The 71,446-nt window shown below is 47.3% G+C and overlaps 4 protein-coding genes and 1 pseudogene across 5 annotated transcripts in view; 3 read left to right on the forward strand and 2 right to left on the reverse strand.

The window, feature by feature from the left end:
• Positions 1–26,580: 26,580 nt before the first annotated feature.
• Positions 26,581–32,472, forward strand: LOC125506794 (casein kinase 1-like protein HD16). Its single transcript, XM_048671503.2, has 16 exons — positions 26,581–27,042; positions 27,400–27,522; positions 27,610–27,683; positions 27,779–27,848; positions 27,940–27,995; positions 28,473–28,544; positions 28,630–28,724; positions 28,938–29,004; positions 29,085–29,214; positions 29,325–29,543; positions 29,633–29,760; positions 30,601–30,775; positions 30,856–30,946; positions 31,399–31,556; positions 31,775–31,963; positions 32,066–32,472. The coding sequence occupies exons 1-16, from the start codon at positions 26,956–26,958 to the stop codon at positions 32,123–32,125; spliced, it is 1,794 nt and encodes a 597-aa protein (XP_048527460.1). The 5' UTR covers positions 26,581–26,955; the 3' UTR covers positions 32,126–32,472.
• Positions 32,473–32,800: 328 nt separating this feature from the next.
• On the forward strand, positions 32,801–34,227 carry LOC125506796 (uncharacterized). The gene has a single exon (XM_048671505.2). It carries the CDS (start codon positions 32,949–32,951, stop codon positions 33,990–33,992), a length of 1,044 nt encoding a protein of 347 aa, XP_048527462.2. The 5' UTR covers positions 32,801–32,948; the 3' UTR covers positions 33,993–34,227.
• Positions 34,112–36,489, reverse strand: LOC125506795 (F-box/kelch-repeat protein At1g57790). The gene is made up of 2 exons (XM_048671504.2): positions 35,604–36,489; positions 34,112–35,525 (listed from the first exon to the last, which is right to left on the reverse strand). The coding sequence occupies exons 1-2, from the start codon at positions 35,875–35,877 to the stop codon at positions 34,261–34,263; spliced, it is 1,539 nt and encodes a 512-aa protein (XP_048527461.2). The 5' UTR covers positions 35,878–36,489; the 3' UTR covers positions 34,112–34,260.
• A 6,089-nt stretch (positions 36,490–42,578) lies between these two features.
• LOC125555619 (uncharacterized) lies at positions 42,579–43,826 on the forward strand (annotated as a pseudogene). The gene is made up of 3 exons (XR_015603147.1): positions 42,579–43,002; positions 43,162–43,338; positions 43,457–43,826. The product of XR_015603147.1 is annotated as an uncharacterized LOC125555619 (transcript).
• A 26,966-nt stretch (positions 43,827–70,792) lies between these two features.
• LOC147967319 (uncharacterized) overlaps positions 70,793–71,446 on the reverse strand; it is a 758-nt gene continuing 104 nt past the window's right edge. The window contains exon 2 of the mRNA XM_087522435.1: positions 70,793–71,283. Within this exon, the coding sequence (XP_087378561.1) occupies positions 70,793–71,283 (491 nt within the window). The remainder of the gene's footprint in view (positions 71,284–71,446) is intronic.

The following is a 71,446-nucleotide window of genomic DNA, read 5'->3' on the forward strand; positions in this document are numbered from 1 at the left end:
GGAATCTGGCCCAGTAATGATGTACTTTTTCCTCGGGCTTTTGCCTGATTTGGGAAAGATCGCTTATGTTTGGTCGGGCGGGTGGCGTTGAATCTGAAACCTCACCCAATCTAAGATTCAGAGGCCGAAGAGCTTCCCAACTCTGAGGTTCGGATTCTTGGATGTTGTCCAATGAGTCTAGCCCATTGCCTGATTCTAAGCTCAGGTCTTGAGTTACATCCTCCCCTCCGCGGGTATCCAGCTTGGAGGGGTCGGGAATTCAGACGTAGCTAGTCCTTAAAATAGATGAAGGGTCGCCACACAGCGCCTCTACCACGGCGACGTGGTGGGTGACCTGGGGAGAGTTAATTGCTCTTGGATCGGGTTTAATCCCAACCTGGTCGTAATCCGTGGTGACCCCCAGGGCGGCGATGCGATCCAAGAGCTCGTTTACGGAAGAGAGCTCCATTGGATCTAGCTGCTCAACAAGTTCCGAGCTGACATGAAGGTTGCTTTTGATGACCCGAGATGTCACCGTCGGCGCAACGGCCGAACAGGCGGTCATGAGGAAACCACCTAGCCGGAGAGTTTGGCCGACAGCCAAGGCTCCCTTAGCGACGGCGCCGTCTTTAAAGACGGGAGGAGGCATCCTTCCTGATTGCGACAGCACAGTGGAACTCTCAATGAAAGCACCAATGTCGGTGTCAAAACTGGCGGATCTCGGGTAGGGGGTCCCGAACTGTGCGTCTAGGCTGGATGGTAACAAGAGACAAGGGACACGATGTTTTTACCCAGGTTCGGGCCCTCTCGATGGAGGTAAAACCCTACTCCTTCTTGATTAATATTGATGATATGGGTAGTACAAGAGTAGATCTACCACGAGATCAAAGAGGCTAAACCCTAGAAGCTAGCCTATGGTATGATTGTTGTATGATGAAGTTGTCCTACGGACTAAAACCCTCCGGTTTATATAGACACCAGATAGGGTTAGGGTTACACAAAGTCGGTTACAATGGTAGGAGATCTTGAATATCCGCATCGCCAAGCTTGCCTTCCACGCCAAGGAAAGTCCCATCCGGACACGGGACGAAGTCTTCAATCTTGTATCTTCATAGTCCTGGAGTCCGGCTGAAGGTATAGTCCGGCTACCCGGACACCCCCTAATCCAGGACTCCCTCAATATGTTTCTCGTTTATGGAGGTGACAAAGAGCTCGTCGTAAATGGTTACGTTGATGCAAGCTTTGACACGGATCCGGATGACTCTAAGTCACAAACCGGATACGTATTTATACTGAATGGTGGAGCTGTCAGTTGGTGCAGTTGCAAGCAAAGCATCATGGCGAGATCTACGTGTGAAGCGGAGTACATAGCTACTTCGGAAGCAACAAATGAAGGAGTCTGGATGAAGGAGTTCATATCCGATCTAGGTGTAATACCTAGTGCATCGGGTCCAATGAAAATCTTTTGTAACAATACTGGAGCAATAGCCTTGGCGAAGGAATCCAGATTTCACAAGAGAACCAAACATATCAAGAGACGCTTCAATTCCATCCGCGATCAAGTCAAGGAGGAAGACATAGAGATTTGCAAAATACATACGGATCTGAATGTTGCAGACCCGTTGACTAAGCCTCTTCCACGAGCAAAACATGATCAGCACCAAGACTCCATGGGTGCTAGAATCATTATTATGTAATCTAGATTATTGACTCTAGTGCAAGTGGGAGACTAAAGAAAATATGCCCTGGAGGCAATAATAAATTTGTTAATTATATTTCCTTATATCATGATAAATGTTTATTATTCATGCTAGAATTGTATTAACCGAAACTTAGTACATGTGTGAATACATAGACAAAACAGATTGTCCGTAGTATGTCACTACTTGACTAGCTCGTTAATCAAAGATGGTTAAGTTTCCTGACCATAGACATGTGTTGTCATTTGATGAACGGGATCACATCATTAGAGAATGATGTGATGGACAAGACCCATCCATTAGCTTAGCATTATGATCATTTAGTTTTATTGCTATTGCTTTCTTCATGACTTATAGATGTTCCTCTGACTATGAGATTATGCAACTCCCGAATACCGGAGGAACACCTTGTGTGCTATTGCTACCTCTTGAGCTTGCGTTGGTTTTCCCCGAAGAGGAGAGGATGATGCAGCAAAGTAGCGTAAGTATTTCCCTCAGTTTTTGAGAACCAATGTATCAATCCAGTAGGAGGCCACGCTCAAGTCCCTCGTACCTGCACAAAACGATAGCTACTCGCAACCAACGCGATTAGGGGTTGTTAATCCCTTCACGATCACTTACGAGAGTGAGATCTGATAGATAGTATTTTTGGTATTTCTGATATAGAGATGCAAAGTGAAAAGTAAAAGGCAAAGTAAAAAAGCAAAGAAAAAGTAAAGTAATGGAGATTGATATGATGAGAATAGACCCGGGGGCCATAGGTTTCACTAGTGGCTTCTCTCAAGAGCATAAGTATTCTACGGTGGGTGAACAAATTACTGTTGAGCAATTGACAGAATTGAGCATAGTTATGAGAATATCTAGGCATGATCATGTATATAGGCATCACGTCCGTGACAAGTAGACCGAAACGATTCTGCATCTACTACTATTACTCCACTCATCGACCGCTATATAGCATGCATCTAGAGTATTAAATTAAGAACAGAGTAACGCTTTAAGCAAGACGACATGATGTAGAGAGATAAATTCATGCAATATGAAATAAACCCCATCTTGTTATCCTTGATGGCAACGATATAATACATGCCTTGCTGCCCCTTCTGTCACTGGGAAAGGACACCGCAAGATCGAACCCAAAGCTAAGCACTTCTCCCATGGCAAGAACTACCAATCTAGTTGGCCAAACCAAACGGATAATTCAAAGAGACTTGCAAAGATAACCAATCATACATAAAAGAATTCAGAGAAGATTCAAATATTATTCATAGATAGACTTGATCATAAACCCACAATTCATCGGTCTCAACAAACACACCGCAAAAAGAAGATTACATCGAATAGATCTCCACGAGAGAGGGGGAGAACATTGTATTGAGATCCAAAAAGAGAGAAGAAGACATCTAGCTAATAACTATGGACCCGAAGGTCTGAGGTAAACTACTCACACTTCATCGGAGAGGCTATGATGATGTAGAAGCCCTCCGTGATGACGGCCCTCTCCGGCGGAGCTCCGGAACAGGCCCCAAGATGGGATCTCGTGGATATAGAAAGTTGCGGTGGTGGAATTAGGTTTTTGGCTCCGTATCTGTTCGTTTGGGGGTATGTAGGTATATATAGGAGGAAGAAGTACGCCGGTGGAGCTTCGGTGGGCCCACGGGGGTGGGGGCGCGCCTGGGGGGGTAGGGCGCGCCCCCCTACCTCGTGCCCACCTCGAAGCTTCCTTGGCGTAGGGTCCAAGTCTCCTGGGTCATATTCGGGAAGAAAATCACGTTCCAGAAAGGTTTATTCCGTTTGGACTCCGTTTGATATTCCGTTTCTTCGAAACACTGAAATAGGCAAAAAAACAGCAATTCTGGGCTGGGCCTCCGGTTAATAGGTTAGTCCCAGAAATAATATAAAAGTGGAAAATAAAGCCCAATATAGTCCAAAACAGTAGATAATATAGCATGGAGCAATCAAAAATTATAGATACGTTGGAGACGTATAAGCTATCAAACGTCAGAACGTAACTGGGTGATTATAAATATGCTCTACAGGTGTCTCCGAAGGTGTTTGTTGGGTTGGCATAGATCAAGATTAGGATTTGTCACTCCGTGTATCGGAGAGGTATCTCTGGGCCCTCTCGGTAATGCACATCACTATATGCCTTGCAAGCAATGTGACTAATGAGTTAGTTGCGGGATGATGCATTACGGAACGAGTAAAGAGACTTGCTGATAACGAGATTGAACTAGATATGATGATACCGACGATCGAATCTCGGGCAAGTAAGACACCGATGACAAAGGGAATAACGTATCTTGTTATGCGGGTTGACCAATAAAGATCTTCGTAGAATATGTAGGAGCCAATATGAGCATCCAGGTTCCCCTATTGGTTATTGACCGGAGATGTGTCTCGGTCATGTCTACATAGTTCTTGAACCCGTAGGGTCTGCATGCTTAACGTTCGATGACGATTTGTATTATGAGTTTTGCGATTTGATGACCGAAGTTTGTTCGGAGTCCCGGATGAGATCACAGACATGGCGAGGAGTCTCGAAATGGTCGAGAGGTAAAGATTCATATATTGGAAGGTTATATTCGGACATCGGAATTGTTCCGAGTGATCCGAGTATTTTTCCGGAGTACCGAGGGGTTACCGGAACCCCCAGGGAAGTTAATGGGCCTTAGTGGCTTTAGTGGAGAGAGGGAAGAAGGGCCACGAGGTGGCGTGTGCCCTCCCTCTGCCCAAACCGAATTGGACAAGGGGTGGGGGCGTGATAACCCACAAGTATAGGGGATCGCAACAGTTTTCGAGGGTAGAGTATTCAACCCAAATTTATTGATTCGACACAAGGGGAGCCAAAGAATATTCTCAAGTATTAGCAGCTGAGTTGTTAATTCAACCACACCTGGAAACTTAGTATCTGCAGCAAAGTGTTTACTAGCACAGTAATATGATAGTGGTGGTAACGGTAACAAAAGAGTAATGCAAGCAATAGTAAATATTTTTGGTATTTTGTAGTGATTGTAACAGTAGCAGCGGGAAAGTAAATAAGCGAGAACCAGTATATGGAAAACTCTTAGACACCAGATCAGTGATGGATAATTATGCCGGATGCGGCTCATCATGTAACAGTCATAACCTAGGGTGACACAGAACTAGCTCCAATTCATCAATGTAATGTAGGCATGTATTCCGTATATAGTCATACGTGCTTATGGAAAAGAACTTGCATGACATCTTTTGTCCTACCCTCCCATGGCAGCGAGGTCCTAATGGAAACTAAGGGATATTAAGGCCTCCTTTTAATAGAGAACCGGAACAAAGCATTAACACATAGTGAATACATGAACTCCTCAAACTATGGTCATCACCGGGAGTGGTCCCGATTATTGTCACTTCGGGGTTGCCGGATCATAACACATAGTAGGTGACTATAGACTTGCAAGATAGGATCAAGAACTCACATATATTCATGAAAACATAATAGGTTCAGATCTGAAATCATGGCACTCGGGCCCTAGTGACAAGCATTAAGCATAGCAAAGTCATAGCAACATCAATCTCAGAACATAGTGGATACTAGGTATCAAACCCTAACAAAACTAACTCGATTACATGATAAATCTCATCCAACCCATCACCGTCCAGCAAGCCTACGATGGAATTACTCACACACGGCGGTGAGCATCATGAAATTGGTGATGGAGGATGGTTGATGATGACGACGGCGACTAATCCCCCTCTCCGGAGCCCCGAACAGACTCCAGATCAGCCCTCCCGAGAGGTTTTAGGGCTTGGCGGCGGCTCCGTATCGTAAAACGCGATGATTTCTTCTCCTCGATTTTTTTCTCTCCGAAAGCAAATATATAGAGTTGGAGTTGGAGTTGGCGTCGGAGGAGGTCCAGGGAGCCCACGAGGTAGGGGGCGCGCCCTAGGGGGGCGCCCCCCACCCTCGTGGACAGGGTGTGGGCCCCCTGGTCTTCATCTTTGGCGAGGATTTTTTATTATTTTTTATAAGACATCCCGTGGAGTTTCAGGTCATTCCGAGAACTTTTGTTTTCTGCACATAAAACAACATCATGGCAATTCTGCTGAAAACAGCGTCAGTCCGGGTTAGTCCATTCAAATCATACAAGTTAGAGTCCAAAACAAGGGCAAAAGTGTTTGGAAAAGTAGATACGACGGAGACGTATCAACTCCCCCAAGCTTAAACCCTTGCTTGTCCTCAAGCAATTTAGTTGACAAACTGAAAGAAAGAAAAACTTTTACAAACTCTGTTTGCTCTTGTTGTTGTAAATATGTCAAGCCAGCATTCAAGTTTTCAGCAAAGATCATAACTAACCACATTTGCAATAATTCCCAGGTCTCATAATTACTCATATCAATAGCATAATCAACTAGCAAGCCATAATAATAAATCTCGGATGACAACACTTTCTCAAAACAATCATAATATGATATAACAAGATGGTATCTCGCTAGCCCTTTCTTAGATCGCAAAACATAAATGCAGAGCACCTTTAAAGATCAAGGACTGACTAGACATTGTAATTCATGATAAAAGAGATCCATTCATAGTCATACCCAATATAAATTAATAGTGATGAATGCAAATGACGGATGTGCTCTCCAGCTAGTGCTTTTAATAAGAGGGTGATGACTCAACATAAAAGTAAATAGATAGGCCCGTTGCAGAGGGAAGTAGGGATTTGTAGAGGTGCCAGAGCTCGGTTTTGAAATAGAGATAAATTGTATTTTGAGTGGTATACTTTCATTGTCAACGTAGCAACTAAGAGATGGCGATATCTTCCATGTCACACACATTATAGGCGGTTCCCAAACAGAATGGTAAAGTTTATACTCCCCCTCCACCAACAAGCATCAATCCATGACTTGCTCGAAACAACGAGTGTCTCCAACATACATCAGGTCCTAGGGGGAGTTTTGTTTGCAATTAATTTTGATTTAGTTTGCATAAAGCATGGGACTGGGCATCCCGGTGACCAGTCATTTTCTCGTGAGTGAGGAGCGGAGTCCACTCCTCTTGAGAATAACCCGCCTAACATGGAACATAAGGGCAGCCTTGGTTGATACATGAGCTAATCGAGCATACAAAATAAAATGCTTATTTGAAGGTTTAGAGTTTGGCACATACAAATTTACTTGGAACGGCAGGTAGATACCGCATATAAGAAGGTATAGTGGACTCATCTGGAATAACTTTGGGGTTTAAGGGATTGTATGCACAAGCAGTATTCCCGCTTAGTACAAGTGAAGGCTAGCAAAAGACTGGGAAGCGACCAACTAGAGAGCGACAACAGCCATGTACATGCATTAAAATTAATAAACATTGGATGCAAGCATGAGTAGGATATAATCCACCATGAACATAAATATCGTGAAGGCTATGTTGATTTGTTTCAACTACATGCGTGAACATGTGCCAAGTCAAGTCACTTAAATCATTCAAAGGAGGATACCACCCCATCATACCACATCATAATCATCTCAATAGCATGTTGGCATGCAAGGTAAACCATTATAACTCATAGCTAATCAAGCATGGCACAAGCAACTATGATCTCTAATTGTCATTGCAAACATGTTTACTCATAATAAGTTGAATCAAGAACGATGAACTCATCATATTTACAAAAACAAAAGAGGTCGAGTTCATACCAGCTTTTCCCATCTCAGTTAGTCCATCATATATCATCATAATTTCCTTTCACTTGCACGACCGAACGGTGTGAATAATAATAACAGTGCACGTGCATTGGACTAAGCTGGAATCTGCGAGCATTCAATAGACAGGAGAAGACAAGGCAATATGGGCTCTTGGTTAAATCAACAATAATGCATATAGGAGCCACTTCAACAAATAAATCATGGTCTTCTCCTATCGACCCCCAAAGAAAAGAAAAGAAATAAAACTATTTACGCGGGAAAGCTCCCAAAAAGCAAAAGAAGAACGGGAAATATTTTTGAGTTTTCTTTTTAATTACTACTACTACAGCAGAAAGTAAACTACTACTATTTTTTTTGTTTTTCTTAAGGTTTATCAAACACACAAGAAGAAAGCAGGAAAAAGAAAATAAACTAGCATGGATATTACAGTGAAAGAGTATGAGCACCGACATCTAGCAATGAGTGTGTGTGAACATAAACGTAATGTCGGTGAGAAATGCATACTCCCCCAAGCTTAGGCTTTTGGCCTAAGTTGGTCTATTGCCAGGGATAACCTGGCGAATATCCGTAGGTGTAGCTGGGGTCGTACTGCGACGAAGAATAACTGGGATCATACTGTGATGAAGAAGAGGACTCTGACTGCCACTGGCTGACAGTCATCTCTGGATCCCAAGAATAAACAGATTGTCGTGGAGGCTCATCTTGTGGTTCCGGTTCCGGGGCTGGTGCAGGATTCCGGTAAGCTTGAACGGCAGCCCACGTAACGAGATAGGGTCCTACAAACTTAAACAAAGAAGGAGCAGGCAACGTAATAGTTTCAGGATGATGTTTATCAAAGAATAATTTACACTTGAGCTCTCCGTCCCTGCCCTTAACAAGAAAATCATGTGCTATCATACTCTTATAATCTAGATAAGCACTAGGCAGCAATTTTTCTTCTTTCTCATAATGCCTAATAGCTATGTTAAAATGTGCAGCGAGGCGTGAAGCATAAATGCCTCCAAAGATGGGGCCCTTAGTACAGTTCAGACTCAACCGTCTAGCAACAATTCCGCCCATACTGACAGTGTTGTCGCGGTATAAACCATGGAACAGAATAATAATATCAGGAACACTAAGGTTCCCACAGTTCCCGCGACCAATCAAGCATCGACTAGCAAATAAGGCAAAATAGCGTAATACAGGAAAATGTATGCTAGTGATTCTTGCATCAGAAACCTTCCTGGTTTCTCCCACAGAAATAGTTTTAATGAACGCCTCCACCTCATGACGGTGGGGTTCATCTAAGGTACCCTCATGGGGTATGTTGCAGATTGCGCAAAATTCAGACAATGGCATTTTCTTCACAACGTCATATAAGTGAAACTCTACTGAAGGAGGTGATTCCTTAGGGAAAAAGTAGAAGTTTTGCACAAAAGTATTTGTGAGTAAGAGATACTGTGGATGTTGGTCGCGGACGAAGTCGATGAGTCCAGCATTCTCAATCAAGGAATAGAAATCTTCATAAATCCCGGCCTGTGTCAAGAAATTATCAGAAGGCCATTCACACGGCCGTATCTCCGCGGTACGAGGCAAATTATATTTGGGCCACTGTGCTTCTTCATTTTGTTTCTCCTTTGAGCTTCGGCTCGATGAGCCCCTCAAAAGTCTCTTCATTATTTTCTGAAATAATCTGAAATTTTTAGTAACTTCAAACAAAAGTGAACCAACTTCAATAAAACTGATAGCAACTACTCCTACAAGTGCCTAGAGCCTATATCAAGCATTAGAACTACTTGGAACCATATAAATTTGACATGCAAGCTCAAGAACATGGTCACCTATGCAGCACAAATTTGCAATGAATAAAGCACTAGAACAAAAACTAATTGGACCAATGGAGGAGTCACATACCAAGGAACAATCTCCCCAAGCAGTTTTGCGAGAGGTGCTTTGAGCAAGGAGATCGAAAATCACGGCAAAAGTGGCTGGAACTCGTGCTTGAGTTGGTTTTTCGGGTTTGTGGGAGGAAGAGGAAGAAGATGGGTGCAGGAATAAGTGGAGGAGGGCCACCATGGGCCCACGAGGCAGGGGGCGCGCCCAGGGGGTAGGGCGCGCCCTCCACCCTCGTGGCCAGGTGGCAGCTCCCCCCGCGGTAATTTTTGCACAGTAAATCCTCAAATATTCCCGAAAAAATATTAAATTGGCATGGCATTCTGAGGACTTTTATTTTCGGGATATTTTTATATTGCACGGATAAGTCAGGAAACAGATAGAAAAATACTATTTTACTTTATTTCTACTAAATAAAAGAAAGTATAAAGAGGGTACAGAAGTTTGTGCTTCTAGTTTCATCCGTCTCATGCTCATCAAAAGGAATCCACTAACAAGGTTGATCAAGTCTTGTTAACAAACTCATTCCGATAATCATGGAACCGGAGAAATTTCGAATAACACTAAGTTACCTCAACGGGGATATGCACATCCCCAATAATAAGTATATCATATTTCTTCTTGACAGTAGGAAGAGGAAATTCAAAACCTCCAAATATAATCGATGGAATTTTTCCAATGGAATTGATACTATGAACTTGAGGTTGTTTCCTCGGAAAGTGTACCGTATTCTCATTACCATTAACATGAAAAGTAACATTGCCTTTGTTGCAATCAATAACAGCCCCTGCAGTATTAAGAAAAGGTCTTCCAAGAATAATAGACATACTATCATCCTCGGGAATATCAAGAATAACAAAGTCCGTTAAAATGGTAACGTTTGCCACCACAACAGGCACATCCTCACAAATACCGACATGTATAGCAGTTGATTTATCAACCATTTGCAAAGATATTTCAGTAGGTGTCAACTTATTCAAGTCAAGTCTACGATATAAAGAGAGAGGCATAACACTAACACCGGCTCCAAGATCACATAAAGCAGTTTTAATATAATTTCTTTTAACGGAGCATGGTATAGTAGGTACTCCTGGATCTCCAAGTTTCTTTGGTATTCCACCCTTAAAAGTATAATTAGCAAGCATGGTGGAAATTTCAGCTTCCGGTATCTTTCTTTTATTAGTAATGATATCTTTCATATATTTAGCATAAGGATTAGTTTTGAGCACATCAGTCAATCGCATACGCAAAAAGATAGGTCTAATCATTTCAGCAAAGCGCTCAAAATCCTCATCATCCTTTTTCTTGGATGGTTTGGGAGGAAAAGGCATGGGTTTCTGAACCCAAGGTTCTCTTTCTTTACCATGTTTCCTAGCAACAAAGTCCCTCTTATCATAACGTTGATTCTTTGATTGTGGGTTATCAAGATCAACAGCAGGTTCAACTTCTACATCATTATTATTACTAGGTTGAGCATCATCATGAACATCATCATTAACATTTTCACTAGGTTCATGTTCATTACCAGATTGTGTTTCAGCATCAGACATAGATATATCATTTGGATTATCAGGTGGTTCAGCAATAGGTTCACTAGAAGTTTGCACAGTTCTATCATTTTTCTTTTTCTTCTTCTTAGAAGAACTAGGTACATCAATATTATTTCTCTGAGAATCTTGCTCGATTCTCTTAGGGTGGCCTTCAGGATACAAAGGTTCCTGAGTCATTTTACCAGTTCTAGTAGCCACTCTAACAGCATAATCATTTTCTTACTATTCATTTCATCAAGCACTTCTTTTTGAGCTTTAAGTACTTGTTCTACTTAGTGGTAACCATAGAAACATGTTTGCTAACAAGTTTAAGTTCACCTTTAATATTAGCCATATAATCACCCAAGAGTCTAATCATATAAGCATTTTGTTTTAATTGTCTACCAAAATAAGCATTGAAGTCGTCTTGCTTAATCATAAAATTATCGAACTCATCCAAGCACTGACTAGCAATTTTAGTAGGAGGGACTTCAGCCTTATCAAATCTATAGAGAAAATTTACCTTTACTACCTGTGTCGGAATATCGGGATCAGGAGGTTCTTCCATAAATAAAGGATTAAGATCATATGTTTCTTCAACAGGCGGTAAATTAAGACCATGTATTTCTTCAATAGGAGGTAAATTCTTAACATCTTCAGCTTTAATACCTTTTTCTTTGATAGATTTCTTTGCCTCTTGCATATCTTCGGGACTGAGAAATAGAACACCTCTCTTGTTCGGAGTTGGTTTAGGAATAGGTTCAGTAATCGGAGCAGGAGCTGGCTCAGGAGCTGGCTCAGGGGGTGCCCAATTATTTTCATTTGTCAACATATTGTTCAATAGAATTTCAGCTTCATCCGGTGTTCTTTCCCTAAAAAGAGAACCAGCACAACTATCCAGGTAATCTCTGGAAGCATCGGTTAGTCCATTATAAAAAATATCAAGTATTTCAGGTTTCTTAAGAGGATGATCAGGCAAAGCATTAAGTAACTTGAGAAGCCTCCCCCAATCTTGTGGGAGACTCTCTTCTTTAATTTGCACGAAGTTGTATATTTCCTTTAAAGCAGCTTGTTTCTTATGAGCAGGGAAATATTTAGCAGAGAAGTAATAAATCATATCCTGGGGACTACGCACATAACCAGGATCAAGAGAATTAAACCATATCTTAGCATCACCCTTTAATGAGAACGGAAATATTTTCAGTATATAAAAGTAGCGAGATCTATCATCATTAGTGAACAGGGTGGCTATATCATTTAACTTAGTAAGATGTGCCACAACAGTTTCAGATTCATAGCCATGGAAAGGATTAGATTCAACCAAAGTAATTATATCAGGATCAACAGAGAATTCATAATCCTTATCAGGAACACAGATAGGTGAAGTAGCAAAAGCAGGGTCAGGTTTCATTTTATCTCTAAGTGATTCTTGTTGGAAATATGCCCTAGAGGCAATAATAAAAGGATTATTATTATATTTCCTTGTTCATGATAATTGTCTTTTATTCATGCTATAATTGTGTTATCCGGAAATCGTAATACATGTGTGAATACATAGACACCAACATGTCCCTAGTAAGCCTCTAGTTGACTAGCTCGTTGATCAACAGATAGTCATGGTTTCCTGACTATGGACATTGGATGTCATTAATAACGAGATCACATCATTAGGAGAATGATGTGATGGACAAGACCCAATCCTAAACATAGCACAAGATCGTATAGTTCGTTTGCTAGAGTTTTCCAATGTCAAGTATCTTTTCCTTAGACCATGAGATCGTGTAACTCCCGGATACCGTAGGAGTGCTTTGGGTGTACCAAACGTCACAACGTAACTGGGTGACTATAAAGGTATACTACGGGTATCTCCGAAAGTGTCTGTTGGGTTGACACGGATCAAGACTGGGATTTGTCACTCCGTATGACGGAGAGGTATCTCTGGGTCCACTCGGTAATGCATCATCACAATGAGCTCAAAGTGACCAAGTGTCTGGTCACGGGATCATGCATTACGGTACGAGTAAAGTGACTTGCCGGTAACGAGATTGAACGAGGTATTGGGATACCGACGATCAAATCTCGGGCAAGTAACGTACTGATTGACAAAGGGAATTGAATACGGGGTTTCTTGAATCCTCGACATCGTGGTTCATCCGATGAGATCATCGAGGAGCATGTGGGAGCCAACATGGGTATCCAGATCCCGATGTTGGTTATTGACCGGAGAGCCTTCTCGGTCATGTCTACATGTCTCCCGAACCCGTAGGGTCTACACACTTAAGGTTCGGCTAGGGTTGTTAAGAAGACTTGTATGTGATTACCTAATGTTGTTAGGAGTCCCGGATGAGATCCCGGACGTCACGAGGAGTTCCAGAATGGTCCGGAGGTAAAGAATTATATATAGGAAGTGCTATTTCGGCCATCGGGACAAGTTTCGGGGTCACTGGTATTGTACCGGGACCACCGGAAGGGTCCCGGGGGTCCACCGGGTGGGGCCACCTATCCCGGAGGGCCCCATGGGCTGAAGAGGGGAAGGGATCCAGCCCAAAGTGGGCTGGGGCGCCACTTCCCCTAGGGCCCATGCGCCTAGGGTGGGGGAAACCCTAAAGGGGGCGCCCCCCTTGCTTGGGGGGCAAGCCCCCCACCCCTTGGCCGCCGCCCCCCCCCTAGGAGATTGCATCTCCTAGGGCCGGCGCCCCCCCTAGGCCCCCTATATATAGTGGGGGGAGGAAGGGCCTCACACCCCACGCCTTTGGTGCCTCCCTCTCCCTCTCCAACACCTCCTCCTCCTCCATAGAGCTTGGCGAAGCCCTGCCGGAGTGCTGCAGCTCCACCACCACCACGCCGTCGTGCTGCTGCTGGAGCCATCTTCCTCAACCTCTCCTTCCCCCTTGCTGGATCAAGAAGGAGGAGACGTTACGCTGACCGTACGTGTGTTGAACGCGGAGGTGCCGTCCGTTCGGCGCTAGGATCTCCGGTGATTTGGATCACGTCGAGTACGCCTTCCTCATCCCCGTTCTTTGAACGCTTCCGCGCGTGATCTACAAAGGTATGTAGATGTAATCCGATCACTCGTTGCTAGATGAACTCCTAGATGGATCTTGGTGAAACCGTAGGAAAATTTTTGTTTTCTGCAACGTTCCCCAACAGTGGCATCATGAGCTAGGTCTATGCGTAGTTCTTCTTGCACGAGTAGAACACAACGTTGTGGGCGTAGATGTTGTCAACTTTCTTGCCGCTACTAGTCTTATTTTGCTTCAACGGTATTGTGGGATGAAGCGGCCCGGACCAACCTTACACGTACGCTTACGTGAGACCGGTTCCACTGACTAACATGCACTAGTTGCATAAGGTGGCTGGCGGGTGTCTGTCTCTCCCACTTTAGTTGGAGCGGATTCGATAAAAAGGGTCCTTATGAAGGGTAAATAGAAGTTGACAAATCACGTTGTGGCTTCCACGTAGGTAAGAAAACGTTCTTGCTAGAACCCTATTGCAGCCACGTAAAACTTGCAACAACAATTAGAGGACGTCTAACTTGTTTTTGCAGCAAGTGTTTTGTGATGTGATATGGCCAAAGTTGTGATGAATGATAAATGACATATATGTGATGTATGAGATGTTCATGCTATTGTAATAGGAATCACGACTTGCATGTCTATGAGTATGACAACCGGCAGGAGCCATAGGAGTTGTCTTTATTTTTTGTATGACCTGCGTGTCATTGAGAAACACCATGTAAATTACTTTACTTTATTGCTAAACGTGTTAGCCGTAGTAGTAGAAGTAATAGTTGGCGAGCAACTTCATGGAGACCCGATGATGGAGATCATGATGATGGAGATCATGGTGTCAAGCCGGTGACAAGATGATCATGGAGCCCCAAGATGGAGATCAAAGGAGCTATGTGATATTGGCCATATCATGTCACTATTATTTGATTGCATGTGATGTTTATCATGTTTTTGCATCTTGTTTACTTAGAACGACGGTAGTAAATAAGATGATCCCTCATAATAATTTCAAGAAAGTGTTCCCCCTAACTGTGCACCGTTGCGACAGTTCGTTGTTTCGAAGCACCACGTGATGATCGGGTGTTAGATTCCAACGTTCACATACAACGGGTGTAAGACAGATTTACACATGCAAACACTTAGGTTGACTTGACGAGCCTAGCATGTACAGACATGGCCTCAGAACACAGAAGACCGAAAGGTCGAGCATGAGTCGTATAGAAGATACGATCAACATGAAGATGTTCACCGTTGTTGACTAGTCCGTCTCACGTGATGATCGAACACGGCCTAGTTAACTCGGATCATGTTATACTTAGATGACTGGAGGGATGTCTATCTAAGTGGGAGTTCATTGAATAATATGATTTAGATGAACTTAATTATCATGAACTTAGTCTAAAATCTTTACAACATGTCTTGTAGATCAAATGGCCAACGTTGTCCTCAACTTCAACGCGTTCCTAGAGAAAACCAAGCTGAAAGACGATGGCAGCAACTATACGGACTGGGTCCGGAACCTGAGGATCATCCTCATAGCTGCCAAGAAAGATTATGTCCTACAAGCACCGCTAGGTGACGCACCTGTTCTCCCTGTAGAACAAGACGTTATGAACGCTTGGCAGGCACGTACCGATGACTACTCCCTCGTTCAGTGCGGCATGCTTTACAGCTTAGAGCCGGGGCTCCAAAAGCGTTTTGAGAGACACAGAGCATATGAAATGTTCGAAGAGCTGAAAATGGTTTTCCAAGCTCATGCCCGGGTCGAGAGATATCAAGTCTCCGACAAATTCTTCAGCTATAAGATGGAGGAAAATAGTTCTGCCAGTGAGCACATACTCACTATGTGTGGGTTACATAACCGCTTGACTCAGCTGGGAGTTAATCTCCCGGATGACGCGGTCATTGACAGAATCCTCCAGTCGCTTCCACCGAGCTACAAGAGCTTTGTGATGAACTTCAATATGCAGGGGATGGAAAAGACCATTCCTGAAGTATTTGCAATGCTGAAATCAGCAGAGGTAGAAGTCAAAAAGGAACATCAAGTGTTGATGGTGAATAAAACCACTAAGTTCAAGAAGGGCAAGGGTAAGAAAGCCTTCAAGAAGGACGGCAAGGGAGTTGCCGTGCCCGGCAAGCAAGCTGCCGGGAAGAAGCCAAAGAATGGACCCAAGCCCGAGACTGAGTGCTTTTATTGCAAGGGAAGTGGTCACTGGAAGCGGAACTGCCCCAAATACTTAGCGGACAAGAAGGCCAGCATCACGAAAGGTATATGTGATATACATGTAATTGATGTGTACCTTACCAGTACTCATAGTAGCTCCTGGGTATTTGATACCGGTGCGGTTGCTCACATTTGTAACTCAAAACAGGAGCTGCGGAATAAGCGGAGACTGGCGAAGGACGAGGTGACGATGCGCGTCGGGAATGGTTCCAAGGTCAATGTGATCGCCGTCGGCACGCTACCTCTACATTTACCTTCGAGATTAGTTTTAAACCTTAATAATTGTTATTTAGTGCCAGCTTTGAGCATGAACATTGTATCAGGATCTCGTTTAATTTGAGATGGCTACTCATTTAAATCCGAGAATAATGGTTGTTCTATTTATATGAGAGATATGTTTTATGGTCATGCTCCGATGGTGAATGGTTTATTCTTAATGAATCTCGAGCGTAATGCTACACATATTCATAGTGTGAGTACCAAAAGATGTAAGGTTGATAATGATAGTCCCACATACTTGTGGCACTGCCGCCTTGGTCACATAGGTGTCAAACGCATGAAGAAGCTCCATGCAGATGGACTTTTAGAGTCTCTTGATTACGAATCATTTGACACATGCGAACCATGCCTCATGGGTAAAATGACCAAGACTCCGTTCTCAGGAACAATGGAGCGAGCAACCAACTTATTGGAAATCATACATACTGATGTGTGCGGTCCAATGAGTGTTGAGGCTCGCGGTGGCTATCGTTATGTTCTCACCCTCACTGATGACTTGAGTAGATATGGGTATGTCTACTTAATGAAACACAAGTCTGAGACCTTTGAAAAGTTCAAGGAATTTCAGAGTGAGGTTGAGAATCAACGTGACAGGAAAATCAAGTTCCTGCGATCAGATCGTGGAGGAGAATACTTGAGTCACGAGTTTGGCACACACTTAAGAAAATGTGGAATAGTTTCACAACTAACGCCGCCTGGAACACCTCAACGTAATGGTGTGTCCGAACGTCGTAATCGCACTCTATTAGATATGGTGCGATCTATGATGTCTCTTACCGATTTACCGCTATCTTTTTGGGGCTATGCTTTAGAGACTGCCGCATTCACTTTAAATAGGGCTTCGTCGAAATCCGTTGAGACGACACCGTATGAATTATGGTTTGGGAAGAAACCTAAGCTGTCGTTTCTAAAAGTTTGGGGATGCGATGCTTATGTCAAGAAACTTCAACCTGAAAAGCTCGAACCCAAGTCAGAAAAATGCGTCTTCATAGGATACCCTAAAGAAACTATTGGGTATACCTTCTACCTCAGATCCGAAGGCAAGATCTTTGTTGCCAAGAATGGATCCTTTCTAGAGAAGGAGTTTCTCTCGAAAGAAGTAAGTGGGAGGAAAGTAGAACTTGATGAAGTATTACCTCTTGAACCGGAAAATGGCGCAACTCAAGAAAATGTTCCTGAGGTGCCTGCACCGACTAGAGAGGAAGTTAATGATGATGGTCATGAAACTTCAGATCAAGTTGTTACTAAAATTTGAAGGTCCACAAGGACACGTTCCGCACCAGAATGGTACGGCAACCCTGTCTTGGAAATCATGTTGTTAGACAACGGTGAACCTTCGAACTATGAAGAAGTGATGGCGGGCCCGGATTCCGACAAATGGCTGGAAGCCATGAAATCCGAGATAGGATCCATGTATGAAAACAAAGTATGGACTTTGACTGACTTGCCCGTAGAGCGGCGAGCCATAGAAAATAAATGGATCTTTAAGAAGAAGACAGACGCGGATGGAAATGTGACCATCTATAAAGCTCGGCTTGTCGCTAAGGGTTATCGACAAGTTCAAGGGGTTGACTACGATGAGACTTTCTCATCGGTAGCGAAGCTGAAGTCCATCCGAATCATGTTAGCAATTGCTGCATTCTATGATTATGAAATATGGCAAATGGATGTCAAAACGGCATTCCTTAATGGCTTCCTTAAGGAAGAATTGTATATGATGCAGCCGAAGGTTTTGTCGATCCTAAGAATGCTGACAAGGTGTGCAAGCTCCAACGCTCGATTTATGGGCTGGTGCAAGCATCTTGGAGTTGGAACATTCGCTTTGATGAGATGATCAAAGCGTTTGGGTTTATGCAGACTTATGGAGAAGCCTGCGTTTACAAGAAAGTGAGTGGGAGCTCTGTAGCATTTCTCATATTATATGTAGATGACATACTTTTGATGGGAAATGATATAGAGCTTTTGGACAGCATTAAGGCCTACTTGAATAAGAGTTTTTCAATGAAGGACCTTGGAGAAGCTGCTTATATATTAGGCATCAAGATCTATAGAGATAGATCAAGACGCCTCATAGGTCTTTCACAAAGCACATACCTTGATAAGATATTGAAGAAGTTCAATATGGATCAGTCTAAGAAGGGGTTCTTGCCTGTGTTGCAAGGTGTGAAATTGAGCTCAGCTCAATGTCCGACCACGGCAGAAGATATAGAAGAGATGAGTGTCATCCCCTATGCCTCAGCCATAGGTTCTATTATGTATGCCATGCTGTGTACCAGACCTGATGTAAACCTTGCCGTAAGTTTGGTAGGAAGGTACCAAAGTAATCCCGGCAAGGAACACTGGACAGCGGTCAAGAATATCCTGAAGTACCTGAAAAGGACTAAGGAAATGTTTCTCGTTTATGGAGGTGACGAAGAGCTCGTCGTAAAAGGTTACGTCGACGCTAGCTTCGACACAGATCTGGATGACTCTAAGTCACAAACCGGATATGTGTATATTTTGAATGGTGGGGCAGTAAGCTGGTGCAGTTGCAAGTAGAGCGTCGTGGCGGGATCTACATGTGAAGCGGAGTACATGGCAGCCTCGGAGGTAGCGCATGAAGCAATTTGGGTGAAGGAGTTCATCACCGACCTAGGAGTCATACCCAATGCGTCGGGGCCGATCAAACTCTTCAGTGACAACACTGGAGCTATTGCACTTGCCAAGGAGCCCAGGTTTCACAAGAAGACTAGGCACATCAAGCGTCGCTTCAACTCCATCCGTGAAAATGTTCAAGATGGAGACATAGAAATTTGTAAAGTACATACAGATCTGAATGTCGTAGATCCGTTGACTAAACCTCTCCCTAGAGCAAAACATGATCAACACCAGAATTCCATGGGTGTTCGATTCATCACAATGTAACTAGATTATTGACTCTAGTGCAAGTGGGAGACTGTTGGAAATATGCCCTAGAGGCAATAATAAAAGGATTATTATTATATTTCCTTGTTCATGATAATTGTCTTTTACTCATGCTATAATTGTGTTATCCGGAAATCATAATACATGTGTGAATACATAGACACCAACATGTCCCTAGTAAGCCTCTAGTTGACTAGCTCGTTGATCAACAGATAGTCATGGTTTCCTGACTATGGACATTGGATGTCATCGATAACGAGATCACATCATTAGGAGAATGATGTGATGGACAAGACCCAATCCTAAACATAGCACAAGATCGTATAGTTCGTTTGCTAGAGTTTTCCAATGTCAAGTATCTTTTCCTTAGACCATGAGATCGTGTAACTCCCAGATACCGTAGGAGTGCTTTGGGTGTACCAAACGTCACAACGTAACTGGGTGACTATAAAGGTATACTACGGGTATCTCCGAAAGTGTCTGTTGGGTTGACACGGATCAAGACTGGGATTTGTCACTCCGTATGACGGAGAGGTATCTCTGGGCCCACTCGGTAATGCATCATCACAATGAGCTCAAAGTGACCAAGTGTCTGGTCACGGGATCATGCATTACGGTACGAGTAAAGTGACTTGCCGGTAACGAGATTGAACGAGGTATTGGGATACCGACGATCGAATCTCGGGCAAGTAACGTACCGATTGACAAAGGGAATTGAATACGGGGTTTCTTGAATCCTCGACATCGTGGTTCATCCGATGAGATCATCAAGGAGCATGTGGGAGCCAACATGGGTATCCAGATCCCGCTGTTGGTTATTGACCGGAGAGCCTTCTCGGTCATGTCTACATGTCTCCCGAACCCGTAGGGTCTACACACTTAAGGTTCGGTGACGCTAGGGTTGTTAAGAAGACTTGTATGTGATTACCGAATGTTGTTCGGAGTCCCGGATGAGATCCCGGACGTCACGAGGAGTTCCGGAATGGTCCGGAGGCAAAGAATTATATATAGGAAGTGCTATTTCGGCCATCGGGACAAGTTTCGGGGTCATTGTTATTGTATCGGGACCACCGGAAGGGTCCCGGGGGTCCACCGGGTGGGGCCACCTATCCCGGAGGGCCCCATGGGCTGAAGAGGGGAAGGGATCCAGCCCAAAGTGGGCTGGGGCGCCACTTCCCCTAGGGCCCATGCGCCTAGGGTGGGGGAAACCCTAAAGGGGGCGCCCCCCTTGCTTGGGGGGCAAGCCCCCCACCCCTTGGCCGCCGCCCCCCCTAGGAGATTGCATCTCCTAGGGCCGCCGCCCCCCTAGGCCCCCTATATATAGTGGGGGGAGGAAGGGCCTCACACCCCACGCCTTTGGTGCCTCCCTCTCCCTCTCCAACACCTCCTCCTCCTCCATAGAGCTTGGCGAAGCCCTGGCGGAGTACTGCAGCTCCACCACCACGCCGTCGTGCTGCTGCTGGAGCCATCTTCCTCAACCTCTCCTCCCCCCTTGCTGGATCAAGAAGGAGGAGACGTTACGCTGACCGTACGTGTGTTGAACGCGGAGGTGCCGTCCGTTCGGCGCTAGGATCTCCGGTGATTTGGATCACGTCGAGTACGCCTTCCTCATCCCCGTTCTTTGAACGCTTCCGCGTGTGATCTACAAAGGTATGTAGATGCAATGCGATCACTCGTTGCTAGATGAACTCCTAGATGGATCTTGGTGAAACCGTAGGAAAATTTTTGTTTTCTGCAACGTTCCCCAACAATTCTTTGTTCCATTTAGCTAATAACCTCTTAAGCTCATATCTATCTTTGCAAGCTAGAATAGCGGCAGAAGATTCCATATCAAAAACATAACCCTCAGGAATAACAGGCATATCTTCATCATCACTCTCATCATTATATTCAGATTCAATAATTTCTTTCTCTCTAGCCCTAGCAATTTGTTCATCAAGAAATTCACTAAGGGGCACAGTAGTATCAGGCATAGAAGTAGTTTCATCATAAGTATCATGCATAGCAGAAGTGGCATCATCAATAACATGCGACATATCACAATGAATAGCAGAAGCAGGTTTAGGTGTCGCAAGCTTACTCATAACAGAAGGTGAATCAAGTGCAGAGCTAGATGGCAGTTCCTTACCTCCCCTCGTAGTTGAGGGATAAATTGTTCTCTTAGCGTCTTTCAAGTTCTTCATAGTGTCCAGCAGATATAAATCCCAAGTGACTCAAAGAATAGAGCTATGCTCCCCGGAAACGGCGCTAGAAAAAGGTCTTGATAACCCACAAGTATAGGGGATCGCAACAGTTTTCGAGGGTAGAGTATTCAACCCAAATTTATTGATTCGATCACAAGGGGAGCCAAAGAATATTCTCAAGTATTAGCAGCTGAGTTGTCAATTCAACCACATCTGGAAACTTAGTATCTGCAGCAAAGTGTTTAGTAGCACAATAATATGATAGTGGTGGTAACGGTAACAAAAGAGTAATGCAAGCAATAGTAAATATTTTTGGTATTTTGTAGTGATTGTAACAGTAGCAGCGGGAAAGTAAATAAGAGAGAACCAGTATATGGAACACTCGTAGACACCAGATCACTGATGGATAATTATGCCGGATGCGGTTCATCATGTAACAGTCATAACCTAGGGTGACACAGAACTAGCTCCAATTCATCAATGTAATGTAGGCATGTATTCCGTATATAGTAATACGTGCTTAGGGAAAAGAACTTGCATGACATCTTTTGTCCTACCCTCCCATGGTAGCGGGGTCCTAATGGAAACTAAGGGATATTAAGGCCTCCTTTTAATAGAGAACCGGAACAAAGCATTAACACATAGTGAATACATGAACTCCTCAAACTATGGTCATCACCGGGAGTGGTCCCGATTATTGTCACTTCGGGGTTGCCGGGTCATAACACATAGTAGGTGACTATAGACTTGCAAGATAGGATCAAGAACTCACATATATTCATGAAAACATAATAGGTTCAAATCTGAAATCATGGCACTCGGGCCCTAGTGACAAGCATTAAGCATAGCAAAGTCATAGCAACATCAATCTCAGAACATAGTGGATACTAGGGATCAAACCCTAACAAAACTAACTCGATTACATGATAAATCTCATCCAACCCATCACCGTCCAGCAAGCCTACGATGGAATTACTCACGCATGGCGGTGAGCATCATGAAATTGGTGATGGAGGATGGTTGATGATGACGACGGCGACGAACTCCCCTCTCCGGAGCCCCGAACGGACTCCAGATCAGCCCTCCCGAGAGGTTTTAGGGCTTGGCGGCGGCTCCGTATCGTAAAACGCGATGATTTCTTCTCCTCGATTTTTTTCTCTCCGAAAGCAAATATATAGAGTTGGAGTTGGCGTCGGAGGAGGTCCAGGGGGCCCACGAGGTAGGGGGCGCGCCCTAGGGGGGGCGCCCCCACCCTCGTGGACAGGGTGTGGGGCCCCTGGTCTTCATCTTTGGCGAGGATTTTTTATTATTTTTTATAAGACATCCCGTGGAGTTTCAGGTCATTCCGAGAACTTTTGTTTTCTGCACATAAAACAACATCATGGCAATTCTGCTGAAAACAGCGTCAGTCCGGGTTAGTTCCATTCAAATCATACAAGTTAGAGTCCAAAACAAGGGCAAAGGTGTATGGAAAAGTAGATACGACGGAGACGTATCAGGGCGCAGCCCCCACCTTCCTTCTCCTTCTCCCCTCCTTCCTTTCCCTCCGGTGGAAGAAAGGAAAGAGGGGGCAAATCCTACTTGGACTAGGAGTCCAAGTACCCTCCTTGGCGCGCCCCTCCTGGCCGCTGGCCTCTCTCCCTCCCTCCTTTATATACGTGGCCAGGGGGCACCCCAAAGCACAACAGACAATCTATTAGCCGTGTGCGGTGCCCCACAGTTTAACACCTCAGTCATATCGTCGTAGTGCTTAGGCGAAGCCCGGCGCCGGTAACTTCATCATCATCATCGCCACGCCGTCGTGCTGACGAAACTCTCCCTCGTCCTCAGCTGTATCAAGAGCTCGAGGGACGTCATCGTGCTGAACGTGTGCTGAACACGGAGGTGCCGTACGTTCGGTACTTGGATCGGTTGGATCGTGAAGGCGTTCGACTACATCAACCACGTTACTAAACGCTTTCGCTTTCGGTCTACGAGGGTACATGACACACTCTCCCATCTCGTTGCTATGCTTCCTAGATAGATCTTGCGTGATCGTAGGATTTTTTTTTGAATTACTACGTTCCCCAACAACAGCGGGGTCCTAATGGAAACTGAGGGATATTAAGGCCTCCTTTTAATCCGGACCAAAGCATTAGCACTTAGTGAATACATGAACTCCTCAAACTACGGTCATCATCGGAAAGTGTCCCGACTATTGTCACTCCGGGGTTGCTGGATCATAACATGTAGTAGGTGACTATAACTTGTAAGATAGGATCAAGAACACAAATATATTTATGAAAACATAATAGGTTCATATCTAAAATCATGGCACTCGGGCCCTAGTGACAAGCATTAGGCATAGCAAATTCATAGCAACATCAATCTTAGAACATAGTGGATACTAGGGATCAAACCCTAACAAAACTAACTCGATTACATGGTAAATCTCATCCAACCCATCACCGTCCAGCAAGCCTACGATGGAATTACTCACGCACGGCGGTGAGCATCATGAAGTTTGTGATGGAGGATGGTTGATGATGACGATGGTGACGATTCCCCTCTCCGGAGCCCAAAACGGACTCCAGATATGCCCTCCCGAGGAAGAACAGGAGGTGGCGGCGGCTCCATATCGCAAAACGCGATGAATCCTTCTCTCTGATTTGTTTTCTCCCCGAACGTGAATATATGTAGTTGGCGTTGAGGTTGATGGAGGTACGTGGGACCCACAAGATAGGGGGCGCGCCCCCACCCTTGTGGCCAGGGTGTGGGTCCCCTTTGGTTGATTCTTTCGCCAATATTTTTTTATTTATTCCAAAAGTATTCTCCGTGAAGTTTCAGGTCATTCCGAAAACTTTTATTTCCGCACAAAAATAACACCATGACAATTCTGCTCAAAACAACGTTAGTCCGGGTTAGTTCCACTCAAATCATGCAAATTAGAGTCCAAAACAAGGGCAAAAGAGTTTGAAAAGTAGATACGATGGAGACGTATCATGTTTCCCTTTTGTTTGTGTCACTCTTCGAGGTATGGGTTTGTCGTGAGGAATCAAGGTGTGTCTTACCCCCAAAAAGCTTGTGAAGGTTTGGTGGATGCCTCAATGTCTGCCACTAGTGGTTGAGAATCACCTCCATGGTGATATCTTTAGGAGAATAGGGTGAGCCTCCGTTGTAACACTCATCCTCTAACACTCATCCTCTAGCGTTGACTAGCTTCCCTCCAAAGAAGTAAACATTGAGATGCATCCTTGTCTCAGAAGTCTTTGGTTATCCCTAACCCTACCATTTTACTCATGGTTTACTTTGGTCACTTGACCTTGCATTCAATATATATGATTGTTTATCTCACTGTAGCAATTGTTTGGGCACACCTTTATATACCAACAGGGGAAAGTGTAGCCTGTACCAAAGGGAAGTTTGCATGGGTTTTTTAACCAGGTTCCGCCACTCATGGTCGAGGTAATACCCTACTCCTGCTTTCTTTTAAATTGATGTGGAAGTACCTCGTGCGAGGGGGTTACAAGTGAAGGATGATGATGGCTACCGAGGTCATCATCAAGTATCAACAAGGCAAAAGGATTAGGGTTGGAGGTAGGAGAAGGGGGCTTTTTATAGTGTTCATCCTCAAGCAGTTGTTTTCAAACATGGACAACATGCGCAAGGGCTAAGTTGGACCTGTGCGCATGGGGTGTCTAGAGATGAAAATACCACTTGTGCGCACGGGGTGTCTAGAGGCATATGCAGTACCCCGTGGGCACAGATGTCTAGAGAGCAAGTAGCTAGCCCGACTGCCCGTGTTAGGTAAGCGCACGGGGTGTCCATATACTCTGCGCATCTCCTATGGGCATATTGAGGGTATGGAATTGATGGCAAAGAAGCTCCCTTTTCGAGTGGTAGGTGGAGGAAGACAAGTGTATAAGTTTAGGGTGTTCCGACACCGTCATTCTTCCATCTTTACCCCTGTTGATAGTGCGATTTCTCTACAACACAAATAAAACTGAAACAAAACCTTTGAGTCACCAAAAAAACACGCCTTTGATCTTTTTGAAGTGTGTGTGTGCGGGGGGGGGGGGGGGGGGGGTTCTCCTATGGGCACAATGAGGGTATGTAATTGATGGCGAAGAACCTCCATTCTTGAGTGGTAGGTGTAGGAAGACAAGTGTATAAGTTTAGGGTGTTCCGACACCGTCATTCTTCCATCTTTACCCCTGTTGATAGTGCGATTTCTCTACAACACAAATAAAACTGAAACAAAACCTTTGAGTCACCAAAAAACCACGCCTTTGATCTTTTTGAAGTGTGTGTGTGCGGGGGGGGGGGGGGGGGTGTTCTCCTATGGGCACAATGAGGGTATGTAATTGATGGCGAAGAACCTCCATTCTTGAGTGGTAGGTGTAGGAAGACAAGTGTATAAGTTTAGGGTGTTCCCATCCCACACCGCCATTCTTTCACCTTTATCCCGGTTGATAGTGCGATTTCTCTACAACACAAATAAAACCAAAATAAAAACCTCCGAGTCACCAAAAAACCAGGCCTTTGATCTTTTTGAAGTGGGGTGGGGGGGGGGGTTCTCAATCCTCTCCCTAACAAGCATCTTAGGAAACAATAAATTGAGATAAATTTTGACTATTGTCATTAGTCCCACTGAATATATTGTCATCGCACCGAAAAATAATTTAGAGCTAAATGCACCCTCACACGGGGCTGCGAGGCCATGCCTTGACCCTTACCCAGAGGGCATTACTCACACATCACAATCGAATATCAGCAGTGCCAAAAAAGCAGTATGGTTCTACGACGCCGCTAGGCCCTCTCCGTTGGCCCAGCGCCGGAGAAGAGATGTTCCACCTCAGACACGCCCCCCTTACAGAAAAAGCATGGATCGTAAGAAATGCGGTACCGCGGCTTGGAGACGATGCCCCTGAGAAAGCGCAGGCGCGAGTTTGAACCAAAGTCAAATCCGGCCTTCGCCGCCACCTCGCAGGGAACCAAAGAAACAACCCGTCACGTCCGGACGAGGCGGGTGAAAAAGCGGCTACCTTCTCTCGAGCCCTTGGGTCGGAAGACTCATTTTTCTTTCTTTTTAAATATATTTATTTATGTATTTAAGAAACGAATCCATTACCACAATATTGTACTATATGGTTTTGCCTCTCCTATTATATTGTTTTGTAATTTCCTTTTTCTTTCATGGTGATGAGAAGAGAGAGGCTTGACTCACTGTTTTTTGGGGAGAGAAAAAGGAAAGCAAAGGGGGGAGGAAGAAGAGAAGAGGAGAGGAGAGGAGAGGAGAGGGGGAAAATATCGCCGCGGCGGGGAAGCAACCCAAGCAAGCAAGCCCTAGCCTAGCCTAGCCAGATACTAGTAGATAGACAGAAAACCAAAAGCGCCGGTCGCCGGATCGCCGGATCGCCGGACGAGAGAGACCATGTCCCTCCCGCGGGCAGCCGCCCCCGTCGCGTGACCGGCCACCGGGGCAGCCATCGCCATCGCCATCGCCGCCGCCGCCGCCAAGGCCAAGGCCAAGCAGGAGCCCCAGACTCCCTCCCTCCCTCCCTCCCTACAGCAAGCAAGCAAGCAAGCAAGAAAGCGAGCAGGTAAGGAGGGGGGATGGCGGACAGCGGCGGGGTCAGCGCCAACAACGCCGCCGCCGGCAACGACGACGAGGAGGGCAACACCGCCCCGTTCCCCGAGACGGTACCTCCCTCCCCCTCTCCCTCTCCCTTCCATTGATGGAGCTCAACACGAATGCATCCCCTTATCCACTACCAACACACATAGGAGGAAACCATGGCCGTCTCTCAGCAGATCTGAGAGCAAACGACCAATCAATTTTGCCCAATCCCAATCAATTTTGACCTTCCTTGATTTGATTGGTTCACTTCACCAATGAAAGGCCCATCCCACAAGCTTTTACTTTCATGCCGGCCACTAGGTCTTATCTTGATTACAAATGAAAAAAAGATGCTGGTTTTACAGAGGCAGACACAACTTTGACTTGTGAGCGATGAATGCCCATCAAGTTAATAACACTGCCTTCTGCCATATCATCAGGTCCAGATAGGAGGATCTCCCGAGTACAGGGTCGAGAGGAAGCTCGGCAAAGGTGGCTTTGGCCACGTCTTTGTCGGCCGCCGCCTAACCGGTGGCAACGGCCGCGGCGCCGGTGCTCAGGAGGTGCCAATCTCTCTCTGTCTCTCTGTTTGTTTCTGCTTTTTTCTCATTCATTCATTCATTCATATGTTTTGTGCTTTTTATTTCTAGGTTGCAATCAAATTTGAGCACAACACCAGCAAGGGCTGCAACTACGGCCCTCCTTACGAGTGGCATGTCTATTCGTAAGTCTCTATTCTGTCAGCGTTCCTTGTCACAACTTCATGCTTCGTGTCATCATCTTTGTCATGACTTTTTTTTTCTACTGTATATATACCAGTGCTCTTGGAGGTACTCATGGTGTGCCCAAGGTGCATTATAAAGGCCGTCAGGGTGACTACTATGTCATGGTATGAATTATTGCCCTTTTCCGACCGTTTTGCTGGATGACGTTACCCTTGGAGCACAACGTTTTGTTTTATCCTTCTTGTGAAACTGCAGATTATGGATATGCTGGGGCCTAGCTTGTGGGATTCCTGGAATTCAGCAGGGCAGACGTGAGTTTCTTTCTTCTCTTAGTCTTCCTAATGGCTTAGACCGACTTCCTTTTATTTTTATCTGGTTGTATTCAAGGAAGCTGTTTAGTAGCTGCTTCTCTTGGAAGTCGCTCTTTCCAAACATACAACCGCACTGTTATGAATGTCTACTTGCTTCATATACCATACATTTTCTTTTTAGAAATATAACAGTTGTTTCTGCTGTATGCCTGTATCTAAGATGTTTGAAGCAGAAATTATTGTTTTTCATGCACCCATTACATCGTTCTCACACTAACAAGCTCTTTTGTTGCATGTGAAGAAATTTTTTGGTTAGATTTAACATATCTACGTGAGAACAGTGTAGTTGAAGGGCCGAGTCTTGACTAGTTTTTTTTTTCACACTCGATGAATTATTTCTCATCTTGCACCTATTCTTAAATTTTGCAGTGTAGTTTGTTACTTCCTGGTTTTCTAACTTGTGTCGAAAACTTTCAGCATGTCATCAGAAATGGTAGCCTGTATTGCTGCAGAGGCCATTTCTATCCTGGAAAGCATGCATTCTAAAGGGTAAGCAGGCATCCAAATGTTAGCTATGTCTAATGCATCAGGCATTTTCCCTCTTTCTCATGATGCTGGTACAAATTCCTTTCAGATATGTACATGGAGATGTCAAACCTGAGAATTTTCTTCTCGGTCAGCCTGGAACTCCTCAAGAAAAGAAACTTTTTCTTGTAGATCTTGGATTAGGTAAGCAAACCTCTTTATCCATGTTCTTGCTACTTGTTAGTTTACACTGCAGCGGTGAAAGTTCCGAGTGTTCTGGTAGAATACTGTTGCTAGTGTACTGGTAGTTTAGATGATTCAAACTTGATATTCTTGACTGCTTTAGACCTTCAGTGTTCCATGTTGCTTTGTGTCTGGAACTTTGGATCATCTAAGATTTTTTTTTTCATTTGGCAGCAACAAAGTGGAAAGATCCTGCTACTCAACAGCATGTTGATTATGATCAACGTCCGGATGCCTTCAGGTCTGCCATGCCTTAAATTTGTTAGTTCCATACGATCTTATATATCTGCAGATGTTCTAAATCTTGTCTTCCTGGTGTAGAGGAACAGTCAGATATGCTAGTGCCCATGCGCATTTAGGAAGAACTGCAAGCAGGAGAGATGACTTGGAATCACTGGCTTATACACTAGTATTTCTCCATCGAGGCAGGTTACCATGGCAAGGATACCAGGTATCATATTGTCTAATCTATTTAGTTTTTGTGCCCATTCACCATCATTTTGTAGCATATCTGTTTGAGAATCTCATATAGATATTGTGTGTGTGTGTGTGTGTTTGCAGGGTGATAATAAATCATTTCTGGTGTGCAAGAGAAAGATGAGTACCTCACCTGATATCCTTTGCGGCCTCTGTCCTCAACCTTTTAAGCTATTCCTTGAGACTGTAGTCAACATGAAGTTTGATGAGGAACCAAACTACTCCAAGTTGATTTCTTTGTTCGATGTTTTAATTGGACCAAACCCTTCCATCAGACCAATCAATACCGATGGAGCCCAAAAGGTTCGTGTTAGGGCATTGCACATGATTTGGAGTTATTAAGTGAACCTGAAAACACTGCATGTGTTACTAAATTCTTTCATTCCCTGCAGGTAGGGCAGAAGCGTTCTAGGCTGCTTAATGACGACGACGATAGCAATGCAAGAAAGAAGATTCGCCTGGGTGTTCCAGCAACACAGTGGATTTCTGTATATAATTCTAGATCACCCATGAAACAGAGGTACAGTTCTGATTCTCAAGCTAACTCTTCTCCTCTATTGTTTTAGTGAAACCCACAGGATCATATTAGGATTTCTTTTGACAGTTATCTACTGGTTCAAGTTCAGCTTTGAGGGTTTACCCTAATTGTTACAATCATAAAGCAACTCACAGACTTACTTTAGATGTATTCATGGAACCTGTGTACCGTGTACTTTCCAGCACATTGTGTTTACATCTTAGGCTCATACTGGCTTCTGTAAGCTGTAACAGGCAATGCAGATGTTGTTAGCCATGGTCAGATATGCACACTCCTTTGTATCAGCAAAAAATGCCTTACATAAGACTTTTCTTGTGTCGGCAATTTGCCTGTCGTGTAGGCCTGGAGTATGATGATCCTTCCCTGATATGATGTATTATAATGCCCTCGTACGCATAGCAATACGGTAAAAAGTTACCTTTCCACCGAGACCTGTGAAGCTCATGTGCCACATCCCATATATTTCCATCAGAGTTGCCTGTAGTTTATAACCTGTTAGGAGAACTCAAGCCTCCGTTCCTAAATATAAGTCCTTTTAGAGATTCCAATATGGACTACATACGGAGCAAAATGAAAAATTTACACTCTAAAATACGTCTACATACTTCCGTATGTAGTCCATATTGAAATCTCTAAAAAGACTTATATTTAGAAACGGAGGGACTATAAATGAAGGAAACTTTACAATCTTTGCTGGGAACCAAAATACGCTGACAATCTAGAGTATTCTCCTTCATTGTTTGCATTGATTGATGCACCATCATCATCATCTTTTTATGTAGTTTATTTGTATACAGGCTGATTAACTATTTTCCTTGATAGGTACCACTATAATGTGGCTGACAATAGGTTAGCGCCACACGTGGAGAAAGGAAATGAGGATGGTCTTCTGATAAGCTCAATATCATCATGTGTTGATCTTTGGGCAATCATTATGGATGCTGGAACTGGCTTCACGGATCAAGTCTATGAACTGTCTCCACATTTCCTTCACAAGGTAGAAGAAACTTCCCATCTGTCCCTCGTGTAACTTAATTCTCCTCATTTGCACTCATTTTAACCAAAAAAAAAAAACAGGACTGGATTATGGAACAATGGGAGAAAAATTTCTACATCAGTTCTGTCGCTGGCGCCAACATCGGAAGCTCTCTTGTAGTGATGTCCAAAGGTATGCATATCTTTTTGTGTTACGTATAGATATAGTCTTTACTTTCTGTTTTTTCCCTAGCTGTCGCATATGTTGCGGTATAGATAGTAAGCATGTATCTCCTGGTGAGTCTAGTTGTCTTGCAATGTACCACATCTGTGTGAATCAGCCTCAGAAGTAAACCTGGAGAGGAGAGCGAAGTCGCTGCTCCAAATCCGCTTGTGTTCCAACAGCAGGATCAGTCATCTGAAATGGCAGGAACAGGCACCTTCCATCTGAGTATCTTGCTACCAGATTGTGATATTTTCTCTGCTTACCAGATTGCAGTTGCCATCTTTTGATGGGAGCCCCTGTTCATGATTCTTGTGTTGCTTTTTCTTGTAGATTTTTGTTTTGCGGGGAAACTTTTTTATTATACATATAACTGCTTAGCTGGTGCTATAATATGTTGTGGTATTTCTGATGACTGGCAGGCACGCCATACACGCAGCAGTCCTACAAGGTGAGCGATTCCTTCCCTTTCAAATGGATAAACAAGAAATGGAAGGAAGGCTTCCACGTGACGTCGATGGCGACGTCGGGCAGCCGATGGGCCATAGTGATGTCACGCAACGCTGGGTTCACCGACCAGGTGAGATTGTGATTTCATCATTCTGAAGCATTTCCTTAAATAAATGGAGCAAAACATGAGTTGTGTATGGCTTTTTTTCGCTCCATATTTTCTTTCACATGCCACTGTTTGCAAAGGCGTGTAAGATTGAACTCCCAGAGTCGCACACATTCCAAGATGCCGCCTGTCTTGTTGGTTGTCTCATAGTTGACTTTGTAAAACGTTGTTACTGGTGGCAGGTGGTGGAGCTGGACTTTCTGTACCCGAGCGAGGGCGTCCACAGGCGGTGGGACAACGGGTACCGGATCACGGCGATGGCGGCGACCATGGACCAGTCGGCCCTGATCCTGAGCATGCCGAGGCGCCGGCCTCGGGACGAGACGCAGGAGACCCTGCGGACGTCGCAGTTCCCCAGCGCGCATGTCAAGGTATGCATGCTTGAACCCTCCCTCCCTCCCTCCCTAGTAAAGCAGCAAGTTGTTATGGATTGGAGAGCTTTTGCTGACCGAGTTGGAATGAAAATGTTGCAGGACAAGTGGGCCAAGAACCTCTACCTCGCCGGGATCTGCTACGGGCGAACGGTGGCGTAGCGGTAGCATAGCCATAGCCATGGCTGCCCGCGGAGCGAGCTGGATGCAATGCATCCTTGGTAGTAGGTGATGGCTCTTTGAGTGAGTCCTATTTATCCAGACCTGATTCCTGTTGCTGACACCCAACCCAACCCCAACCCCAACCCCATCCCATCCCATTCATGTGTATATTTTCATAGCATCTGCTTGCTTAATTTTAATTACTGCAGCATCGATTGTAGTGAGTTTGTTTGGATGGATTGTGAATGAATGAATTTCCTCATCATGTAATGTACCATCTTATCTGACTCGCTGCTAGTCATGATGATGATTATGTTGCTGGTCTCTTGTACCATGCATGTTTTTCATCTCTAGATGCATCTCCTTTTATCCATTTTGATGACAAGTATTTTCGGACGGAGGGAGTACTAAATCGCTTCTCATTATAGTACATTCCTGCTAAAATACAGACATCTCCATGAAAGCTAAGCTAGCAAAGCAGTTTGGCACTTGTACCTTTTTTTTTAACTTTTGCCAGCAACTAGTGCACATTAGAATTATTATCAGTCAACAAGCAAACAATTATTATTGTACAATCAGTCAATACATATGTATATATAAAGTTAAAAAAATATAAATAAAGAGATTTTTAGGCATGGCAAATCGAACGCTTCTTCATGGCTTGGCTGCCAAACATTTTCTTTTTTGGAGAGAAAGCAGAGCAGTTGGAGCCGGAGGCGTACAAGTGGCCACACCTCCACCACCATTGCCAACCATCCACTTCCAACGAGACCAAACCCAAACCCAAGCCGGAGACAGATAGATCCAACAAGAGCCATCAGCCATGGCCGGCCTCCTCCTCCTCAAGCTCCTCCCTCCCTCCATCCTCTCCGGCGGCGCCACCTCCACCTCCACACCTCGCCGTCGGCCAGCACCGATCCACCACACCACCACCAGAATCACAAGCAGCAGCATCAACGCAACACAGTCTTCCTCCTCCTCCTCCACCACCACACCCGCGACAACCTCGGCGTCGTCTCCGGCGGCGGTGAAGCTCACCTACCTCCAGTTCAACGGCTGGCTGTGGGAGCTGCCCGGCGGCTTCCGCGTCCTCGTCGACCCCATCCTCGTCGGCAACCTCGACTTCGGCATCCCCTGGCTCTTCGACGCCGCCAAGAAGACCCTCCCCAACTCCCACCCACAGCCGGACGCCGGCCTCCTCGCCGACCTGCTGCTCATCACCCAGAGCCTCGACGACCACTGCCACCTCCGCACCCTCACCCAGCTCGCCGCCATCCGCCCCGGCCTCCCCGTCGTCGCCACGCCCAACGCGCGCCCCATCCTCTCCGCCCTCCCCTTCACCCACGTCACCTATCTCGAGCCCGGCCAGTCCACCACCGCCGCCGCCGTCACCGTGCTCGCCACCGCCGGCCCCGTGCTCGGCCCGCCGTGGCAGCGCCCGGAGAACGGCTACATCGTCACCGCCGGCAAAAACACCAGCGTCTACTACGAGCCGCACTGCGTGTACGACGCCGGGTTCCTGCGGGACAGGGCGCTGCGCGCCGACGTGCTCATCACGCCCGTCGTCAAGCAGCTCCTCCCGGCCGACTTCACCCTCGTCTCCGGGCAGGAGGACGCCGTGGAGCTCGCCAGGCTGCTCCGCCCAAGCTACGTCGTGCCCATGAGCAACGGCGAGTTCGACGCCAAGGGCCTCCTCGCCGCCCTCGTCTCCACCCGGGGCACCATCCAGGCCTTCAGGGCCATGCTCGCCGACGCGCTCCCCGACGCAAAGGTCGTCGAGCCCACCCCCGGCGTCCCGCTCCACCTCCGCTTCGACGACAACGACAACAACAACAATTCATCAACATCATCATCATCATCTTCATAGATTAGCTCCATTCTCCATTCATATTGCAACAACATAAGACAGACAGACAAACAGAGGGAGGGCAAAAGATTAGTTCTTAGAAGAACTCCATCTAGACATGCTCTAGTAGAATATATATATAGTTCAAAAAATCTTAATATCATATAGTATATGCAAGTATAATACTACAATCTTTTTCCTTTTGATTTTGTAGGATAAGCATAATACAATCTTATTACAAGTGTATTCTACTGTACATGGCAAGACCAGTTTCATGGATGGATGCCGGTCAGTCTATAACCATTCCATCATCATCATCGTCATCCTCATCCGGCGAGGGCAGCGGCGGCGCGGCGCCGCCGAGATGAGCCCAAAAGGACTGCAGCAGGGTCTTGGAGCCCAGGAATTGTCCGCCGGAGTCTGACTCCATGTCGTAGCACCAGGGGCCGCCGTCAACCCCACCACCGGACGCCGTGACCAATCCCTGCTGCTCCAGCTCTGCCGCCTTGCCGACGAAGAAGAGCCGACCATCGGAGGCGGCGAGCACCGCCTGGATCACCTGCGGCCGGCCATAGAGCCTGGGAAGGTACACCTTGTCGGCCATGGACTCGATGGCCGGCTTTGCCACCGACACCGACGACGTCGTTCCGGTGAAAAGGGACTGGCCGTCCAATGACTTGACCCTCTCCCATGCCATCTTGGCCTCGTCGAGCCTCAGCACGTAGATGGGCGGGGCTCCATTGCTGCCCGTCAGGACGGCGAGCAGCTCCGACCGCGAGTCGACGAGGTGGCAATTCTTGTAGGCGAGCTCCGGGCCGAAGCCGGCGGGCTTGGGGAGCGCGCTCCACGTCGCCTCGCCGGGATCGTAGACCCCTAGAGCACCCTCCTGTCCAAGGCAGTAGAGCATCCCCTTGTGCATCACCGGGCAGCAGCAGCAGGACATTCTGAACCCGCTCTGCTCCTCGACGCTCTTCCAGCCGCCGCCGCCGCCGGCCCAGCTCTCGACCCTGACGGTGCCCATACCGGAGAAGACGGCGAACACGTCGAAGCAGCAGTCGTTGGGATTGGGAGGGTTGCCGGTGTTGTTGTTGCGGCCATTGTCGTGGCGGCGCGGCGCGCAGGTCATGAACCCCCGATCGTCGCCCTCCCGCTCGGGCGTCTCGTGCACGGACCCGTCCAGGAGGTTGGCCAACACGACGGTCCTGCCCGGCGTCTTGAGCATGACCCACCCGCCGGCGCCCGCCGAGAAGACCCTGCCGCCCTCGGGCAGGGGAGGCGCGGCGAGGACGAACGTCCTGTGCAGGTGCGGGCTGTAGCAGCGGACGGCGCCGGCGGCGGTGAGCGTGGCGCTGAGCAGGACGGGCGCGGCGTCGGCCGGGTACACCGGGAACGCGCACGACCGCCAGTGCCTGCAGACGGCGCCGAACCGCGGCACGTCGGCGAGAGGGAGCCGGCCGCAGATGAGGCCCAGCAGCTCCGGCAGGAAGCCCGCCCACTCCGGCCCCTGCTCCTGCTCCTCCATGTCTTGCGTCGTCTCGCAGCTGATCTCCAGTCCTGCAGCAGCAGATGCAGAGCCATGGGGTGGTGACGGGGCGACTGATCGGGATCGGATCGGAGTTTCGTGGTGGGTACCTCGCATCCGGGCGTCGAGGTCATGGTGGTGGTCGTAACGGGGCCGCTTGCTGAGGGGGGCGTGGTCGTGGTCGTGGACGGCGGCCGGGGAGTGGCGCTTGGCGACGGAGAGCGAGGAGAGGAGGGAGGAGATCTCCGGCACGCTTGGGCCGCGGTGGCAGCAGGGCTTCTTGGCGCTCCTCTCGGCGGCTGCCGGCGGCGGCGCCCTCTTGGCCCGATCCAGCATCCCGGTCCCGATCTGCTTCCCCTCCCCTGCTCGGTATGTATCCGCCATTGATGAACTCCAGAGCAGAGACGACAAAGAAGGAATTTTTATCTCACGGCCAGGCCAGGCCAGACGACGAGTCGGTCCGTCCAAACAATACTCCTACCTCCTGGACCGGACCCAGACCGACCCCGCCTCTAACACCTCCCCTCAAACCTCCCCTTATAAATTTCAAATTTCAAATTCAAGATTTTTTTTTAAAATAGCACCCAGTCCTGCTTCCAAATTCAACTCCGCAAGTGCAACTTTGTGCCTGGCATCATGAAAAAAGTGGCATGTTTTCAGTTAAGAGTGCGTACATGCTTGCACAGAATCTCGTGGACTCCAAGGTTAATCTGGGAAATTCTAGTGTAGCAGTAAACGGGGAAAGGAGGATCTGGAATATTATTTGAAAAGCTAATGTCCCACAGAAGATTAGAATATTTGCTTGGCGGGTGGCTTCACACATTTGCATTTGAGCTCCTCAAGATTTGGAACTTGATGATTCCCGTTATTACTGAACTCCCTTCGTAAGTTCAAGTGGATTTTGTTCATGGATACAACTTCTTGTCAGTATGATCAGGAGCATGTGCTTGCGGGTATTTGTAAAATAAAATGGTACGCTTCTTTGATCTGGCAAAAATTAAATATGAATGATGAGAGTGCAAGTGAGTTATAGAATAATGTGTTTAAAAATAACCTTATAAGCTAAAATGATAGTCCTAATTTCACAATGTACTTCCTCTGCAAATAAATATAAGACACTCTAGACCACTAAAGTCGTGGTCTAAAACATCTTATATTAGTTTATAGTGGGAGTAGTAAATTAGTCATACTATATGTACTCCATTTTTTTTATGTTGCTTGATTGGTTTACTAAGCAAGGAATTTTTGTTATTTTTCTCATATAGTAAATTACCAATCTTCTTCCCCAATAATATGACAACCAAACAAATCTAGATGATTGCGCCGAATTTTGACAAAATTCCTCAAATTTTCTATCTTCCATATTATATATCTTCGCACCTAATCTCTCTCTCTCTCTCTCTCTCTCTCATATAGTCAAAATCAATTGGTAGAAGTATGATTCATACGCGTGTGCTATGCTTGCAGTACTACCAGGGGAGTGAATGGTAGCTTCTCTTCACACACTCATGGGAGAGACCAGACTCGTGGGAGGAGATGGCAAACGATTTCTGGTTGCAGAGGTTCGCTGTATTGGGGAACATTGCATGAAAATCAAAAACTTCCTATGAACACCCAAGATCTATCTAAGAGAAGCATAGCAACTAGAGAAGAGAGTGTGTCTACGTATCCTCATAGACCGTTAAGCGGAAGCATATATCACGCAGTTGATGTAGTTGTACTCGTCACGATCCAATCGCGATCCAAACCGATGAAGTACTGAACGGACGACGCCTCCACGTTCAGCACACATACGGCTCGATGGCGTCTCCTCCTTCTTGATTCAGCAAGCGAGGGATGAGAAGCAGATGGGATCACCAACAGCACGACGACGTGACGGCGATGATGGTGGAGTGATTCCGGCAGGGCTACGCCGAGCGCTACCGAAACAACACAGACGGAGGAGTTACGAAGTAACGGGAGGGAGAGGGGGGCCAAAGGCTTGTGTGTCCTCTTGGGGGTGCCCCCTCCCCTGTATATATACGTGGAGGGGGGTGGTGGTCAGCCCTCCAAGCCCTAGGGACGCACCAAGGGGGAGGAGTTGGACTCCAAGTCCAATTCCCTCCTTTTTCCATACACAGGTGGACTTTCCACATCTCCCAAGCCACACGGGCCTTGAGGGACTTGTGCGCCTGGCCCAATAAGGTCAGGGCGCCTCCCCTCAGCCCGATAAGGCTAGGGCGCCTGGCCCAATATGCAGTAGAAACCTTCTATAATGTGCTCTGCACGATGGGAGAAGACACAATGCGCCTCTTTGGGCCGGCCCATGTCCAGGCGGCCTATTTTTCAAATTCCATTTTCCTTTTCCGTCTTTGTTTTTTCTACTTTAAATAATTTGAGACTTTAAAAAGATTTCAAACATTAAAAAAAAGATAATTTTGAGATAAAGTGCTTAATAATTCATAAATGTTTGTGTATTCAGAAAATGTTCGTGATTTTTAACAAATGTTTGCAATTTTGGAAGTTTGTGAAATCAAAAAATGTTCATGCTTTTTTCAAAAAGTTTGTGTATTAAAATATGTTAATAAAATTGAGCCAAGAAAGGCTCTGGCGATCATGCGTGACTGGCGGAGCGCCTATCGCCCTGGCACGGCACTCTAAAATGCATGTTGGGTTGGGCCAGCAAGAAGTTTCGCCATTTCAAAAAATGTTCATGAATTGAAAAATATCCTAAAATTTCAAAAAATCTTCCTGACCTAAAAAATAGTTTATTGATTCATAAAATGTTGGCTGATTCAAACAATGATCATGCAGTTCAAAAATGTTCATTAAATCATTTTTTGTGAATTTAAAAAATTGTTCCATAAATTTCCAAAAAAATGTTCTTGACTCTAGAAATGTTAGCCTATTCAAGAAAAATGTTTTAGAAAAAATTCATGAATTTTAAAAATGTTCATGATTTTATAAAATGTTTGAAAATCTGTAAAAATGTTCACAAATTTGAAAAATGTACACGAGTTTAAAAATGTTCTTGATTTTCAATTTTTTCAAGATGTCATTAAAATGGGAGTGATAGTGTCTCTTGGTGATGCAATAAAATGTGGTCATGGCCATTTAAGATTATGATTTATTTCACCCCTTGCAACGCACGTGCCGTTTTGCTAGTTAAACTAAAATCTATATCTATAACTAACTAATAATCAAAGGGCTATTGCTTTCGGCGGTATGTCATGGATTTTTCCTCCAAGGTTGCAAAAAATTACATACGAATGCCATCTATAAGTGATAAAAAATGTTTCTCACAAGGGAATTCCCCGCCTGGGCCGGCCCATGCAGTAGGGACCTCTTATACAGTGCTCTGCGCGCTGGGAGAGATGCGACATGCCCGTTGGGCCGGCCCATGTCCGACCGGCCTATTTTCTATATTTCGTTTTTATTTTCTCTTTGTCTTTTCCGTTTCTGTTATTTTATACTTTAAATTAGTTGGGACTTAAAAAAGTTTCGAAAATAAAAAATTGAGAGCTTTTAAATATAATGTCTGTAGATTCATTTTTTTGTTATTTTGTAAAAATATGTTTTCTTATTCAATTTTTTTTGAAAACAGATGTTTGGAAAATAAAAAAATGTTCATGATTTTCTAAAAAGTTCGTGTATTAAAAAATGTTGATGATTTGAACAAAAATAGGGCAATTCAGAAAATGTCATGAACGAAAAATACCCTAAAAAGCAGACTAAGGTATAGCCTAGTGGTAGGAAGGGGATGATGCCTTCTTACCCACCCAGGTTCAAGGCACGGTACTTGCAATTTGGATTTGTTGCACCAATTATACTGTAGGGGGTTCCCTTACAGTCTTTCTGTAAAAAAATACCCTAAAAATTAAAAAACTGTTCGTGACTTAAAAAATAGTTTATTCGTTCATAAAATGTTTGCTGATTCAAAAAATGATCTTGCATTTCAGAAAATGTTCATTAAATCCAAAAACAGTTCATCAAATCAAAACAAAAAGTTTGTGAATTTGAAAAGTTGTTCCACCAATTTCCAAATAAAATGTCCATCAATTCTAGGAAAATTCACGGACTCAAGAAAATCGTTTTAAGAAATGTGCATAATTTTTAAAATGTTTTATAATAGTATAAAATGGCCATGAATTAAAAAATGTTCTTGATTTTAGAAAATGTTCAAAAAAAATTAAAAGTCTTCACGATTTCAAATATGTGCATGAATTTATTTATTTCATGATTTCAAATTTTTTTTATGATTTCATGAAATTGAGAGTGATATTGTATCTCGGTGATACAACAAAATGTGGTCATGGCCATTGGAGATTATGGTTTTTTACTCCATTGCAACGCAGGGGCCCTTTTGCTAGTACTACCTAAGCAATTTGTGGAGCATCCTCGGATCCGGCCGAGGACAGTCCGGTGGCCATGGCCGAGGAACCGGCGGGTCACCCTCAAAGAACAGCGGCCACAGTCGATTGAATCGAGCTTGGAGATCGGATCCGCGCTCTCAAGATGATCTCGAACACGCCGCCCCGCAAACGTCCCAAGGGTCCCCTTGAGCCACCCTTGCATCGCAGGACAATGTCAAATCGATCCGGATTCGGATTTGCTCTGCCCCCACGTCGCATGTTGTCCCGGGGGTTCGGGACCAACCGACATCTGGGATTTGGCCTATGTTAAGCAGAAGCCTAGAAAAACCATTCGGCAATTCTGAATGAGATTCTTGTTCGTAAAAAATAAGATCCTAGATTACTGCGATACAGAAGCTATTCTGGCGTTCCGTTAGAATTGTCATAATGAAGGCATCCATAGTCTTCGCACGGAGATGATTCAGAATGTTTCTTAAGCTATCAGACATAGTATCAAGATACTGTGTTATGGAAGACACCTGGTTAGCAGAAAAAGAATAGAAAGATTTGAACAAAGATCTGCTCGTTCCTCGAGGCATACACGCCGATGCGAGAAGTGCTCCAGAACCATTGAGCGGGTTGCTCGTCATGAGCACCAAAAGAAGCAACCAGCAAAGAAACCAAAAACTACACTGGATGCAACCCATCACAATCAATATATCAAAAGTAGAAAGTAGGGATTTACCTATTCGAGAGGGCCTGAACCTGGTTAAACAATGTGTCCCTACTTTCTTCTGTTACCATCTAGCTTAGATCATCAAGCGTGCAACCCTCTACCCGAGATCTGTCAGTTTTAGCACCGTACCGTCTGCTTCCTCTTGCCGGAAATCAACAAAATATGGTCATAGCCATTAGTAGCATATATTTGTAAGAAATATAATTAATAAAAATTAAACAGGGAAACAACTGTGTGCGCGCACGACTGATGGCTACGATCGCCCGATCGATCAACTCACTTTCCGACGGTAATTAAGCGTTGTTCTCTTTGTCTTTGTCGGAAGCTCACAAGTCAGAACACACTTGGTCAGTTGGTCTATCCCAATCCCGTCCCTTCCACGTCCTCCACCATGCTGATTACCTCGCCTTGATGCTACTAAGGCTGGTTATAGTGGAGAGTAACTTATACTAGTGTCACGCATATGACATTAGTCTAAGTTATTTTTTTATAATGCAAAGTAATATAATAATAGTGTCATAGATGGTCTCATTTATTAGCTTACTCATCATGTCTTGAGAAGCGCTATGTTGCAGTAACATATTATGTTATAACATCTTATTAACTATTTTTTTAGAAAAGGAGGATGATCCCCGGCCTCTGCATCTGAGAGATGCATGCGGTCATTTTATTGATTATTCTCGAGGACCTTATAAAGTAGAACAACAATATGTCCGAATCCGCCATCTTGGCAACATTTGCCGCTACTCCTATCCAAATGATGAAGGGTGCAAGCTGGGCCACATACCCAGACCTCTCACCTAAGCTTAACATCTAAAGCCGGAGGCCCCGACCGAGCCATCTGCCGGGTCCGGGGCTCAAACCGGTCCGACGCACTCACATGTGTTGTCGCCGCCATCTTTCACTGGTCCATTTTCAGAGCAGAGAGGTGACAACCTTGGCAGGTTCTCCGCCATCGACGCCACCACGACGACCTCCACCTACGCGAGCCTTGGCAGGTCCTCCGCCATTGACGCCACCATGACGCCAGCCGATGACCTCCATCTACGCGAGTCCATCTTCAAGCAACGGACGTAAATCCATGCTAGGATCGGGCCACACCACCACCGTCGTCCACCACCCACAAGCGCCACCAACCCCAAGATTCCAAAGCGGCGCCTTCAGGAAGGGAACGGCGCCGTGAGCGCCGCCGCCGCCCAACAAAGTTAGGGCTTGCGCCTGGGAGAACTAGGGGAAGGTGAAGTGAAGAGATCAGTCCATACTGACGCCTCCAAGGAAGGAACGGCACCCTCAGGCGTCGCCGTCGGCGCGGCCGGTCATAGCCGGCTAGGGATTTCGCCTGAACCAGATCCCCGCCACCAGCAACACCTCCTGTACAGAACCGACGACCAAGAGGAAGTGTGGCCCGACCAGGCTGGCGCACACGCCGACCAGGGGAGGAGGGGGAGGCGCCAGATCGCGCGCACCGACCGTCGCAGAAGCCGCCGCCGGCCGCCAACGACCACCGAATCCCGCCACCCGCGCAGTCGGGACATGAGATCCACCGCCCGCACGGCTGCTAGCCGGCCGTGCCTTGCCAATGGAGGCACCGCTCCAGATCTGGGGTCCCCACGCAGAAGCAGGGCAACCGAGGCCCCGCCGCCACCATCCTTGGCGCCCCGGGCTTGCCTGGCGGCTGCCTCGGGCGGCGGCGAGGAAGGGAGGGGGGGGGGGGGTCAGGAGTAGGGGCGGCTAGGGTTGGGGGTGAGGAGGAGGGGAGGCTAGGGTTGGGGGACGGAGCATCTCATTAACTACTTGTCACATAAACAATTTTTTTTTAAATGCGCTATGTTACTCTCACTATGACTGGCCTAACATTGTAGTCCAACCTCTGCATGCACACGAGGCAGCCAAGAGGATCCTTCTTGCCGATTTGCCATGCTACTAACATCGCCTCTTGAAGAAGGATGTCCCCATCACAACCTTATTAAGAAAGTTTGACTCTCCAAGAAAGTCGGAGGTCCACTTACTTTGGGACAGGAAGAAACAAACGAGAAACTAGTTCCACCGCTAAACGCCCGCTCACCTACTTTCATTCCCCTCCCCACAACTTCCATCCCCGCTTCGACATGGTTCCTTCCTCATAATAAGAATCAATGCAAGCATGCATACGCAAGAAGCCGACCAGACCCATACACAAATTTCAGTCCCGTGGCTGCGGCAATGGCATGCATCTCCATGCGAGTTGCGAGTGCATGTATTTCCATAATGTCTTAATCTTAACAATCCATCTTATTTCTCTTGTTGTTTCTTTTTTGCTTGCAGCTGGGTGCCACATGACCCTACCACCAAACTGACAACAACGAAATGAACACAGAAAAGTTAAAACGGTTCCTAATTGACTTGGTGGTAGTATTAGGCATAGCGGCCTTGATTTTCGCCAACGATGCCACAAGGCCCGAGGTAAGCAAGCACATGTTCCACATGATATTATTCATACTAGCAGTACTATTATGTTTTTGGTTGTTTGTTAATTTGCATGTGTTTAACGGAACGGAATACGTACTATACTTACTTGGTTGTTGTAATTTTTTGTTTTGTTTTGTTTTAAAAAATATATAGAAGCCTGAGGATATCAGGTTGAACGACAGGGGTGAGTGCGTGTACCCTATGAGCCTGTCTTTCGTGGTGGGTTTGGCCGAGCTGGCTGTCCTTGTGGGCTGCGTCTCGTATTTCACCTTCCGACACGGATGCTGCTGCGTGCTTCGCGCTGGGCATCTTCTTCGCCATGCTTGCATGGTGAGTGAGTTGAGCCCTTCATAAATAAATACAAGAGCATTTAGATCACTACTTGAGGGAGTAATTAATTAATTAATTCCTCCTCTTCTCTGATGGTATGGGTGTGGGCGTGTGCAAGTTATTGGCGTTGTGGGTGGCACGACTATATCTCGTCGATGTGGCGGCGATCTGGCCGGGGAGGCGTGGTAAAACCCCCGGAGTGTTACACCTCTCTTAAGACGGATCACCATCACCTTATGGCGAAAGCATTCGGACCCTTCATCTTTGCCATCGCCTGTGCAATCGGCTCCTACAAGAAACTTTCCCCTCCTCCTGTAGAAACCTAGCTAGCTAGCGTACGATCTCCCCAACATTCCATGTGAGCACATTATATTGGAGCCTCCTTTTTTCTTGGTTTGAATATTTTGTTAACTCACATTCACATATTCATGATTAGAGTCGGATTTCTACAATGCATGTGGGAAGTTTCAAGCATATTTAATATTTGATTTGAGGGATATTTTTTAACTTCAACTCTAGTTAGGCTTTCAAAATTAGGGAGCGTCTATGTGCATCTCCAACATTGACGCCCCCCCCCCCACCCCCACCCTCCAAACCGGATGAGGTACACCTCTGTTGGAAATATTAGCACTTTCCCGATTAGACTAATCCACGAGTAAACAGTTAGCATGGCATAAACGGTATGCATCTCATAGCAATACCTAAGCATACTAACACGTACAGAACATAGAAGTGAACCATCTATGAGCAGCACAGATACGGCTAGCACAAGTACGAGTAAACGAGGGATGAACAGATCATACCCTCCTGTTGGCCAAGCCAACGCAGCGGCGGCAGCAGGAGCCTCGGCGTCTTCCGTGGCCTTCTTCTTGGCGGCGTCGTCGTCGGCCATGGTGTCGATGCAGGGGAAGTAGTGGAAGCAGCGGCGGACGGAGTTGGGGACGGATCGGGAGCAGTCGCATCGAGACGCTCCCCAAAAACCTTATTGCCGTTCTCCCGACCAGGATCTCGAACGACAGGGTTCCGGAGGCACCTGCTCTCTTGACCAAACGTGCACGCGGTCGTCGGGATGGGATCGCTGGAGGCAGCACAGCGTGAGGAATAGTAGATGACGGCTAGGTTACGCGAGAGGGAGTGAGTGAACCAAACTAGGTCACTCCACTAGCCAGAGCCTTCTTATATAGTCCATCGGGTAGAAAGTCGTGGGCCTGGGCGAAGGCCCACGACCGAGTCGACGCACTCCTGAGAAGGGAGTCGTCGTTCCCGGAGAAGACTCGTTAATTAATCCCTGATTAATTAATTCATTCCTGAGCGGCAAAAATAAGCTTTGGCTCGTCCCCGCAACCCGCGGCGCGCGCGCGAAGTGACAAGGCGTGGCGAGGCGGGTGGCGGAGGAGGAGGAGCGCGCGTGTATCACTCCTCTTCCCAAGCTCCCAATGGCAAGTGGTAGAGCAGCCCATATAAAGGGGTCTCAACTCTTCTCAACTAGTAAGGTGGGACTAAACTTCCCATCACCTGCCATATCATACATGGGCCTCAAGATTCACTAGGGATTAGTGTCTTATATGGGCCTAAGCCCATCCATAAGCCATCAATCCCCCACCAGATCTCGAGGCACATAAGTTTGTCAACTGTTCCACACATTGTTTGATATATCAGAAATTTCAGTGGAGACAGTTAAGTTGAACTTCCACCTAGAGCAACAGGACTAGACTTCGTCACAACTGAACAATGGACTATGCCTTGAATTGTCAGTTTGGCGTGCAGAAGTTTCGCCTATTGTCAGCTGATACGTGGCTGCCGAAGACTAAACCCCACGGCGGGAGCTTATTAGTCATACTCCGTACCTTCTCATGAGCTTCCTAGAGTCTACCCAATCTCATAGACTGTGACCAGCAAGCGGGCTCACATAGGTGTGTTGCTCCAAATAATGCTCTGTAGGTTAGCATCTTGCTTATACAAGATTTGGAACACATTAAGAGAAAAGTCAGCTTGCCTTACAGAATTGAGAGTATTACTGCATCTCCAACGGAGTGGGTTTATTAAGGATACTCTCCTCAGTTGACTGCTGGATTGTTTTCCCAGGTCCTAATTCACGGGATCTCCGATCACATAGGTTGGGTTACCCCCATGGCAACTTACGTGGGTCTCATACCCATTTCCCTCAATGCATTTTCTATCACAATCCGTCATAGCCCTTTAGTAAAAGGGTCTGCCAGATTCTTAGCCGTCTGGATATAATCCAATGCTATCACTCCGGAGTTTCTTGATTTTCTGATAGATTTCAATCTTCTTCTTATGTGCTTTGTGGATTTCATGTTGTCCTTTGAACTCTCAGCCTTGGCAATCACCGTTTGATTGTCACAGTTCATAAGGGCAGCTGGCACTGGTTTATCAACCACCGGCAAATCCATCAAAAGCTCTCAAAGACATTCTGCTTTGACGCATGATGTGTCTAATGCTGTGAGTTCTGCTTCCATAGTCGATCTGGTTAAGATCGTCTGCTTGCCAGACTTCCAGGAAATAGCACCACCACCAAGTGTGAAGACATGTCCACTTGTGGCTTTCATCTCATCAGCATCAGATATCCAATTCGAATCACTATAGCCCTCAAGTACCGTCGGGTACCCCGAATAGTGAATTCCATAGTTCACAGTACTTTGCAAGTAACGCATCACTCGCTCAATAACATGCCAGTGCACATCTCCCGGATTGGAAACAAACCGGCTCAGTTTGCACACAACAAATGAGATGTCAGGACGAGTAGCACATGCTTGGTAAATTAGTGAACCAACCACTTGAGAATATCTCAATTGATCTACAACCGTGCCTTCGAACTTTCGAATCCGCACGCTAGGATCGTATGGTGTTGCAGAAGGTTTGCAGTCCGAATATCCAAAATGGCTCAAAATCTTCTCAACATAGTGGGATTGCAAAAGTGTAATTTCACCCTCAGTATTTCTCAGTAGCTTGGTGTTCAAGATAACATCAGCCACGCCCAGGTCTTTCATCTCAAAGTTATAAGATAGAAAAGCCTTGACCTCCTCAATGACTTTGAGGTGGGTCCCAAATATCAGTATGTCATCGATATACAGACATAGTATAACTCCTTCTCCCCCACCATAGCGATAGTATACAAATTTGTCAGCTTCATTAACAACAAAGCCAGCAGATGTCAAAGTAGTAATAAACTTCTCATGCCATTTCTTAGGCGCTTGTTTCAGGCCATACAAGGATTTCACTAGCTTGCACACCTTTCTTTCCTGACCATTTACTACAAAGCCATATGGTTGTTGCATGTAAATTTCCTCGTCTAGCTCTCCGTTAAGGAAAGCCGTCTTAATGTCCATCTGGTGAACGAGAAGACCATGCGAGGCAGCCAATGCGAGTAACACTCGAATGGTTGTCAGTCTAGCCACAAGTGAATAAGTGTCGAAGAAATCCTCTTCTTCTTTCTGGGTATAACCCTTGGCCACAAGCCTAGCCTTGTACTTCTCAACAGTACCATCGGGCCTAAGCTTCTTCTTGAACACCCACTTACATCCCAATGGTTGACAACCATAAGGATGATCAGTGATTTCCCATCTCCCGTTAGCCAAGATGGAATCCATCTCGCTACAGACCGCATCCTTCCAGTAGTCAGCATCAGGAGATGCATAAGCTTCTGAAATGGAACTGGGAGTGTCATCATCCACGAGGTACACGAGGAAATCATCACCAAAAGAATTTGCAGTCCTTTGTCTCTTGCTCCTAACAGGAGCTTCCTCGTCATCCTCCGTGGAACTCTCATTACTTTTATGTTCATAGTATTCCATCGGAATGGCAGGTTCAGGAGTCTCATCAGATTCCAGTCTAGAAATGCTTTGCATATCTCTCATGGGGGAAATATCTTCAAAGAATGTAGCATCCCTAGACTCCATGATCGTACCGACCTTCACGTCATGTACATTAGATTTCACTACTAGAAATCTATAGCCAATGTTATGCTTGGCATAGCCAAGAAAAACGCAGTCCACGGTCTTTGGTCCCAAATTGCGCTTTTTGGTTATCGGCACATTGACTTTAGCCAAACAGCCCCAAGTGCGCAAGTAAGAGAGTGTAGTTCTTTTCTTTTCCCATTGCTCATAGGGAGTAGTCTCATTATCCTTTGTGGGAACTTTATGCAGGACATGACATGATGTCAATACAACCTCCCCCACCATGCCTTGGATAAACCCGATGTATCTAACACGGCGTTAACCAAATCAGTTAGAGTACAGTTTTTCCGTTCGGCAACCCCATTTGACTGGGGTGAGTAGGGAGGCGTCCTCTCATGAATAATACCATGTTCCACACAGAATAAATCAAACTCATTAGAAAAGTACTCTCCACCACGATCAGACCGGACTCATTTTATTTTCTTCTCAAGTTGGTTCTCAACTTCAGCCTTATAGACTTTAAAGTAGTGTAGAGCTTCATCCTTAGTATTTAACAAATACACATAGCAGAATCTAGTGGAATCATCAATCAGAGTCATGAAGTATTTCTTTCCACCTTTAGTCAACACACCATTCATCTCACAGAGATATGAATGTATGAGCTCTAATGGTGCTAGGTGTCTCTCCTTCGCAAGCTTGTGAGGCTTGCGAGGTTTCTTAGCTTGCACACACGCATGGCACTTAGAGCCTTTGGCTAAAGTGAAACTCGGGATTAAATCCATCTTAGCTAGCCGCGTCATACAACCAAAATTTATGTGACAAAGACATGAATGCCAAACCTCAGATTCGTTCAAATTAGAATGAATTTGGTTCACGACTTTATTACAGAAATCCTCCAGGGAAAGGCGGAACAAACCACCACAATCATATCCTTTTCCAACAAATAGTCCATACCGAGATACGACTGCTTTATTAGACTCAAATACTAACTTAAACCCTTCTTTACATAGAAAGGAGCCACTAACGAGATTCTTCTTGATGGCGGGGACATGCTGCACGTTCTTCAGTTGCACGATCTTTCCCGAAGTAAACTTCAGATCTACCATGCCAACACCATGAACAGAAGCATGTGAGCCATTCCCCATTAGGACGAAACAATCTAGTGCGACCTGGTAAGAAGAAAACAAAGACACATAAGCACACACATGAATATTGGCCCCAGTGTCAACCCACCAATCGGTGGACTGACAAACTGAAAGTATGGTAAGCAGATTATCATACCCAGATGCCACATCATTGTTGCTCAGAGTGACATTCATAGACTTGGAGTTCTGTGCTGGCTTCTTGTACGTGTTTGGGCACTTGTTTGCCCAATGTTCCTCTGAACCACAAGTAAAGCAGCCATCTCTCTTTTTGTCTTTCTTCTTACCATTCTTCTTAAAGATAGTATTCTGCTGGACAGAGTTCTTTCCCTTGAACTTGTGGAAGTTCTTCTGCACCACATTGGCGCTAGAAGAACCCTCTGCCCCTTTCACGTGTGAGTCCTTTGCTCTCGAGTTCTGCTCAACACTGAGATGACCAATGACATCCTCAATAGAGAATTCACGTCTCAAGTGCTTGAGAGAAGTAGCAAAGTTCCTCCAACTAGGAGGGAGTTTTGCAATAATGCAACCCGCGACAAACTTGTCCGGTAACTCACACTTCAGGAGCTCTAGCTCCTTAGCAATGCAATGTATCTCATGAGCCTAGTCCAATACAGGACGGTTATCAACCATCCTGTAATCATGGAACTGCTCCATGGCATACGGCTCACTGCCAGCATCGGTTGCACCGAATTTGACTTCGAGCGCATCCCACAAGTTTTTGGCAACCCGCATATGAATACATGAGTCAACCAACTTGTCTCCAATCACACTCAGAACTGCTCCCACAAAGATTGTGGTTGCCTCCCTAAACGCCTTCTCCTGCTTAGGAGCAATCGTTTTGTGGGGGGCACACCACCAACCCAGAACACGTTCATCGCTGTGAGCCACAAGGTGGTCCTTATCTGCCAACGCTTAAAATGCGTACCGGTAAACTTTTCCGGTTTCGGAGTAGCAGCAAAGCGTTGAATCAAAAAGTGCCTAAAATAAGGTTTTTGGATTGTTGGAAATATTAGCACTTTTCTGATTAGACTAATCCACGAGTAAACAGTAAGCATGGCATAAACGGTATGCATCCCATAGCGATACCTAAGCATACTAGCACGTACAGAACATAGAAGCGAACCATCTATGAGCAGCACATATACGGCTAGCACAAGTATGAGTAAATGAGGGATGAGCAGATCATACCCTCTGGTTGGCCAAGCCAACGCGGCGGCGACAGCAGCAACCTCGGTGTCTTCCGTGGCCTTCTTCTTGGCGGCGGCGTTGTCGGACATGGTGTCAATGCAGGGAAAGTAGTGGAAGCAGTGGCGGACGGAGTTGGGGACGGATCAAGAGCAGTCGCGTTGAGACACTCCCCAAAAACCTTATTGCTGTTCTCCCTGGCAGGATCTCGAACGACAGGGTTCCGGAGGCACCTGCTCTCCCGACCAAATGTGCACGCGGTCGTCAGGATGGGACCACCGGAGGCAGCACAACATGAGGAATAGTAGATGACACTAGGTCACTCCACTACCCAGAGCCTTCTTATATAGTCCGTCGGGTAGAAAGTCATGGGCCTGGGCGGAGGCCCACGACCGAGTCGACGCACTCCCGGGAAGGGATTCGTCATTCCCAGAGAAGGTTCGCACACCCGCGAATGGAGTTGACGAATCCCGGGAACGCAAGTCTGTCCACATTCCAACGTCTCGGACAGTGGCCCACTCGTTAATTAATCCCTGATTAATTAATTCATTCCTGAGCGGCAAAAATAAGCTTCGGCTCGGCTCATTCCCGTAACCTGCAACACGCGGCGCGCGTGCGTTGTGACGAGGCGAGGCGTGGCGAGGCGGGCGGAGAAGGAGGAGGACCGCGCGTGTATCACTCCTCTTCCCAAGCTCCCAATGGCAAGTGGTAGAGCAGCCCTTTTAAAGGGGTCTCAACTCTCCTCAACTAGCAAGGTGGGACTAAACTTCCCACCACCTGCCATATCATACATGGGCCTCAAGATTAACCAGGGATTAGTGTCTTATATGGGCCTAAGCCCATCCATAATCCATCAATATCATCCGTCAGTGGGCACTAATGTGGGAGCTGGCCATCTAATCATAAGTAGGTATTTGTTCAAGCAAAAACAACACCATAGCTCTAGTCATCCCACATAACATTTATCAAGGCAATAAACGTCAAATCCATGAATCATGGTGAAAGTAACTTCACGATATTCCCGTGTGTCCTCCGTTGGTTCCCGCTCCGCCTCCACCATGGCAGTGTCGTCCTCCACCACGACAGCTTCCTCCTTCTCCGGCTATGCGTCCTCCTCCTCTGGCTATGGCGAATCCGGAGGCAGGCCGACAGCGACCCTTGCATCGCGCCTAGCACAGATCTCCTCTAGCAGCTGAAACCGACGCTCTGGAGTCAGCATCGCATACATGGCGATCCTCTGCCGGGCCATGGCTAGCAGCTACATCAAGCAGATGGATGGTGGCGGCACCGAGGGGAGGGAGAGGAAAGGGAAAGGGATGGGGACGTCATAGAGATGGGCTGTCGCTCTCTAGCTTAAATGGCCGGACTTGGTCCCTCAGGCGGCACGTCGGAGTGGTGCCATGAATGCGTCCGCATCGAGGACCGGAGGAGGCGCTCGTTGGACCAATATTTTTGACGTGTGACCACATGGGCCCTTGCCGTCAGTCATACGTGGCAGCCATGCTCGGGCGCATTCGGGCATCCCCATATCCGCTCCAAATAGGAGTGCTCGTCGAGCGTTTGGGCCGGTTTTGCCGGGCAGCCCGCCTGGGCGTTTAGGGCATATCCGGGGCCTCCGGCTGTAGATAACGTTGCATGCTAATCATTAATCGTAATTCCCTCCGGCAAAATTAGATAAAATAAAATCAACAACAGGTGATAATTAAGGTGGCAACCACTGCACATATGCGAGAATAATCAATCTGAAGCAAGTCCCTGCTGCATCCCACTTTTATTGGAATTGCAAAGGGAGGAAAGAATGGAATATTCATGTGCCAAACAAAAGAGGTTGGTTGTAGATACCGAAATAAGAAGATGCGAGAAAGACATGGATGGATGGATGCACAAGCAAAATTGCTAGACTCACGGACTACTTTTACTTAACCAACGGACTTTCCTTCCCCCCATCAGTAATCTCCCCCCCAATTTTCAGGGGAGGCCCGCAGTCTCTAATGGCCAATTAGCACAACCCACGTCAGCTTTGCCCTGTAAAACGTCTATGAAGTCCCCATGTATGTAGCATTGCTCGATGGACAAGTGTGATGCGTGTGTGTATCTGAACGGATCCACTTGTTTGGGACGGGTTTGGGTTTTTGACCCTGGAATCTAGCCATAGCCAGCCAGGAGGAAATGGGACAAGTGTGATACCTATTCATCCTGTGTTTGATACTATACTCGTAGGATTGTGATGTTATGTCGGCCTTACACACGTATCTTCATGGAGTGAACAGATAGCTGGAGATGGAATCACAAAATGAAGTAATAGAAGAAGTTGGTCCGGGAAATACACACGAGCACCTGGGTGCTCCACCCCTTATATGGAAAGTAAATTCAAAATATACCACGAAAATTCAAAAAAGTATAAAATCATGGGATCTCAAACTTGGGTGCCCAATCTACTCCTGTATGAAGTTTCATAGAAAAATACCAGGACACTACTGGACTCGCGTTGTACGCCGGGTGCCACGGACACTCAGCAAAGGGCCAATGACAACCGGCAAGCCTTTTCCGAGAGTTGCACTCGACAAAGGCCACCCGACGTACACCTCTCAGGCAAACAGAAATTTGCCGAGAGGCAAAACACGGGCACTCGGCAAAGAGTTTGCCAAGCGTCAAACAGTGCCTTTTGGCAAAATAAAGTAGCTAATGGACTACAACGGGGACAATGGTTGCCACATGGCGTAACTTTGCCGAGAGGGGCCCTCGGCAAAGACGGCCAATAGGAAAGAGCCATGTGTCCAGCACCTGACATGTGGGTCCCGAAGAATGGACCGAGCGCCATCTTTGCCGAGAGCCACCCTCGGCAAAGAGAGCCAATAGGAAAGAGCCACGTGTCCAGCTCCTGACATGTGGGTCACATAGAATATGCCGAGCGCCATCTTTGCCGAGAGCCACCCTCGGCAACATAAGCCAGTAGGGAAGTTGTTGGGGAACGTTGAATGGAAAAAAATCTACGCACACGCAAGATCTATCCATGGAGATGCATAGCTACGAGAGGGGGAGAGCATCTACATACCCTTGTAGATCACTAAGCAGAAGCGTTTATCACGCGGTTGATGTAGTCATACTCTTCACGATCCGATCACGATCAAACCGATCTAGTGCCGAACGGACGACACCTCCGAGTTTAGCACATGCGCGGCTCGATGACGTCTCCTCCTTCTTGATCCAGCAAGCAGGAGATGAGAATTAGATGGGATCACAACCAACACGACGACGTGGTGGTGATGGTTGTGGTGGAGCACCGATAGCGCTTCTCTAAGCGTCGCCGGGACGAGGCGGTGGAACTACGGAGTAACGGGAGAGAGAAGGGCGCCAAGGGCTTGGTGTATCCTCTTGGGGTGCCCCTTCCCTCTATATATGGGTGGAGGGGCATGGGAAACAGCCCCTCCAAGCCCTAGGGCGCAACTAAGGGGGAGAAGACTTGGACTCCAAGTCCAATCCTATTCCTACTAGGACTCCTTTCTTTTCTGCCTTCCCTAGTCACATGGGATTTTGAGGACTTGGTGCGCCTAGCCCAACAAGGCCAAGGCACCTCCCCGCAGACCATGCTAGCCCTTGGGTCGTGGTGAACCCACTTGTGGACTTCCGGACCCCCTCCGGAATCCTCCGGAACCTTCTGGAAGCTTCTTGGTACAATACCGAAATAACTGCACCTTTTTCCGGAACCCAAAATATGACTTCCCATATATTAATCTTTACCTCTTGACCATTCTGAGACTCGTCCTGACATCCGGGATCTCATCCGAGATTCCAAATAACATTTGGTTACCACTCATCAAATATCCCAATACTACTCTAGTGACAACGAACGTTAAGCGTGCGACCCTATGGGTTCGGTAATTATGTAGTCATGACAGAGACACCTCTCCGGTCAATAACCAATAGCGGGACCTGGATGCCCATATTGATTCCTACATATTCCACGAAGATCTTTTATTGGTTGAACCTTTGTTTGTCGGTATGTTACTTGCCCGAGATTCGATCGTCTATATCTCTATACCTAGTTCAATCTCGTTACCGGCAAGTCTCTTTACTCGTTCTGTAATACATCATCTTGCAGCTAATTCCTTAGTCACTTTGCTTGCAAGCTTCTCGTGATGTGTATTACCAAGAGGGCCCAGAGATACCTCTTCGATACACGGAGTGACAAATCCCAATCTCGATTCACACCAACTCAACAGACACCTTCGGAGATACCTGTAGAGCATCTTTATGATCACCCAATTACGTTATGATGTTTGATAGCACACAAGGTATTCCTCTGGTATCCGGGAGTTGCATGATCTCATGGTCGAAGGAACAAGTATTTGGCATTAAGAAAGCAGTAGCAACAAACTGAACGATCATATGCTATGCTAACGGTTGGGTCTTGTCCATCACATCATTCTCCTAATGATGTGATCCTATTATCAAATGAAAACTCATGTGTATGGTTTACGAAACCTTAACCATGTTTGATCAACGAGCTAGTCTAGTAGAGGCTCAGTAGGGACACGGTATTTGTTTATGTATCCACACATGTATTTAAGTTTCCGGTCAATACAATTCTAGCATGAATAATAAACCTTTATCATGATGAAGGAAATATAATAATAACCATTTTATTATTGCCTCTAGGGCATATTTCCATCAGTCTCCCACTTGCGCTAGAGTCAATAATCTAGTTCACATCGCCATGTGATTAACAGCCAAAGAGTTCACTAGAGCCAATAATCTAGTTCACATCGCCATGTGATTAACACCCAAAGAGTTCACTAGAGTCAATAATCTAGTTTCACATCGCCATGTGATTAACACTCAAAGAGTTCTAAGGTGTGACCACGTTTTGCTTGTGAGAGAGGTTTTTAGTCAACAGGTCTGCAACATTCAGATCCATGTGTACTTTGCAAATATCAATGTCTATAATGCTCTACATAGAGCTACTGTAGCTAATTTCTCCCACTTTCAATACGTTTCCAAATTGAGACTCAGAGTCATCCAGATCAGTGTCAAAGCTTGCATCAACGTAACCCTTTACGACAAACTCATTTTCACCGCCATGACCGTGAAACATTTCCTTAGTACTCTTTAGGTACCTAAGGATAAGTTTGACCGTTGTCTAGTGATCCACTCCTGGATCACTATTGTATCCCCTTGCCAGACTCATGGCAAGTCACAAAACATGTCTGGTACACAACATGACATACTTTATAGAACCTATGGCTACGGCATAGGGAATGACTTTCATTCTCTGTATATCTTCTACCGTGGTCAGGATTTGAGTCTTACTCAACTTCACACCTTGAATACAGGCAAGAACCCTTTTTTGACTGGTCCATTTTGAACTCCTTCAAAACTTTGTCAAGGTATGTGCTTTGTGAAAGTCCTATTAAGCGTCTTGATCTATCTCTATAGATTTTGATGCCCAATATGTAAGTAGCTTCACCGAGGTCTTCCATTGAAAAATTCTTATTCAAGTATCCTTTTATGCTATCGAGAAATTCTATATCATTTCCAATTAGCAATATGTCATCCACATATAATATTAGAAATGCTACAGAGCTCCCACTCACTTTCTTGTAAAATACAGGCTTCACCATAAGTCTGTATAAAACCATATGCTTCGATCACCTCATCAAAGCGTACATTCCAACTCTGAGATGCTTGCACCAGTCCATAGATGGATCGCTGGAGCTTTCACACTTTGTTAGCACCTTTAGGATTGACAAAAACTTCCGGTTGCATCATATACAACTCTTCCTCAAGAAACCCGTTAAGGATGCAAGTTTTTGACATGCATTTGCCAGATTTCATAATCATAAATTGCGTAAATTGCTAACATGATTCGCACAGACTTAAAGCATCGCTACGGGTGAGAAAGTCTCATCGTAGTCAACCCCTTGAACTTGTCAAAAACCTTTTGCAACAAGTCGAGCTTTGTAGAAAGTGATATTACCGTCAGCATCCGTCTTCCTCTTAAAGAACCATTTATTGTTATGGCTTGCCGATCATCGGGAAAATCCACCAAAGTTCACACTTTGTTCTCATACATGGATCCTATCTCATGTTTCATGGCCTCAAGCCATTTTTTGGAATCTGGGCTCATCATAGTTTCTTCATAGTTCGTAGGTTCACTGTTGTCCAACAACATGACTTCCAAGATAGGATTGCTATACCACTCTGGTGCGGAACGTGTTCTGGTCGACCTACGAGGTTCTGTAGTAACTTTATCTGAAGTTTCATGATCATCATCATTTGCTTCCTCTCTGGTTGGTGTAGGCATCACGGGAACAGCTTTCTCTGATGTACTACTTTCCAATTCGAGAGAAGGTACAACTTCTTCATCAAGTTCTACTTTCCTCCCACTCACTTCTTTCGAGATAAACTCTATAACACCCCGGATGTGACATTCCATAATTGTATCTTCAACTCTTGCCATTTCTGGATATTGATATGATATTTCCTTCGTGGTTGGGTTTTGTCTTCCGTTTTGCATTTAGTTCATGTCATGCATTTCATCTCATGTCATCATGTGCATCTCTTTTGCATTCGTGTTCGTCTCATGCATCTGGTCATTTTCCCCGTTGTCCGTTTCGCAATCCGACACTCCCACATGCACCCGTTGCACCCCTCAAATCTCGTTTCGTCAGCGGGAGAAAATCGTTCTCGGAATGGGCCGAGATTTTTCGAGTGGCCTTGGTACATCACCGGAAGGCCGCCTATCAAATTCCATTCCATTTGGAGGTCGTTTGATGCCCCAACGGTTAACCGGGTAACCGCAAAAGCCCCTCTCTCTTTGCAGCCCAACACCCCTCCTAACAGCCCACTAGCCCATCTAACCCCCCCATGCTCCCCGCCGTTCGATCACGATCGTGTGGGCGAAAACCGCTCCTCATTTGGACTCTCCTAGCTCCCTCTACCTATAAATAAGCACCTCCTCCCGAAAATCACGGATGAAATCCTAGCATTTTCCCCTCTCCGCCGCCGGACACGTCTGGATCCCACCGGACAAAGCCGCCGCTGCCGCCCGCGCCAATTCCTGGGCGCCACGTGGCGCATCTCCGCCCGCCGCCACCACGGCCCGCTCGGCCCGGGGCGGGCCCCCGAGCCCGAGCCGTCCCGCGCGCTCCCCGCTGCCGCCCGGATCATCCCGCGCCGCCGCCTCACCGCTGCCGTCGCCTGCTTCGCCGCCCCACCGCGGCGCATCACCTCGGCCGCCGCCTCGTCGCCCGAATGCCGCCGCCGGAGCGCCGCGTCCGCTCCTCGCCGCCCGGCCTCGCTCTCCTCGCCGGCGCCACCCCTCTCCTGCGACCTCCTCCTCGGCACCGGCGAGCTCTCCCTCAACTCCGGTCGCCGTCACTCTCTCCTCTCCAGCGGGATCCCGGCGAACCTCGGCTTCCATGCCCGAAACCCTAGATCTGAGATCCGGAGGGTGAGATTTCATCAAATCCCTGACATGTTCATATTATGTGCCCATGTTCATCATGCGGTAACTTCATGCTCGTAGCTCCATTTTGTGTGCATAACATGTCAACATGTTCGTTGCGAGATTCTCTTCATATTAGTCTACTGTTGCATGCTTGTTTGAGTTCATCTGGGTGCCCTAATCATCGTTGCAAGAGTGCTAAGTGATATAAACTGTTGGAAATCAACATCACTTGCTGATGCTTTTTTATATCTTTTTGTGTGAATTTCTTTTGAGCATCATGCCAACATGTTTTAGGAGCACAATCATGCCATGTTTGCAGTGGTTTAATCCAAATATTTTGATATGCCATGTGCTGATTGGAACAAGCTTGTTAAGTGGGGTACTCGCTATTGCTGTTTTCTGTGACTTAGTAATTTCTGCAAAGTCTGTAACTGTAATAATTTGTTGCCATGTTAACTTGATGCTACAAGTGAATCTATGCATATTTTCGAGATGGTTGGTAAGGGTCTTTTGTTGTCCATGTTATGCTCTATCCATCCATGCCCTTTTTTGCAATTATGGCCTACTATAGCTTGTTGTAATCATCCTCTCAAAATGCTAAATAATGTTTCTGTCAGCCTGTTAACAGTAAGTTCAATTTTTCCATGTGAATAGCTAGTGATCTATGCATCCTATGACCATGTTCCTGACATAAATGGTTGCACAAACATGTCTTCTTGCTGTTGGTAACATTCACATGCCATGTATTACTCTGTGGTGAGTTGCACAAGCTCACCAACGTGCCTTTAGTACTAGCATGCCATGTCTTTGTTTGCCATGATATGTTCTTGTAGCATGTTGTTTGCTAGCTCTAAACATTGATACCTGCTGCTGTTTTGGACATGTTAGTATTTTTGCATGCCATGTCTTTGTTTGCCATGATATGTTCCTGTAGCATGTTGTTTGCTAGCTCTAAACATTGATACCTGCTGCTGTTTTGGACATGTTAGTATTTTTACCAAGTCTGTGAATCTGTTATCATTTGCATTTTTGCCATGCCATTTTGAGCTTGCTCTAGTGAGTTCTAGAAGGAGCTCAGTGTTCATGATTTGTAGAGCTTCATGTGTACTTTAATGCCATGTCCTTTGTTGACTTGTTGGAGTGCTGTAGCATAGTTTGTTGTTGTCTTCAAAGTGCTATGATGCTGTTAAGCAGCTTTGCATCATCCTTGTTTTGCTTGTCATTTGCAAACTGTGCATCCGTTTTCGGTGATCTTTATATCGATTTCGACCAAAATCACCTCATCTTTCCAGTGGCATACTTGGTTTGCTAAGCTGATGCCTTGTTCATATTTTCCCTTTTGGAATACCCATAAGCATTGCACGTCATACCTTGCATTCCATGCCATGTCTTGCAACATATTGCTTGTGCATTGCACCGTGATTGATGATTGTTTCGTTGCTTGTGTTCTTGCTTTGGGTAGAGCCGGGAGACAAGTTCGTGAACGAGGAGCCTGTTGAGTATGCTAACGAGGAGCAAGCTTTCGACAACTCTGAGAACTTTGCAGGCAAGATGATCATTACCCCCGATATCACTTCTATCTTTGCTTGCTAGTTGTTTGCTCTATCGCTATGTCGCGCTACCTACCACTTGTTATACAGCCTCTCAAATTGACATGAAAGCCTCTAACCCACCTTCCTAGCAAACTGTTGTTTGGCTATGTTACCGCTTTGCTCAGCCCCTCTTATAGCGTTGCTAGTTGCAGGTGCAGTTGCAGTTTGTTCCATGTTGGAACATGGATACCTTGGGATATCACAATATCTCTTATACTTAATTAATGCATCTATATACTTGGTAAAGGGTGGAAGGCTTGGCCTTTTTCTCGGTGTTTTGTTCCACTCTTTCCGCCCTAGTTTCCGTCATACCGGTGTTATGTTCCTTGATTTTGCGTCCCTAACACGATGAGGGTTTATGGGCCCCTCTTGACAGTTCGCTTTGAATAAAACTATTCCAGCAAGGCCCAACATTGGTTTTACCATTTGCCTAATAACAACTAAAATTTGCATAGGGAGTAATTAACCTGAGGATTCTTAATCAACAACCCGGGCCAGTGCTCCTCATGAGTGTTGGCCCAAACTAGAGCACCGTGCGGGACTGCCCCTAGGCAACTTGGGGTATTTGGATCCTGTACGCTTAGCTTATTCGATCGTGGCCTGAGACGAGATACACGCGGCTCCTATCAGGGTGTCGGCACGCCGGGAGGTCTTGCTGGTTTTGTTTTACCATTGTTGAAATGTCTTGTGCACCGGGATTCCGAGTTTGATCGGAGGGTCCTGAGTTGGAGGATTGTCTCCGCGGATCGTGAGCTTGTCATGGGCTAAGTTGGGACACCCCTGCAGGGTTTAATCTTTCGAAATCCGTGCCCGCGGTTATGTGGCAGATGGGAGTTTTTAATATCCGGTTGTACTGAACTTGAAACCAGACTCAATTAAAATACACCAACCGTGTGCATAACCATGATGGTCTCTTTTCGACAAGGTTCGGGAAGAGAACACGGTGGGGTTATGTTTGAAAGTAAGTAGTTAAGGATCACTTCTTGATCATTACTAGTTTATGACCGCTTGCGTAGTTCCTCATCTTACACTTGTATTCGTCAGTTAGCCACCATATTATGCTTAGTGCTTGCTGCAACCTCACCACCTACCCATACCTTACCTTTAAGCCTTGATAGTCTTGACACCGTGGGTAATAGGATTGCTGAATCCCCGTGGCTCACCGATTACTACAAACAGGTGCAGGTACCGATGAGCTTGATGCAGGTGATGCCACTGAGCTCCAGTGGGAGTTCGACGAAGACCGTGGCCGTTACTATGTTTCTTTTCTGGATGATCAGTAGAGGACCTAGTCGGTTACCCATGGGCCTAGTAGCAGGGTGGTTTTACTTTTCTAGCTAGTTCGTAGTCGGACACTACTTATGTATGGATGATTGTATTATGATCCTTATTTATGCTATTTGGGGCAAGTGATGCCTGGATTATTGTACCCTATCCTTCATTCAGGTTGTATGAATTTGTGTATCACCTTGCTACGCGTCCAAAATGCAATTGTGCCCCAATTATGTGTTCATCACGTGATTGGGATAGAACTGCATCTTGGGCGTTACAAGTTGGTATTAAGAGCCATACCGTCCTTAGGAGCCCCTGCTTGATCGAACCGCTGACGAGTCTAGAAGAAAAATGTTTTGAGTCCTAGTTATAACGGAGAGTAGGACTTCTTTTTATTCCTTATCCCCTTTGTCGCTCTGGTCAGGACTCGTGACATACGAGTTTTCCTCATTCTTCAATCTATTTTCACTCAAAAAAAATTTAGGGTCACGCGGGTATTGTGGAATCGTTCCGATATCATTGTGACGGGGATTCTGTCTTGGTGCCTCCTGACATTTAGGGCGGTGTCCTGAGGAGTTGAGCTCCAAGGTGTTTTCGTCATGGTGTGTATCGTAGATGTTCCGGAATACCAGAGGACGCCGACATCGAAACGCTCCCATACTTTTCATGGTGGAAAATAGTGCCGTGACTTATCCCCAGTACTGGAGGAGACAACACGAATGATCTTCCATGACTAGTATCGTTGTGTGTTCGAAGGTCTGAGGTACACAATTTCCGAAGGTTTCTTGGTTATGTGTTGACGGATGGATACAGTTGGAGCGTAGGGCTTATTAGTTGTGTGATATATTATGCCTCCCTGTATCCCCAACACCATACTTCATAACCAGAAAGTTTTGGGAGTTTATAGGTGGGAATTCAGTAGCTCTTAGTTATCTTTCCGATAGATATTTGGTATGATATTGGGGTATCCTTACCATATATTTGTTCCAGTTGTACCTTGTTGTTTTATTCATCAACCTCTTTTCTAAGTGGCTTCTCATCATAATGGTCGTACCATATTAATTTTGGAATGCATTCGTTCTATCTCAAGTTCGGATGCTTATTGTGAAGGCTTCATTGCACCTGTCTAGCCTTTGATTCAGCTTTAATATCTTTCAATGGTGGTTCTAACGGTTGTCATCTTCTTCAGGATGGCTCCCGCAACTCGTAATAATCTGGACCGTAATGAAGGAGAGCAGTCGAATCCTCCGCCTCCGGAGGCATGGCAAGCTTTGATGGCGGCCACCAACGCCAACACTCAGATGCTGGTTCAGCTCATGCAAGAGCGGAATCAAGGTCAAGGCAACCAAGGCCAGGGCAACAACTTCAATCAACCTCTTTTTGCTACCCTCAACCAGCTCCTCGCAAATCAGCCAAAGTCTTTTAGTGCTTGTGTCGAGGCCATGGACGCTGACAATTGGCTCATGGACATCAACAAGCATTTTGAATGCAGCAATATCAGACCTCAGGATTATGTTAAGTTTGCTTCTTTTTAGCTCAAGGACCAGGCAGCAGATTGGTGGCAGCAGTACAAAGATTCCAGAGGGGGTCGAGTGATTACCTGGACCGATTTCTGCCGGGATTTTCGAGCTCATCATATTCCAACAAGTGTTACCGAGGGCATGCGTGAGCAATTCCGTAATATCAAGCAAGGTAGCATGTCAGTGTATCAATATAACACCAAGTTTCAGAATCTTGCTCGCTACGTGAGGCAGGACGTCCCAGATGAAAAGAGCATGATCTATCACTTCAGGGGTGGTCTCAGAGAGGATCTGCAGTTAGCTCTCGTTCTTGTTGAGCCTACTCAGTTCGATCAGTTCTACAATATGGCTCTAAAGCAAGAAGCTACTCAGCTCAAGTGTGAAGCTTCCAAAAAGAGACTCAGGGATGTAGTTCAGTCCTCCTCTTCTTCTCAGGTGGCAGCTAAGCAACAGAAGTTTTGGCTTCCTCCACCTCCTCCGCTCCGTCCGCCCTTCCAGCAGAAGCAATCAGGTGGTCGTGGATCTTCCCACCCACCCAACCCAAGCTATCAGAACAAGTCTAAGCCTCAGGCTCCGAGGACAGGTGGTCCTCCTCCTCCTCATCGTCCGCTCTCAGAAGTTAAGTGCAATAAGTGTGGTCAGAAAGGTCACTATGCAAACAAGTTCTTCGTCCAAAGGCGCCTTCCTCCCCTTAATCTCGACTGTCGTCAGCTATCTGTCGTTCATGATTTTGAACTCCTCAGAGCCATCATCTACTCCCACTAGGGCTCCATTTGACGCCTCTACATCCCGACACTCTACATGCTGTCCATACCCTGCACGGTGGACGCCTGGCTGACATTGCCCTGAATTCAAAAAACTCCAGCAGTTTGAGTTCTACCATATACCAAAAAAATTACATACCACGAACTGAAGGCCAAGAATTTGTGCCCACACCATCGTTGTCCATCTCTTGGTTTTCCTCCTCTCTCCACACGGCCACCTTTGCCCAATGCCATCTACCAGACGATCTGGTACAGAGGCTTCGTCTTCCACTGCTAAAAAAACTTTCGCCTATGGTGGTTTATCTGTCGGAGGCCTCACTACACAACTTCATCCAGTCCAGTTGCCCTGCCCTAGAGCGCTTGCTAAATATTTTGGGAATAGAAATCCCTATCAGTTGTCTCCAAATAAATTCGCCTCGCCTTAAAAGCATTGGAATTTGTTTTGAAGGACAACAACTCATCATCGAAGATGCCCCTTCACTTCAAAGGTTGCTCCTTCATCATGGTTATATACCTTCGCAAATAATTGTCGTCTCTGCGCCTAAACTGGAGACCTTGGGTGTAATTCCTGATCCGTTTATTTATCAGAAGTTGGTGTTTGTCTCCACACTTATTCAGGTACCGTATATTATCATCTACACATTTGTAATCATAAGCTGCATTTTTCATTTGTGCGCATAAGTTTTATATCACCTTGGAGTACACTTTGGGTACTAATATTATGTTATATGCTCAACGAAGAGTTCGTCCATGGATAGCCTATCAATGGTGCTGGATTATGTCAAGATCTTATATATCGGAATGCTTCGTTATGATCCGAACACAATTATTGGCTTGATGCGATGCTTTCCATGTCAGGAGAATTTGTATATAAAGGTGATGATTTCATGCACATTGAATTCAGCCATCCAAAGCCTGTATATATTGTACTAGAATTAACCGTTCAGCTATCGCTCATTCGACATACTCTTTTTTTAGACCTTAATTGTTTCCAGTCTTCATGTCTACTTAGGTACTAACACATGAAGAAAAACATATAACCAATCGATGGCGTAGTAAGCACCGGGATTTTCTCAGTTCTCATGACATTCGTTTGAGGACAATAACAATGGAAGGATATGCATCCAACCAGGCAAACGGAAGCTTTGTCACATTCTTCCTGTTGAATGCGAGGTTACTATTGTCCATGAGGCTTATGTTTTTCAACAAGAAATTTCTGACGGACAGATATGTTGAACATCCAAAAAAAGTTTCAGGTGGACAAATGGGCTTCTGAACGTGCTCGACTTCTATTTACAACAACTTGTGGTCATGTTCCAGTAACATTTTTCGCACAAGATGTTGATTTTATGGATCAGACCGATCCATTTCTTTGTGACTGCCAAAAACAGTGGTTGGGTTAGATGTTATTGCCATGTTCAATCTGGGTTTTGTCTAAATTACATGAATAATTAATCCTAGGCCTTCCGTACTGTTTGTAAGCTTGAGTTGGATGTTGTTGCCCTTTTCAACTCGGCTGTGACTGTCATATTTTCTATGAAACAAGGGAAATGGCATGCCATTTCCTTTATCAAAGAGAGAAATATTGTAACAACAGGGACCCAACTGCTCACCCAGTTGTAGAGACGGAGCCCATGCTTTTATTTAAGCACATGACTAGCCCAGTTGATATCTTTTTTTTCTTTCTGAAAATGGTTGGCCCAGTTCTATTTTGTTTTGTACAATACCCAACCCAGGCCTACTTGATTTTCTCAGCCCTGCTGGGCTGCAAATCTTTAATGATGAGGAGGGATGTATTCGACTTCCCCAGAAAATGAGCCATAATTAGTAAGAAATGGGCTGTAAATCTTTAAAGATGAGGAGGGATGTATTCAAATTTCTTTTTTTCAGGATTTCAAAATTCAAATTTAATTGTTATCTAGGAAAATTTAGTTGTATTTTAATTTGACATAAAATTATTTTTATAATTATTTTTAATGTGACTCGAAATTTCTTGATTAAAAGAGTTTGGAGCCCACCGAAATATGCAAAATTTTGTTGATTTTTTTAGCAGTGGCCAGAATATGGTCTATAATGCTAACAAAAAGAATATGGGCTTCAAAATATCCTTAAGAATTAGCAAATGGGCTGTAAATTATTAAAAATTATGGCAAATAGGCTGTATGGTGTCTTCCACAGATTTGGAGGCTGACTTGTGGGCCTACTAGGTTGACGATGACGCTGTCCTAATTTTTTTTGACGCGTACGCAAGGCTTTATCAACTTAGTCAACACAAAGCAATGACTGTTGGATGTCCATCCAACCGCCATCATGCTTCTTCAATCTCTGATCTTCCTGCTACAGCCTCCCAAACCAGCCGGCAGGACTGCCGAGTGTGGTTTATATGAAATAGTACAGAGTTGCTCCTAGAGCTGTATGGAAGAAGAAGGAAGGCAGTCCAAGGCTTAGGCTGCTCCTTCTCCCCGTAGGTGAATGTATGTGTGTGGCTAGTCCGATCGTGTGTTGCGTGCCCGTATGCATGAGGGCTCCTAGGGGCTTTCATAGGTCAACCCCCCAGGGGTACAATGGTAATGTTACAAGGCCGTGGGGCCGGGTTGTCATCGTCCGGGAAGCCGGTGCTGGGACCCGCCGGTTGTCAGGGTTCGCCAGGTTCTCTAGGCGCGGGCCCCGTGTGCCAGGAAGCACTGTTTACCGTCTTGTTGATCGTAACACAGTGGCCGGGTCGAGTCCGCTATAGTGGCGTACTGCCAGGTTGCCGTCTGCTGGCATCAGGGGTGACGATGGGTGCACTATAGCCACGCCGGCCTCGGTCAGGAGGGTAGGTGGGGCACTGTTGCCTCGCCCCTGCCGGTCAGAGGAGTTGGTGGGGCACTGTTGCCTTGCTCATCCCTGCCATGGAGAGTCGTGCCATCATACGGCTGGGATGGGATGGGGGCTGACCCGTGGCTGGTTTGAGGAACACACCACGGGGGAGCTAGCTCATTGGAGAAGTCTTGGTGCGCCGGGTTCGGTCGGCTTGCGCCAGCCGGCAGGGCTGGGACGCCGTCTTGGTCGGGTCGAAGAGTTCGACCTGGTTGAGGGACTTGGCCGGGTCGAGCGACCCGGCCAAGTGCGAGCCGGATTGAGGTGTGATGCTGGCCCCGATGTTTTTGAAAAGGATCCGGGTTTCATTGCGTGCCCGGGGTTCATCCCCCCGACAGTAGTCGTCGAAGCTCTGAAGGTCCGCCAGCTTCGAGCAAGAGGGCCTTCGCAGTTCCCCTCTCCCCGAGGAGGCGGCTTTTGGTGAATTTCGTGACCACCGGGTACGGCAACACCCACTGTGTGCCGGCTTCCGGAAGTTGGATCACGGCATCCCGGCAGGGGCGGGAAACCGAGGAGTCCGTCGAACCTTGAAGCAATCTTTCGGGCTCTACGTGGGTGCCACGTGGCGCTCGGTAGCAGAAGGGGCCTGACAGGCCACGCGCGCGACGGGACGAGGTGACGAGCCGGGGCCCACCGGGACGCGCGTGGATTTATTGCGGCGTCTGGGAGTCGGTTGCCATTCTTGAGGTAGTTATTGTGTGCAGTACGTGCGCACGTATTGCGGGGAAGTGGGAGGGGCGTGCGCAAACGATACCACTTCCCCATGTTTGAGCCGTGGCTTATAAATTGGGAGGAGGGGGCTGCGGAAATCATTCTCGCTCGCGCTCCTCATCTTCTTCCTCCTCCTTTTGCTCTCGCAACCGCTGCGCGCTGCGATGCTCCGCCGCTCTTCGAGCAAAACTTCACAACCAATCTTCTCTCATTTTCCCTGCTCTGCCCCGCGTCGCCGATGGCGCTGTCGTCTAGCTCGTGGATGGGCTCCTCCTTCACCGCCGAGGACATCCACTATCTGCGCACCACCAGGCGCCTGCCGAGGGAGACGGAGGTTGCCGTGCGCCTGCCGGACGGCGATCAGGAGCCGCGGCCGGAGCGGACCGAGCGCGTAGTCTTCTACACGCATTTCAAGCGTGGGTTCAGCCTTCCCTGAAGCAATTTCTTCCGCACCTTCCTCGATTTCTTTGCTTTCCAACCGCACCACCTTGGCACGAACGCCATTCTGCAGCTTTCCGGCTTCGTCACCCTGTGCGAGGGGTACCTAGCGCTCGAGCCCACCATTGACCTCTGGGTGCGCCTTTTCTCGTTGAAGCAGCAGGGGCCGAAGGCCGGGGAGATGTCCTCTTGCGGGGCCACCGTTATCTCGACGCAAACGCGCGGGGGGTGCCCCAAGATGCCGCTGGAGGATTCTACCAAGAAGTAGCAGAACTCCTTCTACGTCCGCAACCTTGGCGCGGACCGGATCAATCTGCCGCCCTTCGTCGACGCGACGCCGCAGGAAAAGCAGAACTGGAACTCCTTCCCCATGCTCCCATCGCAGGAGGTGCTCATCTTGTGCCAGCGGGTGGGGGAGAAGGAGTGGGAGGGGCTCACCGGCACGGACCTCATTGCTGCCTTCATCATGCACCGGGTGCTTCCGCTACAACACCGTTCATACGTCATTGGCCTGATGACCGGCCTGTAGGACCCCAACAGGCTGTCGCCCCTGCGCCTGAGGCGGACCAAGTTGCCCGCCAGGTCAATGACATCTCCAAGGCCGGGCTAAAGGAGGACTGGGGGTTCGGGAAGCCTCCATACAGCCAGGCGAACCCGGCACCGGTAGTGAGTCCTTGATCTTTGTATTTTGCCGCTGCTCATCTTCTTGTTTGTCCCGGCGCGACGAGGGAGGTGCTACTGAACGGCATCCGATATTCGTATGACTGGGCGCCGACGAACGTGGAGCGGGCCGGCTCGGAGGAGGCGGTGGTCCCGGGCAAGGATCCGGAAGAGGCCGACGCCGGAGTCGGCGAGGTGCGCCGAACGGGTGAGTTTCTGTGTTCTTTATTTCTTGAGATGCCGGTCGCGAGGCGGCATGGGGGTGTTGACGCGAGTTGAGGATGCAACGGCACTGAGTGGAGGAGCCGGCGACGCGGCTGGAGCCATGTCGTCTCAGGGGGTGGCGGCGGCAAGCCCGCCGCATGCGAAGGGCGCGTGGCGCCCCGGAATCCAGCCGTGAAGCGTACGGCGGACCCAGCGGCCGTCACAAACACACTCGCCAAGAGGAGGCTCCGCGGTTTGCCGACAGCGCCGGCAAGGCCGACCGTCCCACTGGTGCCTGGGTGAGTTCTCTTCTGTTTAATTCTGGCGAGTCGCCAAGCGGCTTTTCTTGGTTCTCGCTTTTTACTCCGTCGTGATTTAGGTCACCGGTATCGCTGGCACTGGCGGCGTCGAAGGCCTCGTCCCTTGGTGGCGCCATGTTCCGGAAGACCCGGCCCAGCGCCATCGACCGGGACGAGGAGATGGCCGATCCGGACCTCGGCCTGGACCCGGCCGACACCGAGGGCCTGGCCTGGCGGGACCAGAACAGGTCCGAGGCGGAGATGGAGGCGGCGTTGGCCCAGGCTTGGGCCAGGGCCGCGACGACATGGGGGCAGGCCGGCGGGGAGCCGGCGTGGCCCGAGATGCCAGCGAGCGTGGAGCCGGCGGCAACGGTTTTCATGCCACCGTCAGAGGGGGAGCGCGGTCAGGACGGCTGCGCGGAGGTGGTGGACCTCGACCGAGAGGTCGTGGTGATCAGGGACGACACCCCGCCACGGGCCGACGCGGTTGGGCAGGTGGAGGCCAATGGAGGAGGCGGCGCAGGTGACGACGGGTGGGACACCGCAGAAGGCAGTGCAGCAGGCGACTCTGGCCGTCATGCCGGAGAGAACGCCGGCCGCGGAGGAGGTGGTCAGCGGCGAATGCGCCCTGGTCTTCAGGCCGGTGGGCCGTCAGGCCGCCGGGTCACAGCCGGCTCGGGCTGGGCCCAGCGATGTCTTCTTCGGGCCCTTGATCCAGGAGGAGGCGGCGATGGCCGCCGTGAGCCAGCGCTTCCGCGGGTGCGTGGAGAGGGTCTAGGCCTATGGCCAAGCCGAGATGGAACGGGCGCGGGTGCTGGAATGCGCCGTGATGGTAAATCTTTTTCCCTTCTTCTTGCTACTCTTTAGTGGGGGCGCGCTAGTGCACCCACTGGGTGTAGCCCCTGAGATTTGGGCCAACTACGTAGTAGTTGGGTCGAATCTTAAACTGTTGTCTTGTGCTATTTGTCGTTCCTTGTAGCAACCGGACTCCTACCAGGTCGGTGTCTTTAACTGGCTCCTGAAGAAGCACCGACAGCTCAAAGCGCGGCTTGCCGCCAAGGAGGAGGCACTCTGTGTTGCCAAAGGTAACTTTCTTGCGTGCTCTTTAGTGGGGGCGCGCTAGCGCACACACTAAGTGTAGCCCCCAAGGGTCGAATCTTAAAGTAGTCTTCTATTTCCGAATCTTCATTGTGCAGCCGCTGCGGCCGAGGTGCCGGCCTGGCAAACCCGGCTAATCAGAGCCGGCTATTAGTACGACCGTGTCGTTGCTGACTTCGGCCGGCTTCGGGTCGAGGTGGACGAGGTGAAGACGGAGGCGGCCTAGGTCGTGGAGGACCAGCGAGCCCTTACCAAAACCGGTCAGCAACGCGACAAGCTGGCCAACGACAAGGGCCATCTTCAGGACGAGGTGGAGCCCCTAACGGCGTTGGGGACCAAGGTGGGGGAGGCCCACTAGGCGGAGCTCCTCCGTCGCAAGGAGTACGAGAAGGCGGCGTTGGCCAAGGACGCCGAGCTGAAGGCGACCCTCGCCAAGGTCACCGACCTGGAGAAGTCGGCCATAGCCAAGGACGCCGAGCGGAAGGCGGCCGACGCCAAGGTCGCCGACCTGGAGAAGGCGCTTCAGGAGCATGACCGTGTCATCACCAGGGAGCGGCACGGTATGTTGCTTGAACTGCAGCACCTTGACGAGGCCTTCGCAAGTAAGTGCTTTCTTTGGATTCTGCCAGGTTGACAAGCCGGGTTTCTTTCCTTTTGTTGCTGACTTGTCTTGCTCTTCCTTTGATAGGGCACTTCCCGGAGATGCACACGCTGGCGGAGGAGACCGTCCATTTCCAGCGAGATCCGCAGGGGATCGTGGGCTACGGGACCGACCCGGAGGTCGCTTGGACCTTCTTAGAGATCATGGCTGCCGCCAAGGCTCATCTGCGAGTCTTGGGTGAGTAGATGGCGCGGCTCTCCAAGGCTGGCGCGGGGATGACGACGACCCTCTGGCCTGGTGCCATTGCACCAAACAGCTTCTCGCGGTTGGCACGGAGGTTGGAGGCGGGCCCGGAGCGGCTTCACGCGTGGCGTGTCTCTACCGCTCATGCCGGCGCCGAGATGGTGCTTCGATTCATGATGTCTTGGCATCCAGATCTGGCGCTCGATCGGCTGATGGGCCAGCGAGCCGGCGCGGAGCGCCAGTTGCAGGCGGAGGCCGGACGGATCGCCACTCGGGCCAGCTACATTGTCGGGTTCGCGGTTTAGGACGACTTCCAGCTGGAGCGAACGAACGATGGTGGAGTCCTTCCTGTTTATGACTTCGACCTACTTCTAGATGACTCGGAGGGCAGCTCCGAGGAGACGGGCATGTACGGGGACGAGGATGCCGAGCTGGGAGATACCGGCGCCTCGGTGAACCCAGAGGCCACCGAGGGGGAGCGGGTAATTGCGCAACCCGGCGCTGGAGACGCCCGAAGCTGAGGCCGCCCTATCTTTGCGACAATTTCTGTTAGGTAGCAGGTCCACCCACCCACTGGGGGGTTTTGGGTGTATGTCACGAACTCCAGCCTTGGGCTTGTTTAACTTGTGATGTAAAAATTTCGTGAGCGTCTTCACTTTTACTTCTGTTTTTTGAGCCGTTTTCTTGCTTGCTTCCCCTTTGGGCCTCCCCCCGCCCACACCCGCGAGACGAATAGCCGGGTTCCATTCTGTGACAAGGAGTTCGGTCCTCGGGAGGAGCGCGCGGTACTTAGGCTTTAGAAACGTTGAGACTGAGCGAAACACCCACTGGGTCGGCTGGCGAGCAGCCGGTCGTGTGGCAAGTTAATGTGGCGGGGCCGGGTTAGCCAATCCGGCGGACCCAACTTAGTGTTTTCGCATCGTGTTGGTGCTTTGGCCCCTGGTTCTTGCCGGCTGACAGCCGAAGCTGGTTCTGTGGCATAGGGAGAAGTGGGGGGCCGCGGCAACCCGAACACGCCGAGATGTGCTAAGGAGGACGGCGGGTGGTGGCCAAGACGGCCAGCCCCCGAGCCCCCGGGTTGAGCGAGTCGACCCGGCAGTGGGGGTTTTAACGAAAATTGCACAAATGTGTGAACACAATAACTTGGCTGGATAGGGCAGCCCCAGAGCGTCGTTCGGGGACCCGATAGTTTTCATACGGTTACAAAAGGTAGTGACATATACGTGCACAAAGCTAACTTTAAAATGGGCAAAGGAGTTCTGCATTCCACGACCGGGTTGTCTCTTCGCCGGCGGTGTCTCCCTTGCGCTTGTTCGACTTGCAGGCGTCGATGAGGTAGTATGCGTTGTGGTCGCATAGGGCTTTGGTGACGATGAATGGGCCTTCCCATGGGGAGGACAACTTGTGCTGGCCGGCTTGTTGCTGGACGAGTCGGAGGACGAGGTCTCCCTCGTGGAACGTGAGGGGCTTGATCTTCTTGCTGTGGTAGTGCCTCAGGCCTTGCTGATAGATGGTTGACCAGCTGAGCGCCACGAGGCGTGCTTCTTCGATAGGTCGACACCGTCTTTGCGGGCTTCCTTGGCTTCGGCTTCGGTGTACATCATGACTCGTGGTGAGTCGAACTCGAGGTCGGTCGGGATGACGGCTTCGGCTCCGTGGATGAGGAGGAATGGGGTGAACTTGGTCGACCGGTTTGGCGTTGTGCGGAGACTCCAGAGGACGGCCGGCAACTCATCGAGCCAGCTGCCGGGCAAACGGACGAGCGACTCGAAGAGCGGTGGCTTGATGCCGGATAGAATGAGGCTGTTGGCCCGCTCAACCTGGCCGTTGGACTGCGGGTGCGCCATGAAAGCCAGGTCGAGGCGGATGCCGGAGACGGAGCAATACCGCGCGAGCGCGCCCTTGGCGAAGTTGGTGCTGTTGTCCGTGATGATGTTGTTCGGGGCGTTGTAGCGCACCGTGATATCCTTGATGAACCGGATGGCTGTTGGCCCGTCCAGCTTCTTGATTGGCTATGCTTCGTTCCACTTGGTGAACTTTTCCACCACCACCAATAAGTGCGTCATGCCACCTCGAGCGGTCTTGAAAGGCCCTACCATGTCGAGTCCCCAGACCACGAAGGGCCAGGCGATCGGGATGGTTCATAG

This window comes from Triticum urartu, chromosome 5A (assembly GCF_056163025.1).
Source record: "Triticum urartu cultivar PI428250 chromosome 5A, HENAU_Tu73, whole genome shotgun sequence".
Taxonomy (NCBI): Eukaryota; Viridiplantae; Streptophyta; class Magnoliopsida; order Poales; family Poaceae; genus Triticum; species Triticum urartu.

Bases quoted from the DNA above. Each gene is read 5' to 3' on its own strand.
- LOC125506794 (XM_048671503.2), top strand. From the start codon at position 26,956: ATGGCGGACAGCGGCGGGGTCAGCGCCAACAACGCCGCCGCCGGCAAC. The intron at 27,684-27,778 runs GTAAGTCTCTAT...TATATATACCAG, and splicing joins TACGAGTGGCATGTCTATTC to TGCTCTTGGAGGTACTCATG. The intron at 27,849-27,939 runs GTATGAATTATT...GTGAAACTGCAG, and splicing joins AGGGTGACTACTATGTCATG to ATTATGGATATGCTGGGGCC.
- LOC125506796 (XM_048671505.2), top strand. From the start codon at position 32,949: ATGGCCGGCCTCCTCCTCCTCAAGCTCCTCCCTCCCTCCATCCTCTCC.
- LOC125506795 (XM_048671504.2), bottom strand. From the start codon at position 35,877: ATGGCGGATACATACCGAGCAGGGGAGGGGAAGCAGATCGGGACCGGG. The intron at 35,526-35,603 runs GTACCCACCACG...CTGCTGCTGCAG, and splicing joins CCTCGACGCCCGGATGCGAG to GACTGGAGATCAGCTGCGAG.